At 39.2% G+C, this 72,089-nt stretch overlaps 1 protein-coding gene and 1 long non-coding RNA gene across 3 annotated transcripts; one reads left to right on the top strand and one right to left on the bottom strand.

Annotated features, from left to right (window-relative positions):
* The first annotated feature begins 10,670 nt into the window (after nt 1-10,670).
* Nucleotides 10,671-27,306, top strand: LOC309483518 (aerolysin-like protein). The gene is made up of 4 exons (XM_082149404.1): nt 10,671-10,826; nt 11,088-11,517; nt 23,860-24,008; nt 26,092-27,306. The coding sequence occupies exons 2-4, from the start codon at nt 11,105-11,107 to the stop codon at nt 27,054-27,056; spliced, it is 1,527 nt and encodes a 508-aa protein (XP_082005530.1). The 5' UTR covers nt 10,671-10,826; nt 11,088-11,104; the 3' UTR covers nt 27,057-27,306.
* Nucleotides 27,307-32,076: 4,770 nt separating this feature from the next.
* On the bottom strand, nt 32,077-38,010 carry LOC309492546. Of its 2 annotated transcripts, XR_014203565.1 has the most exons (6): nt 37,777-38,010; nt 37,431-37,541; nt 37,290-37,335; nt 36,559-36,623; nt 33,903-34,004; nt 32,077-32,442 (listed from the first exon to the last, which is right to left on the bottom strand). It is a non-coding gene; the product is annotated as an uncharacterized lncRNA (long non-coding RNA). The 2 variants fall into 2 exon arrangements; XR_014203564.1 differs by lacking the exon at nt 33,903-34,004.
* Between the last annotated feature and the right edge of the window lie 34,079 nt (nt 38,011-72,089).

The following is a 72,089-nucleotide window of genomic DNA, read 5'->3' on the forward strand; positions in this document are numbered from 1 at the left end:
CTCCTCCTCTCCTCCCCAGCAACGCTTCTCCAGGAACCTCTGGAAAGGCTCTCCGGCCTTCTCCTCGGACGAACACATGTTCGAGTCGTAGCTGCCGTTCTTCTGCAACTAAGATATCTTTGCCTCTTCCCTCCCGGAAGACGAATCTGAACTTTCTCGGTAACGTTACATTCACTGAGCCTTTTTAAACTTCCCGCGACACCGGAAGACGCAGCAGAAACAGGACACCGTCCGCGCTTTCCTGCCTCTCAGCATCACCTGAACAGAAGACAAACTCGCAAGTATATCTGATAAAAGCTGTTCCAGGTGTCTCGTGAACCTAGGTTTCTGTATGTAATAATTACTAGCTTTTCCCTTCTCTCTATTTCTTTCTTTCTTTCATGTATTCTGACCACGTTATTGTTTTATGTTCTTGTTCGGTTAAATGTTTATGTGTTTATTGTTTGCATTTTCACGTACGTTTATATTTGTAGCTCATATAATCTTTAGTTTACATTTATTAAAATCCATTTATACTTTTCACTGTCTCTGTGTTTGAAAATCCACCTTATAAGTCAATGAAACAAAAGATCTAGCTACAAGCTCGATATATATATATAGACTACATTGAGTAGTTTTAATTAATAAACTCAGAAAGTTTGATGTTCGTGGCCAGAAGATAAAACTTTCTTGGAGTTTGTAAAGGGATACCCCCCTTCTTAACTGTAATAATCTTACATTTATTCGCTGGACGAATAAATGATGATCAGACCAGTTACAGAACAAGGTAATCTCGATAATTGATAAAATAAATGTACATGCGACTTATGAATTATGACCATGAGTTATAATTATTAATATTTCCAAAATTCCCTATATTCTTGAGCTAATTCACATTTACCCAGAGTCGTATTTGTTACAGCGCCTATGGATCAGTAGCTTACATGCAGACGACAGATGACAGTCAACAAGTCTATGTCTCCTTCGTGTTTGCCAGATCGAGAGTCGCGCCCCGTAAGCAGCTGTCTATTCCACGTCTTGAGCTCAGTGCCACGCTTACAGGCGCACAACTGGCTACAGTGATCGAGACAGAGCTTGCAGTACCACCTGAGCACATCACTCTGTGGTCAGACTCCACAACTGTGCTGCACTGGATCAAATCAGAATCCTGCCGTTACAAAGTGTTCGTGGGAACACGCGTCGCAGAAATCCAGAACCTGACCAACCCTGTTCAATGGCGGTATGTTGACACTCTAAGCAATCCAGCTGATGATATAACCCGCGGACTCACTCTGCAAGAGATGGTACAGGATCATCGCTGGAACAAAGGTCCACATTTCCTCCATTTGTCTGAGAGGGAGTGGCCCAACATGCCCTCATCTGAGGCAGAACCAGACACCACAAGTCTACCTTCGTGGGAAATGTGTCCAGCATCTTGCCCACACAACTTCCGGACCCCAGTAAGTTCTCCAACTGGAAAGAGCTTCTTAAGGAAACTGCTAGCTCCCTTCACGGGGCGGCTGATGCTAATACTACAGTACACTTTCCCGCTGCCGATTTTCTGCAAGCAGAGAAGCTGATGTTACAGAAGGCTCAAGAGGACTGCTTTGCTGAAGAATTGAGAGCTCTCAAAGCTGGACATACTCTTCCTTCAGACAGTCGTCTCGTATCTCTGTCACCAGAATATGAAGGAGCCACGGAGCTACTCAGAGTCGTTGGCAGGTTAACCCTCTGAGGTCTGAGGGGTTTTTGGGGTCCTTGAGATGTTCTGACATGCCCTGACATTTGTGCTTTTTTCAGTTGCTTATAAACATATTAATGGCAAAGGTATAATTACACTCTATTTAGCACAAACAGGGCTACCATAATATGTGAGCAACATGCATGTACATGTTTGTATTTTTGAGAGAATAATGTTTATGCATGGTTATTGAAAAAACTAAAAAACTAAAGTTTCTGAAATAAGGCCACAAAACACATACTAAATACGTGTCAATAAGACTTTTGACTAATTGATGTCTTTGCCTAGAGTTTTTTCTTCAAAATGATGTGAAAATCATCCTGCCTTTATCATTCACATAACACAATACATTGATTTAAATCTTGTAAAACACTTTTTGTTTGTAAAGGCAATATGCGCAAGGGGCGTCAACCATTCAACAGCATCATGCATATGTAGTGGTTCACACCTCAGGAGACAATGGGGCCCGCATACTTAACCCTCTGGGGACCAAAAACGCGCCCACGCGTTTTGCTCGTTTTTTTTTTTAGCAATGAAAAATAAACACAAAATGCTCTGTTAATTTTGATCTTTCATTTTCGTGTAATACATCAATCGATCCTGTTCAGTTTCTATTTTTTTTCTGTATACTCACAATACAAATAAAGTGTTTTGCTTTTTGACAAATAAAGAAAAACTAACATGATGCTATTTCTGCCTTCTCTCTGTCAGTAAACTCCCATTTGAAACGCGTTCGAAAATTATCTATAACTCCGCGAAAATTCAGTCAAACAGGCAAACAGACCCACGGGCATAAAGCTTGAGATCGCAGCTTTTAAAAGAAGTAATTTATATAAAAAACAAATATTATCAGCTTCTGTAATCTGTATAAAAAGAGAGCGACTCCAGTCGAGCTCATTACGAGCCATTCAAAAGTAATTTGACCACGCCTCGGAGAGCGCGTGCTATTCAAACGCAAATTCTGAGAACCATTTCAGTCTGTGAAACGCCCCCACATCAGCTGTAAACAAAGAGGCATAATATAGCCTACCTTATGGAGAAAATTTTCCGTGCTGATATGAGGAGCAGATCCCGCTGAGGAGTGAGGTAGGCTAAGTTATCCTTTCTCAAGTGTTAATGTGGAATAACGTTATGGAATAACGTTGTAGGCTTATGTAAACAAAAAGATGAATCGCGTTTCTATAATATGAATCGCGTTTTCTGTGAGATGAATGAAGGGTACATATTTGTAAAGACTGTTTAGCCTAAATATGAATCGCGCGTCTGTGTGTGAAAGAATAAACTGCTTTTACAGTTACAGTTACTGCGTTACAGTCAGGCGAAGTATGAAAGACAACATTTTGTTGACTAGATTTGGGTACAGTTTTTACTGTAGAATATACTGTCACATCAAATAAGCTTTTCTGCTCATAAATATAAAATACTATTTTGTCAAAAATAAAGTCATAGACTAAGATGTTCCAATGTTGGCTATATTCAAACTAATGAATACATATGATAAAATGTAGGCCTATAATCATTTTTTTTTTTTTTTACAAAGAAAGAGTACTTTTTTGCAGAAATATTGCTGAAATTGTAATTATTGTTGTAATTGTAACCTTTTTAATAAAATAGCAAAACATATTTACAAGATAGATGTAAGCAAAATCTTAAATGGTCAATATAAGTCTTCTTCAAAATATATATTTTGTCCTTGTATTGTGGCTCAGTCAGTGTCACACCTGAATGAATGGCTAATTATGCAGAGTCATTATGCAGAGTGGGTGGGACTAAGGTGTAAACTACTCCTCCCCCTCGCATATTGGCTTTCCAAGCAAAACCTGTTTTACACCATTTAAATCAATGTATTTTTTTTTGTGAACGATAAAGCAAGACTATTTTCACATAATTTTGAAGCTAGAACTCCAAGAGAAAACATCCATTAGTCAAAAGTCTTGTGGGCACATATTTTGTATGAGTTTTGTGGTCTTATTTCAGCAACTTTCATTTTTATTTTTTTAAATAACCACGCATAAACATTATTCTCTTAAAAATACAAACATCTACATACATGTTGCTCGCATATTATGGTAGGCCTGTTTGTGCTATATAGAGTGAATTTACACCTTTGCCATTAACATGTTTATAAATAACTGAAAAAAGCACAAATGCCAGAGCATGTCAGAACATCTCAAGGGCCCCAAAAACAGCTTGGTCCCCAGAGGGTTAATGAGCCATTCATTCAGGTGTGTCACCTATAGCCACAAGAAAGAATGCAAGAGCAATATATATACAGTATATATACCAAATTGGTTCACAGTTGGAAGCATGTCAATTTTTTTTTTTTGCACAAATTTTGCTTGCAAATTGTATAATATCCAAGGAAAACATGTCTATTAATTGTGCAGTTAATTCTCATACTGTATTTTCAGTTTTGGAATATGTATCCTCTCCCCAAATTTGTCAATAATAAAACACAATAAAAATTATTTAAAGAAAATGCTTATATTTACCTTTTAAAATTTGTTTACATCTACCTTGTAAATATATATTTTTTTATTAAAAAGGTTACAATTACAACAACAATTGAAGTGTAATCTTTCTTTGTAAAAACTAAAGTATACATTTTATCATACATATTTCAAACTTCGAATATAGCCTACATTGACAAAACATACTATATTTAACATATTAGCAAAAATTGGCAAACAAAAGCTTATTTGAGGTGGCAGATATTTTACAGAAAAAATGTGTAATCTATCCAAAACTAATCAACGAAATGTTGTCTTTCATATGTCTGTAACATAGGTCTTTCGTTTTTATTATAAGGAATATAAATGTTAATTTGCAGTTTAATACGTTGCTTATACAAATACATTTTATTTCAACATATTTCAATCGATTTTACTCAGTATAGCAAAATAGTTTGCTAAAAGCAGATCATTCATTCACACACAGAAACGCAATTCAAATTTAAACCGTCTTTTTGCGAGTTGTGGTAAACAGGGCATCTCTGCCGTTCATTCATTTACACAGAAACGCGATTTACTTGAGAATGAAAAAAAAAACTTACTACATTATTCCATCCGTTGCTCCTCGAAATACCAGCACTTCTGAGGTAAGTTTTCCATTATTATTATTCCTCACAGCGCTGCGAGACAGTGTAGACAAGTACACTTATCTGAATAAACTTGATGTGTTTTCTCGAGCTGATATGTGGGCGTTCACAGTTTGTATGGGATCGTCTCAGTCATTTGCGTTTGAATAGCGCGCGCTCTCCGTGGGCGGGGCCGATTATAACGTAATGAGATGAGATGAGCTCGACTGGAATCGCTCTCTTTTAATACAGATTTCACAAGATGAGGATATTTGTTTTTTATATAAATTACTTCATTTAAAAGAAGAGAATTCAAGCTTCATGCCTGTCTGTCTGTATGCCTGTTTGACTGAGTATTCGCTCAGTTATTGTTCATTTTCGGACGCGTTTCAGAATGGACTTCACTGGCAGAGAGAAGGCAGAACTCGCTTCGTGTTTATTTTTCTTTATTTGGCAAAAAGCACAACACTTTGTTTTTATTGTGAGTATACACAAAAATAATACACATTTAACAGAATCGATTGATGTATGAAACTCCTATGGAAAATCAAAGTCAACAGAGTATTTATGAGTTTCTTTTACATTGATAAAAAAAAAAGCGAGCTGGTATCGCCGGCGATACCGTAGACCTCAGGGGGTTAAGGCATGCTGAAGGACTAGACCTGGATACTATCCACCCAGTTATCCTGGACCCAAGCCATCCCGTGACGAAGCTTATCATCAAGGATTTTGATGAGTCACTACTGCACCCTGGGCCAGAACGAGTTCTTGCCGAGCTCAGACGCAGATTTTGGATCATCCGTGGTAGAGAGGCCATTCGAAAGCATCAGCATTCATGTCTGGAGTGCCGACGATGGAGAGCAAAACCCGACGTACCAAAGATGGCAGATTACCCACCAGCTCGGCTACGACTCCATAAGCCACCGTTCTATTCAACCGGAGTTGATTGCTTTGGACCTTTACAAATGAGGATCGGTCGCCGCACCAAAAAAGGTGGGGCATTGTCTACAAATGCATGACAACTCGCTCGGTGCATCTGGATCTATTAGAAAGCCTTAATACAGATGCTTTCCTGCTGTCACTGAGAAGATTCATCTCCTCATGGACAATGGTACCAACTTTGTCAGTGGAGAGAGAGAGTTGCGTGAATCCGTTGCTGCCATGGCACCTCAGTGGAGAGAGCAACTCGCTGAACAGCAGATATCCTTCCGATTCAATCCTCCAAGTGCGCCGCACTTTGGTGGCACATGGGAGAGGGAAGTGAAATCTATCAAGACTGCACTTCGCGTTGTCCTTAAAGACCAGACTGTTCCTGAACCTGTCCTGATGACAATCTTAGTGGAGGTCGAGGGCATAATGAATGCGAAACCCTTAGGCTACTTGTCATCAGATGCCTCTGATCTAGACCCGGTCACGCCTAACCTCCTCCTCATGGGCCGTCACGACTCGACACTTCCTCAAGCAGTTTACGACCCCAGTGACCTCGGGAGAAGACGTTGGAGGCACAGCCAAGCCATCGCCAATCGCTTCTGGTCATCCTTCATCAGTCACTACCTACCAGGGCTACAAGAGAGCAGTAAGTGGAAGAAAGACGGTAAGGCACTCTCCATAGGCGACGTTGTTTTAATCGTGGATTCCCAACTCCCCCGAGCGTCATGGCCCGTAGGACGGATTACCCAGACTCATCCAGGAGCAGATGGACGTGTATGGACTATCAGTGTTCAAGTGAAGGACCGCACCTACATTCGTCCAGTTGCCCGGCTCTTCCTGCTCCCAGCTCTGGAGGACAAGGACGAAGAATAGACCACCAAATAGACTTTCTCCAACTCTTTCAACTGCCATGCGGACAGTTGGGGGCGGCCTTGTCTGAAAGCCTATTTGTTCAGCGCTGAGGTTTCCTAAGTGCGTTTGAACGCTCCATCACATGAACTGCACCTGGACAGGAAATGCAGTGCGCTGCTCAGTTGTTCGTGCTCAGGGATGATGAGAGAAGACTCAAAGACCCTTTTCTTTACTTTCGTGTGCGTTTTATGAAAAACCACATACACTCGAACTTGTATATTGGCATCCTGGTCTTGAAAATAAAGCTGATAAAGGATTCTCTGGCCGGAATCTTTCTGTAGCGCTCCCATCCTAAAACAAACAACTAGTCCATACTTTACAGGCCCATTATTTTAAAGTGAAAAACATGCTAACTCCTCACTAATTACACAAGCATTACCTTGTCATCCCGCAGGAACTACTAGTGATGTGGCCCATTATTTTAAAGTGAAAAACATGCTAACTCCTCACTAATTACTCAAGCATTACCTTGTCATCCCGCAGGAACTACTAGTGAACTACTACAGATTTTTACATGAATGACTCACAGGCAGCACAAATTAGACACCTGAAATTAACACTTGCAAACATTTTCTTAAAGGTCCCATGACATGCTACTTTTTGTAGGCTTTAATATAAGCCTTAGTGGTCCCTAGTACTGTACCTGAAATTTCTTTCCAAAAATTCAGCCTCTGTGCAGAATTATAGCCACTACAAGCCAGTCCCAGAATGAACTTCCTTCAGAGGGGCCGTTTCGGTGTCTGTAGCTTTAAATAATAAGGAGGAGGAGAAAGGCAGCGCATGGTGGAGGGTGGGTGTGGCCTTGACCATCTTGGTACCATGCATGTTTACATTGGATATATTGCAATGGCACGAAGACACGGAGTCGTTTAAGCATTTCAGTTTGACCCAGAATCTGATCCAGATGGAGAAGCAACGGATGAAGAAGTTGCAACTCAGCAGCTCCAGCAGGACGTTTCCGAGTGGTTAGTTTAAAATATTATGTCTGGATACGGTACTTTATTCGGATGGTTTAAGCTGGAGATAGCATGCGGGAAAAACTGTTTTTTTGTTTTGTTTTTGTGCCTAACGTTAGATGTTCTAGTACACAGAGGTCTGTAACGTCTGTAATTTATCTTATTACAATTACATCAAGCTCTGCGATCTTGAAATGCGGATATCGCGCGCGCCCAGGGTTGGGGAGTAACGGAATACATGTAACGGCGTTATGTTATAAGGATACAAAAATCCAGTAACTGTAATCCGTTACAGTTACGTCAAAAAACGTAGTAATCAGATTATAGTTACATTTTGAAAAAAGGGGGAATACTTTCAGGATTACAATGGTTTCATTTAAAACTAAATAAATAAGTATTTTGGCATAATAACACTATATTAAGCACTGCTTGATTATACAGTAGTTCCTGGTTCTGTTGCCAGTAATGACTCACGTGTGCCACGCGCTGGTGCATGTGCAAATAACAGCTTTCTACAATCTCCTCAGACGCAGATTGAATCCATAGACAGTATATAAACGATTGAATCACTGCTGCTAGTAGAAACGATGCTGCCTGCGGGTAAACTCCCTTTTAATTCATGGAAATTCCGCTGCTATTTTGTAGAAATTAGGAGAGTAGCTTTTTTAGTACCCAAAATGTCCTTTCTTAATCTTTTCTCACATAACTGGATGTTCGCTGTCTAACGTAGGGGAACTCCCACTGCCAACGCCCCAAGTTCAGTCAGGCAAATTAAGAAAGATCACAGCTTTAGTCAACATGTAGGCCTATTTTAAAATAAACTAATATGTAGATTGTGCAAAAATTTTAAGTGTTACGTTTTTATTTTTTAGTTAAAAATTAGTTAAAAATAAAACAAAATAATCTGTAATACCATACATTAGCCACTAGATGTCTGTATAGCCCTTTACATAAATATATATTCAGGCCTGTGTGTATATATGCAAATATTGTACACTGGACCAAATTCTTAATAAATATATATAGATTTTTTTTTTTATATATAATGTTTCTTCTTGCTTGACTTTATTTATATACGTGACCATGAAGTAATCCAAAAGTAATCAGTTACATTACTTTCATATTATAGTACTTGGATTACGTTACTGAATACTTTTTTTATGAAGTAATTTGTAACTGTAACGCAACACATTTTTAAAGTAACCCTCCCAAGCCTGCGCGCGCCATATAACCAACAGGAGAACGGTTATCCACATAACAAAGAAGTGTACAGCACTCGCGTTACAGTGTGTGTATTCACACACATACTTGATGCTGTCTACCTTTACATTCGCGCAAGTAACAGCATAGCTGCATAGCTAATGTTACAGCCACATTCTACGTGTAACAAGCTAGGTAACCATAAACAGTAAAGCAACACACTTATATATCATTAGTTGACTTACTTGTCCGAGGTGTGTAACGTTAGCTGAGCCAAAGAGAGTTGGTACTGATCCAGACTTTAGTTTCAGACGTTCAGCAAGCCCAGCTCTGTATTGACCCTTCGGTGTTCATTTGTACATCCAATTATTGATTAATTATTATGCTTCGCTCGCTCAAAAGCCATGATATCTCTTGTGCCGTGAACAAACTAAAATCGCGTGCACGCGCTCCTACTTCCTAGCGCATTTTCTCATGGGCGGAAAATATTCTCTGGGCGGGCAAAGCAGAGAAAGGGGAGGTAACATTTCTCCTTATAACGTAAGGAGGAGATTCAAGATCAGCCCGGTTGAGCTTCCATTTTCTCAAAGGCAGAGAAAGATAGCAAAAGCTCGATTTACACCGATTAAAATTTCTAGAAACTTGGGGACCATATACAGGCTAGGGGAACTCATATTAATGTTAAAAAAACTCTGAAAGTGAAAATTTCATGTCATGGGACCTTTCAGATAAAACAATAGTTATAACAAATAATTAGTGTATTATTTGTATATAACATAGTTTTTTAGATGAGATATAACTTATATGTGATTATGATTTTACTTGCATTTATACACACTGTTCAGGTAGAGCAGGATAGATCATCAACAAAAATGGGACAAAATATTTTCTGCAGTAAAAAAAACACACAATGTAGCTGGTTTGTTACAGGCTCAAGGTGGTCTTCCAGCTTTAAACAGTCCGATTAAAATCAACCAAATGTTTAAAACGTTGCTTGAAAATGCATTGACCGAGCACAGGCACAGAAACTTACAGTAGAACAAGCTCAGGGCCAGTGAACTGAAGTGTAGTGTAGACTATTTGGGCACAGAAACCACATTAGTTGCTTGTTATGAACTGCAAGATATGCAAATGAAATGAGTGTTGCATACATACCTGTCAAGTTTTGGATTTGAAAATAAGGGAAATTTATTTTTACGCGAGCAAACCCCCCCCCCCCCCCCCCTTATTTTCATTCCACACGTTCTTTTCACCTTTTCTTTTACAGTTTTTCTTTTCATTTCACATAACTTTTCTTTACTCTTTTAGTGAGTTATTGTACAAATTGGTTGCAGACTTTGCATTCGCGGTATATACATGAGGGTTTTAGTTTTTTGGCAGGAGTGCCCAATTCCGTTTTTTTTTTTTTCGTTTTTTTTTTTTACGAACTTAATTATGAACAATGCACAGGACAATAGGTACAGAGAACATTACAAATACTGTGCGTGCCTTCCGTCTCTGTAGTAGCGTCCATCATCCGTCTCTGTTTTTTTTTTTTCTTTTTCTGCGTTGTCACCATCTGTAAGGGTTGTCACTCATCATTTGACCTCACACACTAACCTCGCGACAACTGCCACCTACAGTACCTGTAGTAGGCTACTGCAGGTGGCAGTTATCGCGAGGCTACTGACAGACTCAGATTAGGAATGTTTTTTTTTTTTACTCTGCCCGGGCCCGGGGTAGCCTATTTTTAATTTTTAATAACGCAGGTTAAAAACCGGGAGATTTACGGGAAAATACTAATACGGGAGGACGGCGGGAAAGAAGGGTAAAATACGGGACTTTCCCGGCCAAAACGGGATACTTGACAGGTATGGTTGCATAACCTAAATAATTCTTTGTCACTTGTAACCGCACATCAGGTGCCGCCCGTCCCCTTTGGAGCTCTATTTAAGCAGCAGCCCAATCAAACACATCTCAGTCAAACACAACTCATCTTCCTGACTTGTACCAGACGAGCTATTCTTGAGTTCTTCAGGCTAAAGTCATTCATGTGAGTATATTTCAGTGAGCATTTAAGATGAAATTCATGTAGCCAATGGCTTGAAACTTTGTCGGAGGTTAATACAGGACTAGTAACAAATTGTGAAACATATGTGTGAAAATGAAAAAAAAAAAGCTAATTAAAATTTATGTTAATCATGGAATAAGAATAAAAAAGTATTTGAGTAGAATTCATGCACAAGAGACTTTAACATACCTGATTTAGATATCTGGTGTTAATTCTGATATTAATCTGATATTTACTCTTCAGATCTAATTTCTTCAAAGATGGCATTGATTCTGTCTACAATTGGTGGTGGAGGAGGTAGTCCGTTTTCATTTACTGGTCAACTCAATGGTGCCAGATTGGAGAAGATTGGTGTGTGGCAGGGAGATTTTAAGGTGAAGGCTGTCAAGGTCTGGCTTACAGATGGAAGAAATGAAACCTTTGGACAGCCAGCTGGACCATATCAAGAGTATACGTTCAAGCCTGATGAGCATTTCACCAGGCTTACTCTGTGGGGGAACGGAGAAGGAACACGTCTTGGAGCCATCAAATTCAAGACCAATAAGAATGGAGAGTTTTTTGCAAAGATGACAAGCAGAAGTTTAACAGATGAATATCCCATGGATATCTGCTCTGGATCTTGTTTGGGAGTTGTAGGAAGATCTGGTTCCGACATCGACTGCATGGGATTCATGTTTCTCAAATAATACCAGATGATGATAATTCAAGATCTGTTCAATCATTTCTAAACAGATTTTAAACTGATTTGTTAATATGTTCAATGGCACTTTTAACCTCATCCAAAGTGTTCTGAAATGTAACAGCTGTTTCTCTCATCTGATTAATAAATTTAAAAAATGATTCTGCCTTTGTCTCGTTTGCTGATGATTCTATAATGATCAAGATAAACTAATGTAGTTGAGATTCTTCTAGTTAGTTCCCCAACCAGTTTGAGAGTTTTGGCAGTTTTCCCAATTTTAGCAGTTTAAAGTACAATTCAATGTTTTGTAGGTTTTGCATTATTGTGAACAGAATACATCTCCATCTCTTCAATGGTGTTATCAATTGTGTGATGTTGAATCATTGGTTTGATTCTATTATGGAAATGTGTGATGATCTTCTCAATAGTCTTGATCATGTTAGATGTTTCACTTGTTCCTCCTGTCATTCCCAATGTGAAAACTGATAAAGTCAGACGCTCTAGCCGTACAAAAAATGCCCTCTGTAGTTTTCTTCTTTTATTATTATTTTCTTTAACAAATATAACAGCAAATACATAGTTACATCTCAAAACAGAATTAAACAACAATAATGTAATTATAAAGAGTAGACAAAAAAGACAGTAAAAGCATGTAAAGTAAAAAGCAAATAAAATAAACAGAAAAAAATAAAATAAAATAAAAATAATAAATTGAGCCAGGGGTAACATATAATTTAAAATAAATTCATGACCAATTTTATATGGTTTAACAGCCAAATGGCACATATTATATTAACCATTATGCACATTGTTGTCATGCTGTGCTTTTGCACAATAGCAAACTAACAACACTATAAAACTCCACAATAAAGGCTCCTTTGTTAACATTAGTTAATTCATTGGCTAATAGAGGCTGTGTTCTAGTTTTTATGTCCTTCTCTTGATAACTTCTCTCCGTCTCAGATGTACATCATTGCTAACGTTACACCAGTGTCCTTTACTGGCAGAACCTGCGCTAGTTCAACTCACTGAACTAGAATCATGTGTTTTATGCATCGTTCATGCTTGGGGTGTTGAATAAAATATTTTTAAAAATGCACAATGATAATAATAGAATGTTCTATGTAAAAATATTTGGCTTAAAGTATCTACAAGTATTATATTATCAATGTTAACTAATTTAGTTAATTAATGTTAACAAATTAAACCTTGTAAATGATGTTCTCATATGGATAATGATCAGTTGATTATAATTTAATAAAGATAAAGTCAAAACTTTGAACAAGAAACACTTACTGAGACATCTCGTCTGCTCGATTCACTTCACCTGTATCAGACATTAAGCATTTTCAAAGATTACACGCTTTACACATTCGTCAAACACTGTGATCAGAGACACTGCTTGATAAGGTCACCAGTCTGTGTGTGTGTGTGTGTGTGTGTGTGTGTGTGTTCAGGTCTGTCAAACACACTGAGAAAAATCACCATGAGAAAGAGATCAAAATCGTGAATCAGTTTTCTTTCCAACTCATTTGTTGTTTTTGAAAATATCCTATTCGTTTATAGCCTGGTTAAAACCAGACCATTCTCAGTAGTAACTGAGATAGGGTCTGGCAAAGCTCCATAGACAAATCATTTCCAAAGGGGCGTCACCAACGTCAAATGGCGTCAAATGCCTCAGACCTAAAACCAATCAGAGCGATCGTCATCGTGTAAAGCTAATAAGCTATGCTGCGTCCCAATAGGCTTTATGCCCAGCTGCATTACTTCCTGAACTTCAGCCAGCTCCTTTGTTTCCTGTCTGCCATTATTGGACAAACTGATTAATCCAGGTGTGTCTGATTATTGTTGCTGTGACTACTGAGGTCAGGCACACCTGGATTAATCAGTTTGTCCAATAATGGCAGACAGGAAACAAAGGAGCTGGCTGAAGTTCAGGAAGTAGTGCAGCTGGGCCTAAGGTACACTACGCCATAAAAGTATACACTCTTTTTGTGAAGAAAATGTATTTACTTTCGAATGTGCAGCAAAAAAGTAGGCAAGCTTTGGGACATACAACTTCGTCATCTTTATCAGACAGATCTGTCGCATGCATCCTGTCACGTAAACTGCCCTGTCAATCATCTTGTCACAGTTAAAATCCTCTATTAAATCTAATTTAATTTCCTACCGTTTCGTAGAGAAATGAAGTAACGTTAGCACGTTAATCTGCCAGTGGGTCTTTCATGTCCTCATGTCCACTGTCCTCATGTGTTTCCAACTTGAATATAATAATGCATTTAAAAGTTGCGCTTCACCAACGGACCGCTCAAATGACTCTGGGCGCGATTGGATAGACCTAAAACCAATCAGAGCGATCGTCATTGTGTAAAGCCCGCCTTAACGTTTCAGATTGGTGCCGCGATTTCGACGGCATTAGAAATGGGCTTGAATGGGCTCTTTGCCAGACTATAACTTCCAGAGCAAATCTAAATTTGCCGGAAAATGTCTGGGTTTTCCCAGGCTAATTCGTTTATCTTTGTGAATTAAAATGTTTATTTTGAACTAATCAATTATCTAAACGAATTCATGCACAAATTTTAGTCAGATTTAGTCAGTTTTAATGAAGTCGCATCATTTCTAAAAACTACACAGAAATAAATAAACAACTAAAATATATAATCATGAAATATTCTTCATTCATGTAATCCAACACAAACGGATTAATATTTTAGATATTCTTCCAGAGAATGCACCCAAGTGTCATGCAGATTACATCAAGGACAAGGGTGTCAGTTTCAGATTACGATGGTGGCGGGGGAATGCAGTTCTGCCTTCCTGTAAAACAAGTAAAATTTGATACAGCAGCCATCTCCACAGATTTGTGACTTCATAACTGAAAATATGCAACCATTCTCATGTTTCCTTCTGCAAGTTTATACAGGGAATTAGTGAAGGTAAAAACCCCTATGTGCAGAAAAACTTGATAAATCACCGTAAAGCATGAAAGAATCACTGCTTCAAACCTCAGGGCATCGAAACTGTGTCCTACAGCAGATCGATGCACTTCTCATCATAGATGTTATCTGACCTGTCATTGGACAGAACAGGAAACACTGAAGAGGAAATCAGCCTTAGAGTCAGATGATGTCACGCCTGTGATTTAAAGGTCTGCATCAAGTTGTATGTGAAGGAAAAACTTTGTATATTCGCTTGATGTATTTTTAACCGCTGTTGTTTGATATGTTCAAATGATCAGGCTTAAAAAGTTTTAGAACCGGACTTTACCCTTTTTTTCTGATATCTTTAAAATAACTAAGTAAAATACATTCTCTAAGTTGGTTTAAGAACACTGACTTTTTTTGTTGTTGTTGCTTTTAACGTTTTTAAATAATGTATGTAAAGGGAATACATTAAAACTCTGTATGTAAAAACTCTTTTACTTGTTTTTACATTTCTTCTGTTAATGACCTAAAATGCATGAATAGTACTAAAACTTTGTATTTTAACGGTCGGCAAAATTTTAAGTTGTATGTGAAAGTGTTACATGCCTGTGAAAAACTGTTTACCACGTACATTTCAAGTTTTTAAAGTTTAAAACACATAGTTTCAATATTTTTTTAGTCCAAAAAAAAAACAAAACACATTCTGAAACAATGGTTCATATTCCTTCATTGGTAGAGCTGAATTATGCTATCGAAGAGTGAATAAATCAGTAATTCAGTGAATATTTGTTAACTTAACTAACATTTCAAAATTAACTAATGACATGTGTTAATGCACACGGGTGTTTGAAATTTTACCCATTTTTCTGATGTTTTTACAAATTGTACATGAAAGACATAGCTACTCTAACTTGTTTTACACTTCTTCTGATAACGTTTTAAATACTTGCCTATACATTTTGTATTTTAACTGTAGGCCTATACATCATTTTAAAAAGTTTTAAATGTGATTTTGAACTCTTCAAATGAATGTGAAAAACAAAACTTTCTTTAATAAAAAACAACAGCCTGATCTTACTGCTGTTTAAAGCACATTGTTGTGTGTGTGTGTGTGTTGGGAACTAGCTGTGGTAGAGGAGATATGCTTAAAAGTCTTTGGTCTAAAAACAATTAAATATAACTTTGTCTGTGACATATAGGCAAAGCAAAGCATAACAAGTTCATTTATATGTTACATTTCATAAGGGTATTCAAAGTGCTTCACATAGAATGGTATACAAATAATCACAAAATAAAACCCAGGAGAATTAAAACATTTATAAAAGGAAATAAAAAGAGATAAATGATACAGTTATAAATTGCATAGAGTAAAATTAATTAAAGTAGTAAAAAAGCTGATACATAGAATCAACTTTCTCATTTGACAAAAACACAGGGTGTATCTCATCTTATTTTGCATATAGTTTCACTCCATGGGGTCATAGCTATCTACCTTACATTTAAATCAGCCTATCAGCTTTTAGGGGTGTGTTTGGTGGGTGTGGCCTGCGCACAGCATGGGACAGCTATTGTATATGTCATTTAAGACTGGATTTTGAAGTGAACAGACGCTTTTTCTCGAAGCTGCAGCGTGGGAATGTGTTCACCTAAAATCCTCTTACCTGGTGTGGAAGGGTAGGGGTGGAGCCAGTGCCCTGTGCAGACCTTACAGCTGTCATTCCTGACACACATCTGGAGTGTGTGGACGCTCTTCACTCTGCTCCAGGAACTCTTTTACACACTTCTTTAAACTTTGAGCCGGATAGTAATAATAAGAGTTTTTGTTCTCCTTTAACAATGGATATGTAAAAACGTAACAATGTTTTTAAACTAGTTTATGTTTTATGTAAAATGTAACAGTTTCACAAATACTGTGTGAATGACTGCATTTACTTTTCTGTAAATTATTGATTTTTTAACATCTTAATGTTAGAAAACAGGACTGCACTTGTCTGATGTCATTTTAACACTTAACACATTTTTGATAACTTTTAGAAAATGCAATTTAAACTTTTCATTGTTGATTTAGCGTTCTTAAATTTTATACATTGTTTTAAAAAGTAATTTTGAATACATCAAATGTGTAAAAGTACGACTCTCTTCTTTAATAAAAAACACTGATCTTACCTGGGGGAGGTAGTGTCTTGTGTAATATTTAACTGGCGATCTCGTGAATCTATAATTTGTTCCCTGGTAAATCATTTTGGCTGAGGGCAAAGTGAAGTTTCATAACTTTATATTATATTATAAGTTTCATAACTTTATATTATATTACTATATATTTAGGCTACTTAACTTTAACGTTGCGTTGTTTGTTATTATGTTGCTTTTTATACTGTAAAGATCACCCATTGGCCCATGAAGGAATTCAACGGTGTGGGCGAAGGTATAATGCGTGTGTGTCTTTTCAGCGCTCCAGTGAAGTTCACTTTATTTATTAGGATTTAATTTTCAATATTACTTTATCTCTACGCTTAATCTGACTCCAATTTCAAATGATAATCAAATTTAGATTGTGTTTCTTATTAGAAAATAATCATAAATATTGATTTTGAATTAATTTAGATCTTTGATTATTCTGAGTATCCATACTTTCAATTAATCATTCACTAAGGGACCCGATGCCGCACAGAGTCACACGCCCCGGGTTTACGTGGATCTCACGGACACAGCCTCGCCAGTCTGATCTTGATCAGAGGGTGCAGGGTTTGCTAATACCTCTTAAGTCGGTTGCCTACTGCTCACTCATACAAAAGAGTGTAGTTTATTTTAGCCACTTCCGTACAACTTGCCAAGTCTATGATAGACAGAAATCTAAAGGTCTTCAGATGACGTGCTACTGCTCCGTTCATATGCCTTTAGTTTGACCTATCCTAGACACGGAGCTGCGGTAGCGCCAGCCTCCTCATAGTCTACTAAAATAATGATTTCAGAAATCTTCAGAATAAATCAAGATGTAACATTTATTTATCAGGTAAAAATGTATCATGCCAATTACACAAGGAAATGATTAAAAGTCAATTCAGAAATAATAAATACATGACATCACTTGCTCAAATATTACTCCAAGAGTAAGAAATGCATTCCTGACAGAGACACACAGCACTGTATGGGGGTTTTCCTGGTTACAGGTTCCCAAAGACTGCTCTGCCACTTGCCCTTAAATACCCAGACCAGAACAGAGTTGTTTTGGGTCAATCCATGTACCCCAGGGGGTAACACCTGGTTTCGGGGGAGAGGGGAGATATCTTGAAGAGACATCACCCAAAGAGGAGAACAAGATTCTCCTAAGTTCTCAATCTTTCTCATAATACCAATGACTGCAATGAAATTAAGACCATTTTACAAATCGCACTGAGACATTTAAAATGATACCAAACATGAAAAGGAAAAAAACAATAGATTCACAAGATACACCATATGTGATATATAGACAATCTAGTGAACTTTTGGTGACTTGACTCAGGGAGAGAGGAAGGAGGAGGGAGAGGGGGATGCAGAGATAAGGAAGGAGAAAAGTTTGGACAAGACAATGTCCTGTGCTCTTTCTTTGCGATCTTCTGTCAGGGTGTGTTTTATTGCTTTATTGCAGGGTGAGTTTTATCTCAGCTTAGATAAAAGGCAAGGCAAGGCAAGGCAAGTTTATTTATATAGCACATTTCGTACACAATGGCAATTCAAAGTGCTTTACATAGAAGAAATTAAAATAATAAAAAGAAATAAGAATAATTAAAAACGGTTTAGAAAAATAGAAATAAAATACAGTACAGTACAAACAGTCGGACGAAACAGTGGCACAGTGCTTATTCAGTAAATGCACAGCTAAACAGATGTGTTTTGAGTCTGGATTTGAATGTGACTATTGTAGGAGCACATCTGATCTCCTCTGGAAGCTGGTTCCAGCTGCGGCTGGCATAATAGCTAAAAGCAGATTCGCCATGCTTAGAGTAAACCCTTGGTATTTCTAGCTGATATGATCCTAATGATCTGAGTGATCTGTTGGGTTTATATTCAGTGAGCATATCTGCAATGTATTGAGGTCCAAGGCCATTGAATGATTTGTATACCAGTAATACCAGTTGTATACCAGATACTTTAAAATCAATCCTAAATTTAACTGGGAGCCAGTGTAAAGACCTGAGGACTGGTGTGATATGTTCATATTTTCTGGCTCTGCTCAGAATCCTGGCGGCAGCGTTCTGTATGAGCTGCAACTGTCTTATGGTCTTTTTGGGAAGGCCAGTGAGGAGTCCATTACAATAATCCACCCTGCTGGTGATGAAAGCATGAACAAGTTTCTCTAAGTCTTGTCTGGAAACAAAGCATCTTATTCTTGCAATATTTTTTAGATGATAGTATGCTGATTTAGTTATTGCTTTGACATGACTACTGAAACTAAGGTCTGACTCTAGTGTCACACCAAGATTCCTGACTTGATGTTTAGTTGTTTGACCCCTAGAGTGAAGGTATGCGTTCACCTTGAGAACTTCATCTTTGTTTCCAAACGCAATAACTTCAGTTTTGTCTTTGTTTAACTGAAGAAAGTTTTGACACATCCAACTGTTGACTTCATCAATGCATTGGCACAGGGAGTCAATGGGGCTGTAATCGTTAGGCGATAGGGCTAAGTAGAGCTGTGTGTCGTCTGCATAGCTGTGGTAAGCAATTTGGTTCTTTCTCATTATTTGGCTCATTGGGAGCATATACAGGTTGAACAGGAGTGGCGCAAGAATTGAGCCTTGAGGGACTCCGCATGTCATGGATGTCCACTCAGACTTATGGTCTCCTATACTCACATAATAACCTCTCCCATCTAAGTATGACCTGAACCATTTTAGGACTATCCCAGAAAGCCCCACCCAGTTTTCCAGCCTGTCAAGAAGTATGTTATGATCGACAGTGTCAAATGCAGCACTGAGGTCGAGTAGTACCAGCACTGATAATTTGCCTGAATCAGTATTTAAGCGAATATCGTTTATTATCTTTATGAGCGCTGTCTCTGTGCTGTGGTGCGGTCGGAAACCAGATTGAAAAATGATCTTGCCTATGAAAGGAAGATTTGAGATCGGCCTATAGTTGCTTAATATGGTCTTATCCAGATTGTTCTTTTTCAGGAGGGGCTTGACAACTGCAGTTTTAAGGGAGTTTGGAAAACTCCCAGAGAGAAGTGAGGCATTTACCACTTCTAGAAGATCTGCTTCTAAACTGTTTAACACACTTTTGAAAAAAGATGTGGGAAGTGTGTCAAGAGCACAGGTTGATGTTTTAAGGTGCTGTACGGTTTCTTCCAAAATTTTGCCATCAATTTCTTTGAAATCAGACATAGTAACTACTTTCTCAGGTGGTTTGATCTGTCTGACCCCAGGGCAACTCAAGGATGTGCTGATCACCTTTCTGATATTATTGATTTTCTCAGAGAAGAAAGAAGCAAACTCACTACACTTGTTGTCTGAGAGCATTTCACTGGGAATCTGGCTTGGGGGGTTTGTCAGTCTCTCTACAGTAGCACAAAGAGTGCGTGTGTTGTTTAAATTGCTGTTTATAATATTTGAGAAGAAAGTCTGTCTAGCTTTGCCTAGTTCCATACTGAAAGCATGAAGGCTGTCTTTGTAGATGTTATAATGGACTACAAGTTTTGTCTTCCGCCACATGCGCTCTGCTTTTCTGCATTGTCTTTTCATATTTTGCACTGCTGTTGAGTTTCTCCAAGGTACTTTTTGTCTGCCACTCTTCTTCCTGACTTTCACAGGAGCAATATCATCAATCACACTTTTAACTTTTGAGTTAAAAGAATCAAGGAGAAAATCAACAGAGTCTGCAGATATGCTTGGTGTTAAGGATATAGCCTTCATAAATAGTACACTAGTGTTCTCATTTAAGCATCTCTTCTTAACAGACACAGATCTAGCTTCAGTGGCAGGAGAGATCAATATATCAAAGAAAATACAGAAATGATCAGACAGTGCTACATCCTTAATAACAATCGATGAAATGTTTAGACCCTTACTGATAAGTAAATCTAGAGTGTGTCCACGATTGTGTGTGGGTCCATGTATATGCTGAGTCAGATCAAAAGTTTTTAAAACAGTATTGATTTCTTTTGCCATATTATTTTCTGCACTATCTATGTGGATGTTAAAATCTCCAGCAATGGCAAAACAGTCAAACTCTGAGGTAATTGTTGATAACAGTTCTGTAAAGTCCTCAGCAAAGGCTGGAGAGTATTTTGGAGGCCTGTAAATAATGATAAGTAAAATGCGTGGAGCACCTTTTAACACAGTATCCAGATATTCGAAAGACAAGTAATTCCCAAATGATATTTGCTTACATTGATAGATATCTCTAAAAAGAGCAGCTAGACCCCCACCTCTCTTACCAGCTCTGCAGACACTCATAAAAGTAAAGTTCGGGGGGGCTGCTTCATTGAGGATTGTTGCTCTGCAGCTTTCTTCTAGCCAGGTTTCATTTAGAAGCATAAAATCCAGGTTGTTTGTGGTTATTAAGTCGTTGACTAGAAGTGATTTATTTTTAAGTGAGCGAATGTTTAAAAGTGCTAACTTAACAGTCTTACTTTTTGTCCCCACAGCAATATTAGTTTGACGTGTAATAGGCACCAGATTAGTTGGGTTTGCTGTGCGGCTATTGAAGGCCTTAGACTTTCTATCTTGTAATAGAACAGCAATAGAGAAAGATACAGGCACACTGGGTTCTGTAAACATTTGAGAAAGTTACTGTTATCAGAGCGGGGACCCGACACATATCACTGAGAGGTGGTATCAGTTGTTTTTGGTTCACCTCGAGCAGATGGAGGAGGGTGTGGGCCCTGGCGTTGTGGCAGAGGCCGAAGAGCTCTCACAGGAGGGGGAGGGCGAGCTGGGCCCGCAGGCTTTGGTGCAGGCTTTGGTACCTTGGTTGTGGTGCCTGTCGTTTTTTGGTTGGTATCTGGGGGCTTGCAGCAAAAGAGTGGGATAGTCTGGTTCCAGCATACACCAGTTCTTCCATTTTCTGTGAGAAGCACAGAAGTGGCGATGGAAAAGCTGCACAAAAGCAGGAAAAGCTGCACAAAAGCAGCTGCACAAAAGCAGGAAAATCAGTTCTTACAATACCTTTTAGGCTACTTATACTATAATAATGTATTTATTATTACATTTATATTATACATCTATTATAATATGTAGTTCAAAATGGATTACATTAATCATAAAGAGTAAGTAAAAGAGAGAAGCAGGAGCTCTAGAATCACAGTAGTGCTGGTCACTGTCCACCAGGTGACGCTCAAGAGCAGGAGACATCTGAGCTTTCTGATAACAGTCAATTCAGCTTTATATCTCTACTGGACTCTCCTGATTTCTGGAACAGATTTATTATATGTCCATTAGCACATTTCTAATCTGTTTCCTTTATTTAGTTGATATCATTCAGTAATCAGGAAAGATGAATATCTGAGAGTTTATGTGACGATAACTCAGAAGTGTCAGTGAAGGAAGAGAAGCAGAGATTAAGAGGCAGTGATATAGTGTATTAGGAGATCTGGTTTGATTTGATTATATTACCCTCAAAACACATCTAAAACACACCAATATATGCTGAGATTAATAATCCATGAACAATCCTGCACCTCTGTATGTTTCATGTTAAGATATACTGTAAATATCAGATACTGTATAAAATGGCCAAAACCAAACCTCATTACATTTGACTTCTGTTGTTTGTCTTAAATACTTTTATGCACAACTCTTTTTCTTCTTCACTTCAAATCACAGACATATAAGTAGTATTTAAAGTGTTTCTGTGTGAGTTTTGTGTGTCAGCACTGAAGAGCCTGTGCTTCAGTCAAGCAGAAGAACAAGAAACACTGATCATATTCTGCATGTTGCTTAATTGAACAGCCAGTAACTGTACTGTCCTGCACTGCAGTGATGTCTGTTAGCTGCTTTGTTAAAAATATGTTTCAAGTTATTTAATAAATTCAGTTAAATTTCAGACACACAAAGTAGGCTATTTGAACAGCGTTTGCATCCATTGTTCTGATGACACTCTTTTGTATATTTTTTGTATTTACAACTTTGAGTAAAACACCAATTTCCACATATTTCTCTATTAATTAGAACAAGCTTGTTAAGAAAATGTTTTGTGTTGAGTTCAGTTTTGAAGAGAGAAACAAAGTTTTTGAGGAGAGTTTTTGAACTTCAAAAACGTTTTTTTCTCTCTCTCTTCAAACTCTCTTTAGAAATGTTTTTTCTCTTTTCTAAACCTTTTTTTTTTTGGAAATGGGCCTCAGGTTAGTGTGCGGTGGACAGCCTGATATACAGGGGGTTTTAGTGTTATTTTATGTAGTTTTCAGTAAAGGGAAAGATTTTGGTAGTTTATGTTTAATGTTCAGTTATAGGGTTCAGAGAATTATTTTTTTCCCACAGTAATTTCACACATATCTAGTACAATTATGTGATTTTATTTTATTAATACAGTGTGTACGTTTTTCTTGATATACCCCGATAGAATGGAAGTGAAATGTGACAACATGCCCCATAGGTGGAGTTCATTGTAACATTAAGTAGGGGAGAGCGGGGTATGTTGTCACACTTTTCACACTGTCTAACATTTACTGAGCACCATACATCAAAATGGTATAAATCTCATACCAAATGAAAGAAGGAAGTCTTGGGCACATATGTTGTATTCATAACATCTTCATATCTTATCTCATTACGGAGTTGTAGACTGTTGAATAGCGAGTGTGCACTTGTGACAATTTGCCCCATCGGCGGGTAAGTTGTCACACTAGGGCGGGTAAGTTGTCACACTAGATTATCTAAAAAATAAGAACACAACTACTTAATTGTGAATATTGATTTTAACTTTTAAACTCAAAACAGAACTGGAAATATAAACATCGGTGCCTGGAGAACCTGGAAAAACAATTATTTCAATCCAAATAATGCACATTTCAATTAAGTGGCAAAACCACTTTACTTTGAACTTTAAACTCAAACGTTCTATGGCTTGCACATAGATCCTGATAACTGAATGGAATGCTGCAGATAACCTGCTTAACTTAACCTCTGAACAAAACAGATGCCCTGTATCTGACTAATCGGACTCATCTCCAGAGTCACAATTCTGACACACATAAATTGCCTGGCCTGAGGTGCAAGCATCATGGGCCCAATGGTTGCATTTTACACATTTTACGCATATGCTACTCTGAACAATGCCTATTAGTCCTAATTTGTAAGTCGCTTTGGACAAAAGCATCTGCTAAATGACTAAATGTAAATGTAGCTGCCTTGTTTTTCATAGGTCCAGATTTCTGCTTCCCTTTCTTTTGAAACAGCTTTTTGCTAGATTGAGACTTATTCTTTTCTGTTTCTAGTTGCTGCTTCACTGGCGTGTCAGTAAGTATTGCTGATTTGCGTCGTTTTCTTCCTTTGCTGGCTGGTTTTCGGGGGCCATCTTTTGGATATGGCCGGATGTCCACTGGAGTTGGTAGCCCACTGTCAGCAATAGCATTGCTGGGTAAGGGTGAGCTGGTGATAGCAGAAGCAACTGGGCGTGCTAGGCAGGACAGGGTTGGTGCTGGGGCTGTGTTTATTTGTACAGGGGCAAGTTATCACATGTGACGACTTGCCCCAAAGTCATTGAGACAACTTGCCCCATATTGACATGTGAGCTAATGTTGGCTAAATCTCAAGTTTAGCTCAACATATCACTTTAGCTAAAGTACCAAAAGACACGTTACTGTCTCCTCTATTTTGTGCAAAATAATAATTTTAAACATTCATACCTAACAAAGTTGCATTGCATAAAGTGTAAAGTGATTTTTTTTTACTTTTTAAGCAGAAAAATAAGAAAATTGTGCTAACCTCAGATTACAGTGATCTTGACCACATGTGAACAGGAAGTTGACTATAGAAGAAGAAGTCACATAAAGTGGCTATTTGATTTTTGAGATAGAGCCTCTAGTGTTGGAGTTATGGACAGTGTGACAACTTACCCGTGTGACAACTTACCCCGCTCTCCCCTATGTTATGTAACATAACCATTTGACAGCTTAAAATGGTATCTGATCTAATCAAAAAAATATACAAGACAAACTATAATATTTTCTGTATATTATGAGAAAGATGCATGTAAACCTGTTGTAGGAGACTCCAAAACAACATTAGGAAACTTTAAAATAGCAGAATAGGGTCACTTTAAAGAACCATATCAACTGTTAAATAACATATTGTAGATTAAAATATTATCAGATTTGTCTAATTTAAAATAAATACCAAAAATAGAGATGAAAAATTAACATAAGAAAGAAATTTACTTTTGCTATGATTAAATGCATGTTCTTTGATATCTCCCAAAGATTTCTGAATTTTGGCGCAATTTCAGTATACATAAAAACATGTATGCAATATATGTAAAGGATGAAACCTTTTGTTAATATTACATGTAATGTTATTTTTGTCTTAATTTATAAATATGTTATTAATATATAGCCAGCATGGTCAATACATATATTCCATTATATTGAAAAATATAAGCATTAGTTTCCCATATATGGAAATGTATTATGTAATATATTGCATTATATTTTGCAGTATAATTCCATAGAGTTTTGTTCCGTAAGGGAAGACACAGCCGACAAGAGGCAACAACAGCTTTTGTCTTGGTGTGTCTCGGGCTTTAGAGAAAACATGTTAATATCTTCCACCAGAGGAGAATAAATTAACAAAGCTTTGGAGACACAAGGTTGGGAGTGTAACATTATTAAATTAAATTTACTTTCATAATATGCTATTTCTTTCTTAAACCAAAGTTTAAAAGCAGAGAAATAAGAATACTAATAGCCTAATAATTCCACTTACTATTGAAAAAAAAATAAAAATTAAACTGACCTGGATATTGTGTATCAGATGCATGTAAAAGTTGATTTCTGCCTGAAGAGTACGCCAAATGAAAGCATGAACTCGTGTTATAGATACGCTGTACCACAGGACTACACAACAATAGCCGCTTTTCCACCATCAGCCAAACTGTTCTCAGTGCTTAATTGCTCCATTCCGTGCCAATCTGGCCCAGCCGGTATGGATATGGTTTCATTTTCCATGTGGGATTGATACCAGCACTCTTTGCAATGTGTTCAAATGTGTCAGTCATTGCCTTTATAACACATGAGTTTTACAGACGTATAATATGCAAATATAGTCACTGCGTTACGGAGGATGATTGGATATTTCTGTTAGTAACTTGTTTACTATGCTCAAATAGGGCACTTGGCCAGCTACAGAGAGCCAGACAACAGACAAGTGACCAATCCTGAGTGGCGATGTCACAACATGACAGATCCATTTGGCCTGACAGTGGAAAAGTGGCTAATGTTTCCCAACCCTGTTCCCAGAGGAATGCCAGAACTGCACATTTAGCATGCTTGCCTATTCAGACACACCTGATTCAAGTCAGCTTATTAGTAGATACTCCAAGACCCGAAATGGATGGGTCAATTAAGAAAGAAGTCCAGCGTGTACTGTTGCTGTGTCTACAGAAACTGGGTTGGGAAACACTGCATTAAAGTTTAAAGCTGATGTTAATTCTTATCTGATATTGCTTTCAGATCTATTTAATTCCAAGATGTCCGACACAATGAATCTACAGCTAATTGGTGGAAACGGAGGTGGTGCATTCTCATTTACTGGGGTGGACAACGGTGCCAGTTTAGAGAAGATCGGAGTCTGGGTGGGAGGATGGCAGGTGAAGGCTGTCAGGGTCTGGCTTTCAGATGGGAGAGTTGAAACTTTTGGAGAAGGTTCTGGACCGTATCAAGAGTTCAAGTTCACACCTGGTGAGTGTTTCACCTCACTGTCCCTGTGGGGGAACGGAGCAGGAACACGTCTTGGAGCCATCAAATTCAAGACCAGTTTGGGGGGAGAGTTTTTTGCAAAGATGACAAGCTGGGGTTTAAAAACAGAATATCCCATGGATGTCGGCTCTGGATATTGTTTGGGAATTGTAGGAAGAGGTGGTTCTGACATTGACTGTATGGGATTCATGTTTCTCAATGCAATTGAATCAACAGTTCTCACCGATGTCCACTATCCCACTCTCCACCAACTGATACCAAAGGTGACAGTAGAAGAAATCAAATCCCTCACTTTCAGGAACAACTCCTCTGCCACACAACATCAAAAACTTGAAAGCTCAAAGAAAATAAATAACAAATCTTCATGGTCTGTGAGTGCAAGTTTATCTGCAACATTTAAAATGGAAGTAAAGGCTGGGGTTCCAGGGGTTTCTGAAGTTACTACAGGATACAGTGTCACCATTGGAATTCAAAGCACTTATGGTCGTGAGAACACAGATGAGAGAACCGAAAATCTGACTACAAATGTAGATGTGCAACCAGGGAAGAAGCTGCATGTTTCCATCACTATTGGCAGAGCGTCTTTTGACCTGCCTTACACTGGCACAGTGAAGATGACCTGCAAGAACGGCAGTGTGTTTGCATATAGAACCAAGGGCACATACAAAGGCGTCACTTACACTGATATCAAAGTGGATACCAAGGACTCTTATCTGTAATGTCAAGACAGATTGCACATGTAATGCACAAGTTATTTGATTACTTCTAATTTTGTCAATCATGTATCAGTTGCTTTACATTCAGGCCTCATTGTATTTTTGGGCCGGTGTTTGGGTGTTCAAGGGAAATATATATATATTCAATATTTGTTGTTTTCAAATAACCTTATATAATATCAATACAAAAATATTCATATAGCTTCGTACTTTGTGTAATCAATTTAAAATAATCTCCAGATACTGATTCTGTTATAATCAGAGGCGGACAGAGTACACAGCTTCATTACTTGAGTAAAAGTACAGATACCCCTTGCTAAATTTTACTCAAGTACAAGTAAAAGTACTACAGTCAGATGTCTACTTAAGTAAAAGTACTGAAGTACTTGTTTTTAAAAGTACTTGAGTATCAAGAGTACAAGAGTACATTTTCTAAATATTGCATTACTACTGCCACAGTGCTTACATTGGTAAACACAGCAAACACTTGAAGCGAAAACTATCATTAAATTGTTCCGAAAATTGAAATAGTCTGGCGAGGTGGGGCCACGGGTTGGCACATTCCCGGGATGGACCTGTCGCGTCATCGCGTCGGCCTTCATCCATTGTTTCGTCCATGGTTTCGTCTCTTATCTAAATCTGACCATGGAGTTGACTTTGGCGGAAAGCTGAAGGTGATTGCTGATAGGCTGTCCCAATCAGTGGCGCCTGCACAATCCAATCACGTTTGAGAGGGAAACAACAAATTGAGGGTTTCCGAGATGTTTCTTTTTTCCTTTTTTTTATTATTTTTAATTATTTTTTTTAAAGAAGTAACGGGTACTCACGGTTATGGATAGAAATGTAGTGGAGTAAAGAGTACAATATTTGCCTTTCAAATGTAAAGTCATGAGTACTCCCCAAAAATGATACTCGAGTAAAGTACAGATCCCTCAAAATTGTACTTAAGTACTGTACTCAAGTAAATGTACTCCGTTACTGTCCGGCTCTGGTTATAATGGCCCTCATTTATCAAAAGTGCGTACACCAAATTTCCAGCGTACACCTGGCGTACACCCAAAACCGCGGTGACTTTGAGATTTATCAATATGGATGTTGGCGTACGGCACGCTCAAATCCTACGCCAGCTCAGGAGGTGGTGTACGCACGTTTTGAGTGCGGGAATGCGCAGAAAAACAATTCCTAACACCACAAAACGCACTGACAAACTAAAAGATATGATATATTATGACCCACTGTTAAAAAAACAACAACATAGTAATTATAAACTTCAGTGTTTATTTTTGTGCAACATGGACTTCAATGTTTAAATTGTGTGACTTTACCAAAGCATTTGAATTGTAGGCATATGTATTCCTTAAGTTGCGATCCTGTGCGCTTTACCTGACGTTTCAAGCCTTGTTTATACTTTCGCCTGGCTCCGCAGCTCGAGTCTCCGCAGACTGCGCGCGCACCTCCCCAAACGGACGAGGCGTTTATACTCGACGCGCTCACCGTTGTATATTCTTTGAAACGATGGTTAGGCCAGGGTTAGGCCTGGCAGGTGTGCACGGACTGGGTTTAGTAATGAAAGGCTTTCAATGACCAAAAAAATAATTCAGACTGACAAAATAATAAAAATGACATTCTTCTTCTTTTAAATAATAATAATAATAATAATAATAATAATACAAATAATAATAATAATAACGACATTCTTCTTCTAAATAACAATAAGCGTCATTAATAATAAATCAATTTTGTTTCTTTCCACTTCCCTGGTTTCGCTTTCTCTTTCTCAAAGAAGTTTCTCTTCTTTGCCGTCTTCCGTGTGTCCATGGCGTAAAATGAGGGCGTGGGGGGAGCGGAGACTTGAATATATAGGGGCGTGTTATTCTAATTGTAACGAGATAAATGTTATAGGTTGTGGGTTCTTTAAGTAAATCCTGCAATAATGGGATTGTGCTTCCTATTGGCTGCGCTGGTGGCGCTGTAGCCCACTGTGTTTGAACAATCAGCAGCAGAGCTAAAGAGAACTGCTGTGGGTGAGTCGTCTCTATGGTAGCTCCACACTAAAAGTTAAAAATATATAATTTTATCTCAAATGTTTGACACTTTATAAAAGGATTGCTCACAATAGAGCTCGGGCGTAGATGTTATGGAATGGTGCATTGTGGGTAACGACGGCCATTTTAGAGGCAACGCAAAAGCCGGTTTGTAAAAGATAATAGCGTAGCCGGCCGGTCTCCAGAAAGAGTTATGGACCGTGACAAAAAAAAAGTTGTCTATACCATATATGGACAAACTTCATAATGAAGCCAAACAACGGTACTTAAAAAAAATTTAGATTATAGGCGGAATCGATCCCTATGAACACAATGTTTGGTGTAATAATTATGAAAATTTACCAAGCCTCAGTTTCCCTGATATTTTCTCTTACCTGGTCTGTGGAGTGAGCGCTTACACCTCCGATCAATTTAAACATTTTAAGTCACTGGAGGCTCACCTGCAATTCACTAATGGATGGGTGCAAGATCTGCAGATCTGCAAAGTAAACGCGGAGAAAACAATTGTTCGCACTAAGGTAACGTTAAAGTTAACCAAGCATCAGTGGTGACACACACACACACACTTGTCAGATTCTGTGAGCTATGAAGCTTGTCTATGTGGGTTTGTTACACTTCAGGAGTAATTACTCACCTATCATACGTGCAATAATCCACTGTTTTCGTCCGGTAGTTCTGTAATCCGGTATAATATTGACGAACATTCACCTCAGACACAACCCACCGTTCACCAAAACTAGACGCCTCACTTCCTAATTTGAAGTTCGTTCCGGTTGTGACGTCGACCTCGTCTGATTGGTGGGCCTGATTTAAAGGGATATTTTAATAACTAACCTAGTAGAATATCAACGTAGTAAAATATTTTTTTAGAAAAAAAAATTTTTCGTAGAAAAAAACTTTTGTCAAACACAATAGTGCTCAAATATTTCAGTCTGATCTGTGTGCAAGACAGCCATGGCTCACTGAGGTCTCTGCATTGTAGCTTGAATGTTATTCCTGATTTTGTAAATGGCTTTGGTTAAAAGCACCTGCTAAATGAATGAATTTAAAGGAGGGAGTGGCAGCAGTTGTGTCATCATCCCATCCCTCCTTGCTGCCACACTTGTGTGCTGTAATTGTGCAACATCTGGAGGAGACATTCCCTCTCACTCTTATTGAATGCTTAAACTTGAACTCTTAGGTCACTTCTTTTTTAGGTTATGCACTCCCAGCGGCTGAATGAACCTCCACTTCAGCCATGGGTTATCCTCAGCGCTTGCGAGGATAGTCTTGCACCCATGTTGGGGCTTTGCTGTTCAAAATCGAGGCAGCAGTGAGGATACAGGGGACCAAGACGGTTACAGATGTTTCAGCGTACTGGATGATGCCCTCTTATGTGGACAAGGTTCGAGCGGAGGTGGCCCACAAAATTGATTTCACCTCTGGTGCTGCTCAACGGAAAGAACTGGACCGGCGCATCAGTGGAGAAAAAGGCAGGCCGGGTATTCGTACCCGTGCTGGTAACTTGAGTTCATGTGAACACAACCCCACACTTTCTGACCTGTCTCCTCTTTTATGCGTTTTGCACACACACAGCAAGGCTGTTTGTCTGACGGGGATGGAGGACTATTATCAACATTATACAGACCCTGTCCCCCCTCGCATACTGCCAAAGTCCTTGCTGCAGCTTCATGATACAGGCAAGTATGGGTGTGAGTTTTCTCTCCTCCAACAGCACTGTGAGGGCCTCGCAGACATGACTGCGGTAAATGAGGCACAGGCAGCTCTGGTGGAAGCCGAAACAAAACGGCAATACCTATCGCCGGCCTGGTACGCCCTGAGAGCAGGTAGGATAACCGCATCCAACATTCATCCCAGCTAGAAATTTTTTGTTCTAAAAATGTTCTAAGAACATTAGCATGTATTGTTCTATAAATGTTTTCAGCGGCTAGTTTTATTTTTGTTCCCAGAATGTTGTTTTAAAAGTTTGGAGAACATTCTTTAAAAACATTATTAAAATGTTTAGTAGTAACATTCATTTAACATTATTCTCTAACGTTCTTAGAAAGTTTTCAGCGGCTAGTTTTATTTTTGTTCCCAGAATGTTCTTATAAATGTTCGGATAACATTTTTTTAAAAACATTATTAAAATGTTTAGTAATAACATTCTTATAACATTATTCGTTAACGTTCATAGAACATTTTCAGCGGGTAGTTTTATTTTTGTTCCCAGAATGTTTTTTTAAATGTTTAGAGAACATTTTTTTAAAAACATTATTAAAATGTTTAGTAATAACATTCTTATAACATTATTCTCTAACGTTCTTATAATGTTGTAAGCGGATAGTTTTATTTTTGTTCCCAGAATGTTCTTTTAAATGTTCGGATAACATTATTTAAAAACATTATTAAAATGTTTAGGTGTAACATTCTTCTCTAACGTTCTTAGAAAGTTTTCAGGGGGTGTTTTTATTTTTGTTCCCAGAATGTTCTTTTAAAAGTTCAGATAACATTTTTTTACAACATTATAAAAATGTTTAATAATAATATTGTTAGAACATTATTTCCTAACGTTCTTATAACATTTTCATTGAGTAGTTTTATTTAAGTTCCCAGAATGTTCTCCTTAAAGGTATAGATAACATTCTCTAAGAACACTCTAAAAATGTTTTGTGATGACATTGTTGGAACATTATTCCTAATGTTCTTATAACATTTTTAGCAGGTAGTTTTATTTAAGTTCCCAGAATGTTCTCCTAAAAGGTAGGATAACATTCTCTAAGATCACTCTAAAAATGGTTTGTGATGACCTTCTATAAAGGTTTAATCATAACATTTTTAGAACATTATCCCTTTACATTCTTATAAAGTTTTTAGCAGGAAGTTTTATTTTTATTCTTAGAATGTTCTTCTAAAAGTTAGGATAACATTCTCTAAAAATACTCTTAAAAATACTACTTAACATTCTTATAAAGTTTTTAGTGGGAAGTTTTCTTAAACATAAAAAATGCTTAGCTATAACATTGTTAAAACATACAATTTTATTAATCTCTAAAATAAAACAAAAATCTAACAGGTTTATGAATGGCATTCACATAAATTATTAGAAGTTCTGCGTACAGTAGATGCCCAACATTACATGAAGAACTCAGTAAAGTCCAATGTGCAATCATACGTCTTGAGTGCTGTTTGCTCAGAGCGCTCATCATCAGTCTTTGCTTGTCTTGGTTCTTGCAGAAAAAAAATAAAGTCATCTGCATTAATAGGTGTTCTACTGTTCTTCTCTTCTAGTTTTTCAGCTGCTCTCCCAGTTAGCAGAATTGAGCTCCTTTCTCTGTGTGCATGGTAGAGTTTTTCCTCATAGCCTATAAAAGAAGATCATGCAACAGTGTAAACAAAAATAATACAAATACATATTAAGATCACAAGCAATATTGACTTTGAAAACTTTCAAAATTAGCCAGCCTAATTATTAATCAGAAATTAATTAGATTAGTTTATTTAAAAGTATAAATATGATACCTTATGAGTATCTATTTTGTTTCTGTAATTTAAAACATATACTTAATCCATTATATACATGTTAATAACACAACTAGAGGCTAAATTATTTTAACAAACTACAAACTTGGCTTGAGAAGTGTGAACCTCGAACTCAGGTCGCCTTGAGCACAGCTGCAGCATGTCACAGCACTGCCCACGATGCTTTGCTCTGACGTAACAGCTCATTTTCATCAGTTATATTGTCTATGGATTGTTAGGCTACATTTCTTACAGATTCCTGCTTGTTTTAAATCAGATACAGATAAAGTAGCACTGCATTTGAATGCATTGGCTATAGAACAATTTCTAGTGTGATTTAATCATACCTGTGAATCGTCTCTTTGCTATTAGCTAAGCTGTAAGTTTTAGTTACTTCAAAAGCAGAAAGAAATATATGCTATAACTTCTGTTTCTTATTGAGAAATCACAGGACAGTGTTGACACTAACTTTTTGTGCTCCAGTAGGTTTCTGTGTGCGCACAATCTGCATGTTAAATGTGAGCTACTGTCTGTGCATATGAAAGCTTGTTTCCGCCATGGAATACAATTTTTAAAAAAGGTAATTGCGACTCACAATAATTCAAACTTTTTTTTCTCAGAAGTGCGAGATATAAACTCGCAATTGGCCGTTTGAAAGTCAGAATCACAGGATAAATTAGTAAAACCTGAGAAAAAAAAGCAATTCTGGCTTTTTTTTTTTTTTGCTGTCTTTTCTATATGAGAACATTAATGCACTTCATCAATACAGCCGCTCTGAGAGTCACTTCAGCAGCATTTTAGCTTCATTTGAGAAAAACTATCATCATATCATAAAACACAGAGAGACTCAAAGGTCTACACGGCAATCCGTCAAATAAAAGTTTGGTTTAACCTTTGAAGAACGTTTTGCTTAAATCATTACATTTTAAATAATTGGTTATAGCAATTTAATTAAACCATTAAAATGGAATCAAGAAAACAAACAAAAAAAACTTTTGGGAGATGCGAGAGTGAAGTAGTCCAGTGATAATTAACAGGCAGCCATGGTTAATGCAATTTGCAAAGACCCGCCCCCTTTAGTTACTGTTGCTATGTCCAACAAGCCATGGCGCTCTCACGCCACACATCATGTTGTCACGCAATGAAAAATACATTGCGGATCACAGAAAAAACGCTGAAACGTTTAAACGCCGAGACAAGACAGAGCGGGTTACTTTTGATAACAAAGTCTCAACATTTAATTTGTGTAATTTTTGTAGAAAAAAATATTTTTTTGTAAAATAAAAATGTAAAAAATAAATACCTGTCAATCAAACTCCCTCGAAGGGTGAATTCTGAGGGGAGTAAAAAAGACAGCTCACAATTCTGATATTTTCTTGCAATTGTGTGTTCCTGCCTCACAATTCTGAGAAAAAAAAAAAAAACTGTAATTTTACTGATGGAAACAGACAGTAAAAAAGTGGACTTCAAAGATTTCTTATTCTGTAGCTCCCTGTGGGATTTTTTTGACAAGTCCATAAAAATGCATCCATCCATGATAAAAGTACTCCACACGGCTCTGGCAGGTTAATAAAGGCGAAAGGTGAAGCGAAGTGATGCGTTCGTGTAAGAAACATATCCATATTTTATATTTTAGGGCTGGGAATCGATTAAAAAAAGTAACTGATTATTTACACAATTTGCTGTAATTAAATGCAATTAATTGCATTTCCCCCAAGCTTGTAATCATCAATATTTAAACTTAGAATAACCTCATTAAACAACAAAAAGGAAAAAAGAAACAGAAAATAGCCCTGTATTCAAATAATATTAAACATCAATATATCAATATATTATTATTTTCAATAATCAATCAACATAATCAATTTAACAATTTATTATTATATATTTTTTTTTACTAATTATCAAAATAAAACATAGTCCTACAAAGCTATTATTACAAGAGCATGTGATCAGAGCAGGTAATTTTACCATTGTTGCCAGCATGACTATACCAGCTCAGTAGGGCTATTTCACAGAAGTCTACTACTGAGAAATTTCACGTTATTTGACTTTGCTTTTCCAGTGCATGATCGGTACATGATTGGAGCGTTTGGGCCGTTAACGACAGAGCAGAACGCGCAGCGCAAACACGGAGCAGAACATTGAGCAAAGAGCTCAATGTTTGCTCACTGTTGTGTGTGTGTGTCAGTGCGCCGACACACACACACGGAATGGAGAGCGCGGCGCGGAAAAGACCTGCTCATGAAAGCTGCGCGAGAATAAAACCTGATTTCCGAACACGGAGGGGCGGGACGGCATATTTTGCAGCCTTTTCCGCAACAGGAAGTCATTAAAACGAGGCAAAAAAAGTGCTGCGTTAATTGCGTTATTTTTTTTAACTCGTTAACTCGTCAGCTAAATGAATAAATGTTAAGCATCTCAAATTAATCGCGAAGATTAACGTGTTAATTCCCCCAGCCCTACCATATTTATAACTTTATCGACTTAAATAACTAGCTTCCAGCAGACAGCCATATGCAAGTAAAATTACGCCTAGGGTTGGGCGATGTCCCCTAAATTGGCAGTTGACGATGTTTACAGTAAAACATCGCGATGGACGATGATATCGTCGGGGGGGGGGGTCTCCTAAGAGACAGGGAGAGTGCACATTGTAGCTACTTACATCTACTGTGTTTACGCCACGGGGATACTCGGCTTGGCATTTTGAAATATTTCTATGTTTATTTGGCCGTTCAGGCGCGCAACCGAAGACAAAGACTACTATGTTGCGCTCGGAGCGCGCGCGCACCATCCTGTCAGTAGAATTCAGTTCTCTTTCGCGACTTATCGTGCTTTTAATATTTCTTTTCAATAGCACATCCTGCTCTTTTCTTTCTCATTCATGTTTTGTTATGAACTTTACATAATCGTCAACTGAAATCTGTGCGGATTATCAACAATACGATACATTTATAGCACATAAAGGGTCTCTGCGGCAAAAGTGAAAGTACCAGCGGCCAACGGGTGAAATGTTTCTCTTTGCACAGCAAAGCACCCGTTTCAATATATTAAAGTTTATAAAGCCTACTTTTACATTTTCATTGCTGTTTTAAAATGAATTTCGCCATCACCTTAAACAAGCTGCTCTGCTTGAATCCCAGTGCAGGAGCTGTAACTGTTAAGTTAGGTTACCACAGAAACGTAAGCGTTTGGTTGATTGCTGTGGTGACTCGTGACACTCGCGAACAGCACTGAACACACACGTCTTCATTTTTTTTATCGTTTGTTGGTAAAGGGTGAGAGACCTTGCGAGCCACACGAGCCATAGGTTCCCAACCACTGGTGTACACACGAAAACGAACTGCCGTGAGACTGGGCTGGTCTGACAGGGTGGGGGGCGTGGCATCACGATGGTGGCTCTCCATCGTGATGTCGGTCAGCCATCACGATGGACGATGATATCGTCCATCGGCACAACAACCCTAATTACGCCCAAAGAGTTATAGAGTCAACGCATCGATACGCATATGCGCCTGCAAAGGCTACGCTTCGGCCGCCATTATCCATCTATGCGTAGCAAAATGTGTCGTCCCAGTTTTTGATACGCGACGCACCGTTGTATGCAATACTATGCGTTGTTGGTGGGGGCAAAACTGCAAGTTGCTTGCGTCCGACGTGTAGACTATAAAAGGCTCTTGTCGGTGTATGACGTAGGAGTAGCATAAGCTTTGACGGCTCTCGCGGTTCAAACAAACAGGGCTAGGCAATAAATTCAAGCTCCTCCCACATTTCTCTTTATATGATTCTCTTTAATGATAATTTTTCTAAAAATCTCTGTGGAAAGAAAGTCAGATATAAATCTGACTGGGACAGATATAAATCTGGCACGAGGGAGAAAAAAAGAGATAATTTTTATTTTGGAGTGCATTGTGCCTTTAAAATTGACTACGGTTTTATAAAATGCACTGGATACTTACTAGTAATGGACTTCTTTCTCTGTTGGTGCCTGTTCTGCTCCGTAAACATTGGTCCAATGCTTGATCTTAAGAAAATTTAAAAAGTGTGTTAATGTGTGTTAACAGACTATTGATCTGGGTGACATAGGACCATTTTTTATGTTTTCCTTAAGTGTTAGGCTATATAAATCTGGAGAACCCTTACTAACATTAACCATGGTTTTGCTACACTAACTAAATGGTAATAAATTATTGTAATCAATCCACCATAAAAACATTGTTTCTACAGTTTACTATAATAAAAACCATGACTAATTTAGCAAAGGACCCTGGGAACATGTCCTAAAAAGAACAGCTCATCCAAAAAATAGAGTTCTCTCGTTATTTACTGGTACTCCATGTTGTTCCAAAACTGTATGAATTTATTTTGTATAACCTTAATTAAGATATCTTGAGAAATGACTTCACTGTTTTGTTTTTTTCCATAAAATGGGTTCCAATGTTGTTTAATTCCCAACATTCTTGTGTTTCACAGAAGTAAGTCATACAGGTTTGAAAATAATTTCATTTTGAAAGGACATTTATGTTTGGGTCAGCTAGGCCCGTAAACTCATATCAAGAAGACAGGTAAAATATTGTCTGGAGGGTTTGGACCAGTGTGCCTTTGAGCAGAGTTTACATGTTCTGCCCATAGACTGTAAAAAAATAGGTTCTGCCTCTATTTCACGTGTATTTTACTAGACAATACTCACCGCAACTGAAGATCGTATGGCTGGATAATATTTATTCCCAAAATTCCTGGATAATGGGAAACACACACATACAGCAATATTAGCTATTTGTATTTACTTACTAAAAGAGACATTTGCAAAAGCTTGCAAAATTTTACTCACCAGCTCAAAAACATATTTATGATGATGACTCATCATTTTGACGGTAGGCCGATATCCCGCGATCAACAATATTCAAAAGTCTAGTTTTCATAGTGTGGTTCGAGTTCCTCTCTGTATAAAGACACAATGTTCTCAGTTCACTCATTGTAAAGCTCAGACTATGCTGAGGTTTATTTTTTTATCAAAAACTAACTTAAGTTAGCTGACAATATTTAGGCTACACATGCAGCCTGAAACATTGACATAATATCGATATTGCTCTAACCGCATTTAAAATTAGCTTCTCAATTTAACACAATATATTTTGATGTAGCAGAATGTATTTTTATATAAAATAGTTATTTACCTTCCGCAGATTGCAATATGTCCGTTACACGTACGTTGTTAAAATTCGTTGTCCATTTACATCCCGCAACTCGCTCAAAATAAAAATGTAACAGTACGATGCAAAATAATCCATGTTTTAAACAATGTAAAAGCCACAGAACCGAAGGAGGCTAGTACTGAAGATGCCGAGCAGCAGCAGCACACACACACACACACACACACACACACACACACACACACACACACACACACACGCATAGCTGCCATTGGCCAGATTCCTGGATGACAGTCTGAATAACCAATCATGCTCAAAACAACTCGAAGAGACAGCCAATAATGTGGTAACATTGCAATTACAGGAAAAGATTACATGTTTTAAAAGAAAGAATATGAAAAAAATGTGCACGTGCTATTTATTTAGTTGTATTTGTAAGCTGGCTGTTATATTTAATCAATTGGTTAAATGGTGTCTTCATTGCAGTGCATGATAAAAAAAAAAAAATTACAATAACATATAAATAATAATAATAAATAACATAAATAATATATAACATATATAACAACATATATTTACCACTGCTCTGCCAAACAGCAGTTTAAAAGAGCAAACATATTATATATTAAACAGAGCAAACATTGCATATGTAGGCTATTCATATACAATTCTGTATACCTACCTACATGAAAAACTAATGTATTGGTATCATGGTAACATTAGAGTTACATTCATGTGACCCATAATGATCCTTTTGCACTTTAAAAAAAAATATTGACCTTTCCTTTAGAAACACTCTTATGCCTAATAATGTCAACTTGCTTTTCACCCTGTGTGGCACAGTTACACAACCTGTTGGTTTAGGGTAAATCCTCTGTCCAACACAACACTTTGCTAACATTGGCATAATTCTATACAAGTTGCAACATATACCCCGGGTTTCACAGGCAAGGTTTACGCCTGTAGTCCCAGACTAAAATGCACGTTTGAGCTGTTTTACCTGAAAGCAACTTGCACTGACATATCTTAAAATATGGCAGTGCCATTGTTTTGTCTCAAGATGCACACCAGTAATGTTTCTTTTTTCTTTTTTCTAAGGCACATTTTTAAAAGCTAATTAAATGCACTAAGGCCTTATCCTGGCTTAATCTAAACTCTGTGAAACCGGGTCTGGGTTAGAAATTAAGGGTTAAGGTTAACCCTAACCCTTGTCTACAGACTTTTATTTAACAGCATGGATACTCCAAGGTGTTGACTGCAGTGGTTAGGCCTTTAGCGTTGATACAGGACGAATAACTTCTCACTGTGACAGTCTGTAATGTATTTTAGCAAAGAGTGTTTGTATGGATTGTCCCTAATTAAGCTAGAGCTATTGGTGCATTCAATTCATGTCATAAAGATCGTATTTACAAGTTGAACGCCAACACAATGATGAGAATATGAGTAGGAAGCTCAGGATTTTCTTTAACCCCGAAAGTTTACAGTGGCTTCATTAATTTAAAACATTAAACAAAATTGTAAAACCTCATAAATACAAACTTCCCAGGAGGACTTAAATGCACCATATGTTCCATTGTGAACCCTGTTGGTCTGCTGTCTGACCAGCAAGCTCAATTTAACAATAATTGTGTAGTTTGATTGCTAAATGTTACATTTAAAATGTTCTAGTTTTGTTAACACGTCACATTACAAGAATGTTTTTTAAAAACACTCATCATCTCAGGTCTCAGTGATATACTCAAAACATTTTACGAACGTTTATTTGATAATGTTCCTCCTCTGTTATTATGGAACATTGTGCCAATGTTTTACTGAGAACATTATATAATCTGTTATCTCAACAACATCCTCAAAACATCCTCAAAATGTTGCAAGTAAAATGTTCTAATTGTGTTAACACATAACATTACAAGAACGTTTTATAAAGAACATTCAACATCTCATCTCTCAATGATATCCTCAAAACATTTTTCTAATGTGACAGAGAGAACATTCTTCTTTTGTTTTTATGAAACATTGGGACAATGTTATATTGAGATCATTGTACAAACTTTAACTTTAGCAACATTCCCAAAATATGCTCAAAATGTTGCAAGTAGAACATTCTTCTTTTGTTATAATGAAACATTGGGACAATGTTATTTTGAGATCATTGTACAAACTTTAACTTTAGCAACATTCCCAAAATATGCTCAAAATGTTGCAAGTAAAATGTTCTAATTGTGTTAACTCGTCACATTAGAAGAACATTTTATAAAGAACATTCAACATCTCATCTCTCAATGATATCCTCAAAACATTTTCCTAACGTGACAGAGAGAACATTCTTCTTTTGTTATGACAAAACATTAAGACAACGTTATTTTGAGATCATTGTACAAACATTAACTTTAACAACATTCCCAAAATATGCTCAAAATGTTGCAAGTAAAATGTTTTAATTTAGTTAACTTGTCACATTAAAAGAACGTTTTATAAAGAACAATAAACATCTCATTTCTCAATGATATCCTCAAAACATTTTCCTAATGTGACAGAAAGAACATTCTTCTTTTGTTATGATGAAACATTAAGACAACGTTATTTTGAGATCATTGTATAAACTTAAACTTTAACAACATTCCCAAAATATGCTCAAAATGTTGCAAGTAAAATGTTTTAATTTAGTTAACTCGTCACATTAAAAGAACGTTTTATAAAGAACAATAAACATCTCATTTCTCTATGATATCCTCAAAACATTTTCCTAACGTGACAGAGAGAACGTTTTTCTTTTGTTATAATGAAACATAGGGACAATGATATTTTGATATCATAGTACAACTTGTTACTTCAGAAACATTCCCAAAACATCTTTTGAATGTTGCAGTTAAAATGTTATATCTTAGTTTTCATATAACGTTATAGGAACATTTTTTAAAATGAGAAAACATCCTTAAAATGTTCGGTAAACATTACATTCAAATGTTTTCTTTAGAACATTAACCAAACTTGTAGGGAATGTTAGCGAAAGTACTGAGAACGTTCCCTGCTAGCTGGGATGCCATTGTGTCTACCAGTGTTTCCAAACCTGCCATCTCCACTGTGAGGAAGGTCTGCTACCCAAATAAATCAGCCACCACAGCTGCTATCAGATGGGGGATAGAACATGAGGAAGAGGCAAGGCAGGCCTATATCACTGTTATGGCACCGCAGCATGAAAACCTGAAGGTAGAGCAATGTGGGTTCATATTAAATCCATCCTTTCCAGAAGTCGGGGCCTCACCTGATGGGCTCATCCACTGCACTTGTTGTGGAAAAGGCTGTCTGGAAGTCAAGTGCACGTTTAAGCACTGCAACACCCACATCCTACAAGCCTGTGAGGATGACATAAATTTCTACCTCCAGGTAACTGATGGTAAAATTAGCTTGAAGAAGACGCATCCATACTACAGCCAAGTGCAAACACAAATCTTTGTGACTGAGTCAAAGTTCTGTGACTTTGTAGTGTGGACTGTGATGGACTGTGTTGTGGTTAGAATTTTACCTGATGCGGGTTTTTGGAGCATGTGCTTACCTAAAGCACAGGAGTTATTTCTGAAAGTGTGTCTGCCGGAGCTTGTGGCTCACCATTACACTGGGGCAGCCTCCACAACACCGCATGTCAAGCCTTTAAGAGGAGTCCCGCAGACATCTCGCACAGATCCCCCTATGACATCCAGGCCAAGGAAACGGGCTCTACAGAAGATAGACAAACTATGGTGCCTCTGTAGAGGTCCTGAAGGACTGGATGACATGGTAGCATGTGACAATGAGAACTGTGTAGTTCAGTGGTTCCATCTCCGGTGTGTGGGGCTTAGTGAGGCACCTTCAGCCAGCGAACCGTGGCTATGTGCTACCTGCACACAGACAGGCTGACATATTTAGGCACTATTGTGTGTTGGTAGGTGTTGCGGCTATAAGCAGCCCAAAATAGTGCTGCTGAGAGGGACTAAACACAGATACATAAGCACACTGTGACGCGCTCGAGATTATTTTGCAATGATTCGCTCCCAGGCTCTGTTAAATATTAAAATATTATATATATAAATATAATATATATATATATATATATATATATATATATATATATATATATATATAAATATTAAGTATATAAAAATGTTATAGTCTGTGTATCCTTATGAAAAAAATAACTTATATTGTTCGTACTGTACATACTTTCAAATGAAATTTTATTCGATTTAATATTATTTATTTTTTACTTGTTTACTCACATGTTCTGCACTTCTGCACTTGTTCTTATTGTTTACTAATCCATGTTCTGTACACGTTCTTATTGTTCGTTACGTTGTTCGTTATAAATTCGTCACACCTGCCTTCTTGTTTCTTTCTTTTTATTAGTTTGAAACAAGTAAACAAAAATAAAAAGGACAAAATATCAAAAATAAGCAAATTAAGTTCAGGGTTGAGAGAGAGAGAGAGAGAGTGTGAGAGAGAGAGAGTGAGAGAGACACACAACATGTCTCATCATAACTATGTATACATAAATTTCATGTTGCACAATAAATTGTTACTATGAATTTTTATCTAAACAACTGCAATAATATATTCACCAAACTTCTAACAACAATATAGCAATATATACAGCAATATAACAGTAACAATGACAATAATAATAGTTCAGCTTTCCTTTTAGATTATGGTTTCATAACAACACTGGGGCACATATTAGTCAGAGCACAGCACACGCACACAATTTTGTCTAGTAAGACCATGTTTTCGCCTTCGCAGGGAACCACCATGCTTAGTGGAATTGTGTCATTCAATATGCTGTACTTTCCGCGAACACAACCGATTACCCTCTCCACATGAACCCTGAGGTGCGCTATCTTCCTGGTGTCTTCCACATCCTTTGCATCCAACTGACAGCGGCCTCGTGTGAAGGCGGGCGTTTTCACTTCAGCACACATCAGTCCAACGCTGTCCCTGATGTCGAACCCACGATCCGCCAGCACCAAGTCTCCAGGGAGCAGATGATTAAGAATGCCACAGTCCTCTGTCACCTGTTTGTCACTCACGCGACCACCCCACCCTTTTGAAATGAAAGATATTGCTCCCTGTGGTGTAATGCCGATAAGGTATTTCAGTGTGTGTTTGTGCTTGTAGTGGGAAAATGTTTGTGCCCTAGCTTTAAGATTGGATGCCCTCTCAATGCCAATCTCGAAACAGTCCACAATAACTGCTACGCGATCCCCGAAAGCCTCCACAAACTGATGTGGCATGGTACCTCGCAGACAATGCCTCTCTGGCCAGTGCACCAGTGGCCTTAAATGTTTAAACATTACAGCTATGGTGTCTCTGAAAGTAACTGAGACTGTCTTCCTGTCTAAGCCAAATAGATGTGCTACATGTTGAATTGGCAGTTTCAGCCTGAGTCGCATCAAAGTTAAAAGGACCATCTGAAAGGGTGAACGTTTTCGACCTGTCTGTAGGCATGGAAGGAGCTGCGCCAGCACACCCATCAAAACAGCGAAGCAAGGCAGACCAGTGTAGTATTTCACCTTAATTTCATTGCCTTCAAAGAAGCGCTCATCAAAATTCTTCTTGGAGATCTCTTCCTTCAGTTTCCTGTTCTCCTCTAGCAAACGGTTGATCTCAGCTTGCCTCTTCCCACAAAAAATGCAATCATCTTGTTCCCCAGAGTCAGAGGGTGTGTCATCGGCCATCGGTGTGTCAACAGGTGGGTCATTGGATGTGTCAACAGGTGTGACACAGCAAGCATCATCAGATGTGGCGGCAGAAGGTGTGGTAAAGGGTGACACAACTGCGGCTTGCTGCCGTTGAATCCTCCGTTGGTATCTGTCAGAATTTCCACTGATCCCTTTGTGGCCAAGGTGTAGAGACGGTGCCCAATCAGGGTCGCACTGCAACATTTCATATGCTGGCTTGCCTGAAAATTCTTTTATAAAAAAAAAATAATAATAATTAAACTACAGAGCTCCAGCAATAGAATAATATGTAAGCTATTAATAATAATAAAGCATTTTAACATTTTAGCTACAGACCTACAGCTTCAGCAACAGAATACTATTTAAGGTCCAGTGCAGAGGAGACTAATGTTATAGCTAGGATTTATAGCTGAACAACATAACTTTAGTTAACTGCTAAATTAATACATTCAATGTAAATGTAGCTAGCTAGTTAACTCTGGCAGCTGAAAATCTATTGACCATGTCATAAAAATATCAGTTATCAGTTAGCCAAACGGCTAATCGCGATTAGCCGCGATGCTAACGGAGTTGACTACAAAGCAAAGCAAAAAGACCACAGCTTTGATAATAATACCTTACCTTTGTGAAAGTGCCGTGAGCAAACAAGCATGTTTTTTGAAATATTATCGAAGGTGATGGTTTTCCTCCGTACAGCGGCGACCCAAGCCATCCGACGTCTCTTGGTGATTTCTGACCACAAGTCTCCTTGTGTTTTTTTCCAAGTAGGAAAATTGTGAAAACTAATATGATTAAAGAGGCGTTTGCCCTGTCGATCGTGAGACCGATTACTACAGTTAACAACACAACAATACTGAACCATTTTTCCAAAAAAATAACCTAAATTAATGACCAAAGACCAACGTTACCTACTGCTTACTATACGCTACTATACTGTGTACATCTACTTCCGTACCGTGATTCCCACAATGCATTGCGACGTGACGTAACGATCCCGAGCTCTATAGACACTGATTGCTTTGTAGAGTGTTTTCTGTTTATATTTATGAGTATTTTGATCGTTTTATATCCGTGTGGATGTACTCAACGATCTTTCTAACTGCGTCATTTTCCATGTGCTTTCTAACGAGGTGAAATGTATTTTGAATAGGTGGAGCTTTATACAACTTAACGATTTACCATCTTCTCTCTTTCACTGCTCTGTGTGCAGGTAAATGTTTTTATCATATAGTGTTTAAGAATTAACTCTGTTCATGAAGTTGTATTTTCTGTATTGTTAAGAAATTTTTGGTACGAACTGTGTTTTATAAAGTACTTAATTCATGGTTTTACTAAAAATACTAGATGTTATTTCCATTAATTTCATACATTTAAGAGTAACATAAAATGGATGATGTAAGCTGTGTAATCAGTTTTAGATGATCACAAACCAAAGTTTAAGAATGAAAAGACAGTATTGAATTGGTTACAAAGTCTGTAATTTTCCTGGAGAGATTATTACACTTCAGATTTGTTTTATTTTTGTTTACTGTTTTGTTAAGTACACTATAATGTGAATGAGTAATGTTTACTGTGATATTGAGAGCAGCAGAGCTAAAGAGAACTGCTGTGGGTGGAGCTTTATACAACTTAACGATTTACCATCTTCTCTCTTTCACTGCTCTGTGTGCAGGAGAATAAAATCGGCTGTCATCTACATTTCGAGTGTGTGTGTGTGCGTGCTAATGAAGGGTGGGACAAACCGGGTCGAATAAGAAAAAGCAACAGTCACATTGGTGCCGTGACTCAGGACTTCAGTCAAGGTGGTCGAAGATCATCTGAACATCGGACCGGCGGGCTTGTCTTCATTCTTCTCTACACAGGACTTTCAGCTAAGCTTTAAAGTTATCACGGGACAAAAGAAAAAAAAAAATGAAAAGAGACTTTTGAATAGACACTTTGAAGTGATTTTATTTTATTATTGAGTTCAGGAATAGTTGCAATTATAGAATATATTTTGCATTTTTTTTTCCTTTCTTTTCTAACTTTTATGCTCTCATTAATTGATTATGGAGAACGCAAGGTTAACTGAATCTCGCTACATGGGCACTCCAGTTAGTGTTGGTCGAGGGAGAGGTTTATTAACAGCACCAATTCCCTTCCCAAACATTAGCAATGGTATGGGGTTAGTAATGTGCTAATAGACTAAATGTAAATGTAATAGCTAATGTGAGTCCTGCTCCAAATGGTAATGAGAATCCTATTAGTGTAAATGGCAGCAGTTCCGAAACGACGCAGCCAATTAGCACATCAACTCCAGTCCTTACCAGTGACATGATGAGTCAGATGGGTATCATAGTGCAGCAAGTAGGCCTACAACTGGCGGACAGTATCCTTGAACATTTGAATTTGCACAGTCAGACAGAAGTTACACCTAAGCATACTCAAAATAGCCACCATAGTAGATACATGCCTGAGCAGAGTTCCACGTCAAGTGCATCGCAGATTCAAGTAGTGCGTCAGAGGGAAGTTAAAAGATCCTCCAATTTTCAGAGGCAACGCATCAGACACTGTTACACTTGATGAGTGGGTGGAGCTCATGAAAAACTTCATAAGAAAAGGATTTCTGCCTACTGAAGAGCAGGGTGAAGAAATTTTAATCCACCTGAGAGGCAAAGCCAAAGATGTTGTTAAAGTGGGTATGCAGTCTAGCGGATTGAATATCAGAACAGACCCTGATGCAATCTACACCATTTTACGGAAGCATTTCAGTTGCCAACAGTATTCTCCTATCCCACTGCAAGATTTCTATACAACTCTTCCAGATCCTCAGGAGGATCCCTTTGATTACTGGTTGCGCTTGAACCATACTGCTGACATTACGGCTGAGTGTCTAAAACAGCAGGGCAAGGTGCTAGACAATCAACTGATTGAGGTCACACGTATGTTCATTAGAAATTGTCCAGATTCAGATCTAGCGCTGACATTTCGTTCAAAAACCATAGACAAATGGACGGCTTATGAAGTGCAAGAGATCCTGAACGAGTATCATTCAGAGAAAAGTCTTAGGGCCACGGGAAAAGGAAATGGGCCGAATGCATGTGGAAAAATTTCTATGAATGAGATGCGTGTAAGTCCTGGCCCATGCACAGTAAAAGCTGAACAGGATTCTCTTCAGTCAAAACAGTCAGAAAATATGGCTTTGGAAAAGGTGATCGATATGCTGGAACGAGTTCTGATGAATAATAGTGGTAAAGCACAGGCAAGCAAGGAGTACAGGAAGAGAAGCAGCTTGTCTAGAATTCCAGGCTTGAATGAGGCGCCATGCTTGGTGTGTAAGGACACCTCACATTCTGCTCTGTTTCCAGTGTTTTTCACCTGACCACCCCAGAAACTGGTGTCCAAAGGAAGGGAAGAATGCTCCCTTGGGCAACCAGCAGTCAAACTGAGTGATCTACGTGTGAGGGAGGATCACGTAGATCTTGAGAGTGAAGCTCCCGTATCCAGTTTTGGTGAGATGAGAGATTATGAGTCCTTAGGTGAAATGTTCAGTGATGTAACTTCAGACAAAACAGTCATCTTTCAGAGTGTTCAGAGAGTTAAAAAAGCTGATAGCTTGTTTTACACATCCGTTTCAGTTGAGACTGATCTCATTTTCAAAGCTTTAATTGATAGTGGATCAATGGCATGTGCTCTTAGTGAGTCTGCGGAAGAACGATTGTTGAAAAGTAACCCAGATATGACAAGCCAGTCAGCACAAAATATTGTCATTGTTGGTTGTGGTGGCCATCATGTTTCCCCTACTGCAATCTATGATCTTAATGCTACAGTGTACGGCTGCTCCATGACAATTCCTGTTTTGGTTGTGCCTGGACAGACTGAAGAGATGATTTTGGGCACGAACGTCATAAAGAGAGTCCTGATGCAATTAAGAGAAACTGACGGTTACTGGAGGCTCATGTCTAAGTCAAGTAACAATGAGAGTGATGAGTGCTGTATGTTTCTATCCCTTTTCTCAAATGCCGAGAGGTGGAGAGGTGAATCCATACCTGAGAAAGTCGGTACTGTAAAGTTGCAGAGGAGTGTGACATTAGAGCCACAAACTGAACATCTAGTTTGGGGTAAGCTACCTCAGTCTTCTGTCTTGTCAGTTGGCAGCACTGTCATCATGGAACCAACCGAGTCTAGATCGAGACCAAGGCAAATATTGGTCGGGAGGGTCATAACACCACTATGGGGAGATGGTTCTATCCCCTTGAAAGTCATCAACCCCACTAATCACAGAGTTGTGTTGAAGAGAAATGCAAAAATAGCTGACGTGTCGCCTTGTATTGCAGTGCAAGATTTGCCGCTACCAAAACAGATTCAGTCAAATCTACAGTGTATTGAGGAACCCTTACCACCTAGATCCGGTGAAGAGATGAAGCGTGTTTTGAGTGAATTGAACCTTGGTGAACTTGATTTGGAGTCATGTGAAGTGTCTGCCCACTGGAAAGACAAGTTGTTGCAGCTTATTGAGAAGCATGAGTCCGTTTTCTCAAGAGACAAAATGGACTGTGGAGAGGCCAAAGGCGTTGTCCATCGAATCAACCTCACAGATGACAGACCTTTCCGTTTTCCTTACAGACGCATACCACCGAGCCAATATGCTAAACTGAGGACAGCATTAAATGAGATGGAGGAAAAAGGTATCATCCGCAAGTCACAGTGACTATGCGTCCCCTCTCGTACTAGTCTGGAAGAAGAATGGCGATCTCAGGATCTGCACTGACTTCAGGTGGTTAAATGCGAGGACTGTCAGAGATGCCTACCCATTACCACACCAGTCCGATGTGTTGGCGGCATTGGGTGGCAACACATTCTTTTCCACCATGGATCTTACCTCAGGGTATTATAATGTCCCCTTAGAGGAAGAACACAAAAAGTACACTGCATTCTCTTCGCCATTTGGTCTCCATGAGTACAATAGGCTTCCTCAGGGTCTCTCTAATAGCCCAGCCACTTTCATGAGAATGATGATGTCTATTTTTGGAGACGAGAATTTCAGTAGTGTTCTCTGTTACCTTGATGATTTGATGGTGTTTGCTCCTTCTGAGTCAGTAGCCCTTCGACGCCTTGAGATGGTCCTTTTGCGGTTGGCACATCACAATCTAAAGCTGGCTCCGAAAAAATGTTTTTTCTTGAGACGATCTGTGAAATTCCTTGGACACATTGTATGTGAAGAAGGGATTAAGACTGATCCTGGTAAAGTTGAGGCAATTAACAACATACAAGCTTCTGATTTGATGGAACCCGATGGAGAAACACCATGTCAAAAAAAGATCAGGTCCTTTCTTGGAATGGTTCTATATTATCAACATTTTATTGAAGGATGTTCAGCAAAAGCTAAGCCTCTTTTCAAGTTAACATCAGGTTCAGTCAAACAGACTCCTATCACGAAAGGACGCAAACCAAGAAAGAAAATTAGTTACCTCAAACTTTCCCCAGCTGATTGGACAGCTGATTGTGAGGAAGCTTTGCGCACCCTAAAACTAGAACTGACAAGAAATGTGACATTGGCTCATCCAGACTTTGACCAACATTTCATTCTGGCTGTAGATGCATCTTTTGATGGAGTGGGAGCTGTATTGTCGCAAGTTCTGCCAGGTGAAGAGATTGCCAGGCCTGTAGCCTTTGCAAGTAGAACTCTGTCTCGCTCACAAATGAACTATCCAGCTCACAGATTAGAGTTCTTTGCCTTAAAGTGGGCTATCTGTGAGAAGTTTAGCCATTGGCTAAGAGGAAGACACTTTACGGCGTGGACCGATAATAACCCTCTTACATATATTCTGACTAAGCCACGGCTAGATGCATGTGAGCAGAGGTGGGTGGCAAAACTAGCCTCTTACAGTTTTGACCTGAAGTATGTCCCAGGATCGAAAAATGTTGTTGCGGATGCTCTGAGTCGTGAGCCATTTGTCCAGTCTTGTATTGGACATCGCCTTATCACTGAACCATACCTGTCTCTCTTGAAGGATGTCAGTGATGTTGTTGACAACTCTGTCCAAAATGCTTTCAAGTGCACAAGTAATCATCAGGTGGTGCTTAAGGGTGACAAAGCTTCTTGTGACCCAAACAGTGATGGACTGTTGCCTTCAGGTTCTTCCGGGAGCCAGGAAGTTTCTGCGGTGTTGGCAGCTCATTCTACTGGCGGCTTGAGTGAAGTCATGGGGACTGTACCAGTCATCTCACAACCGCTACAGATAAGCCCTCCGCTACAGCACAGCAACATTGTTAATGAGCAGGAGCAGGACAGCACCTTGTGTCGGATTCGGTACTATATTGAAAGATGTCGGAAACCATCTAAGAAAGAACAAGCAAGAGAATCCAAAAGTGTGCGTAGATTGTTGAAACACCACGATAAACTTGTCATCTGCGATGGTGTACTGTACAAGGTGAAAAGAGATCCGAAGCTGAACAAGAAACTGTACCTGTTTGTTGTGCCTGCTTCCTTAAAAGCACAAGTTCTCCATGGAATCCATGATGCAGCAGGACATCAAGGACGTAGTAGAACACTGTCACTAGCGAGACAACGATTCTTCTGGATTGGAATGAGAAAAGATATTGATGATTATGTGAAGAATTGCTGCCGCTGTGTGGTTGGTAAAACCTCAGAACCCAATGCTTGTGCTCCGTTAGAAAGTATCCGAACATCAGAGCCACTGGAGCTGGTCTGCATCGACTTTTGGTCTGCAGAGCTCAGAGAAGGAAAGTCTGTGGACGTGCTGATTGTGACAGATCATTTTACAAAAATGGCCCATGCTTTTTCATGCCAGAATCAGTCAGCCAAACAAGTTGCAAAACGGCTCTGGAATGACTTCTTTTTAGTTTATGGATTTCCTAAGAGAATTCATTCTGACCAGGGGGCTAATTTCGAAAGCAAGCTAATCAAGGAACTATTGACCATGGCGGGTGTAGACAAGTCACACACAACACCATACCACCCCATGGGTAATGGTATTGCTGAGAGGTTCAATAGGACTCTTGGAAGCATGATCAGAACATTGCCTCCTAAAGCAAAATCCAAATGGCCACAGATGCTACAGCAACTTACCTTCTGTTACAACTGCACTGAACATGAGACAACGGGTTTTGCGCCATTCTTTCTTATGTTTGGCAGAGTTCCTCGTCTCCCAATTGATGTCCTGTTTCAGAATGTGCTTTTAAATGAGGATGTGGTGGATTTAAAAGATTTTGTGTCCAAGTTGAAGAATGACTTGCGGGAAGCAGCACGTATAGCACAGGTGCACACCTTGAAAGAACAGGAACGACATGGCAGACTTTACAACAGAAAGGTGAAAGGATGTCCACTGGCTGTTGGTGATCGAGTGCTGGTTGCGAACAGAGGTGAAAGAGGTAGAAGAAAAGTTGCTGACAAATGGGAGTCATCTCCTTATGAAGTCATGATTGTCTACCCTGACATCAATGTTTACAGGATCCGGTCAATCAACTCAGACAAAGTGAGGGTAGTCCATAGAAATCTTTTGTTACCTGTGAACTTCCTACCGATTGATGAACCTCAGGAGCAGGATCAAAGGTGCAATGACGTGAATGATGACATGGCTCAAGGAGACGAAGTCGACCATGATGATGAAATTGCTCAAGGAGATGTTGACCATGATAACAGAACTGCAAATTGGGTATTGAGTAATCCTGATGAATTTGTTGAGGAAGATGGTCATACCAACCGAACAGACTTACCTGATGTGTCGGATTGTGTGTCGGAAATCTTGGACTCCGTGAGTGTTGACACTGGGAACCTGAATGAAAGGAGTGAAGTCAAAGTGCAAAGTGATGTCGAAAGAAGTGATGAAAATGTAACAAGTGATGTCAATTTACCTGAAGTGAATGGTCAAGACTCTGATTCGACTCAAGGAGGACAGTTTAAGCATGAGGTTGCAAAGGAACCTGTGGTGTGCACACAGCCAAGACATGTTGATGCCGCAGTAACTCAAACAAGACTTGGCAGAGTCATTAAGCCTCCTAGAAGACTGATTTATGAAATGAACAAACAACACATAGAAAGTTCAGACTCTACAGTGAGTTCTTTTGTTTATTTAGTTAAAAGCATTTTCACATAAACAGTGACATTTGATTTCATGCATAGTTGAGAACACAAAGGAAACATATTGATACAGAGATTTGAAATCAAATTGGGAGTTAGTATATAATGAAATTGAGGTGTAACAGGCATCTCTTTAGTCTACTGTAAGATTGGGAGTAGGCACCTTCCTTGTCTTTATGTACTCCTTATGGGAGAATCAATTGATTGACAGTTAATCATACTCCATGTACATTTTCTTTTCTTCTTTACTGATGGAAAACATGAAGTTGGGAGTTCAATACCCCGTTTTTTTTTTTTTTTTTGTGATGTTGGTTTTTCTTGTTATGGTATGTCCCCATTAAGCAGGATTTAAGGGGGGTGTATGTTACGAGATAAATGTTATAGGTTGTGGGTTCTTTAAGTAAATCCTGCAATAATGGGATTGTGCTTCCTATTGGCTGCGCTGGTGGCGCTGTAGCCCATTGTGTTTGAACAATCAGCAGCAGAGCTAAAGAGAACTGCTGTGGGTGAGTCGTCTCTATGGTAGCTCCACACTAAAAGTTAAAAATATATAATTTTATCTCAAATGTTTGACACTTTATAAAAGGATTGCTCACAATAGACACTGATTGCTTTGTAGAGAGTGTTTTCTGTTTATTTATGAGTATTTTGATCGTTTTATATCCGTGTGGATGCACTCAACGATCTTTCTAACTGCGTCATTTTCCATGTGCTTTCTAACGAGGTGAAATGTATTTTGAATAGGTGGAGCTTTATACAACTTAACGATTTACCATCTTCTCTCTTTCACTGCTCTGTGTGCAGGTAAATGTTTTTATCATATAGTGTTTAAGAATTAACTCTGTTCATGAAGTTGTATTTTCTGTATTGTTAAGAAATTTTTGGTACGAACTGTGTTTTATAAAGTACTTAATTCATGGTTTTACTAAAAATACTAGATGTTATTTCCATTAATTTCATACATTTAAGAGTAACATAAAATGGATGATGTAAGCTGTGTAATCAGTTTTAGATGATCACAAACCAAAGTTTAAGAATGAAAAGACAGTATTGAATTGGTTACAAAGTCTGTAATTTTCCTGGAGAGATTATTACACTTCAGATTTGTTTTATTTTTGTTAAGTACACTATAATGTGAATGAGTAATGTTTACTGTGATATTGAGAGCAGCAGAGCTAAAGAAAACTGCTGTGGGTGGAGCTTTATACAACTTAACGATTTACCATCTTCTCTCTTTCACTGCTCTGTGTGCAGGAGAATAAAATCGGCTGTCATCTACATTTCGAGTGTGTGTGTGTGCGTGCTAATGAAGGGTGGGACAAACCGGGTCGAATAAGAAAAAGCAACAGTCACATAATGACGATCGTTTTCAGCCGCGGCATTTATCAAGGGGAGGTATTGCGTACACCTGGATTTCAAAGGTACGCGCAGCTTCATAAATCAGGCGATGAGAGGAGTGTAAGCATAATCTTACGCCAATATATACGCCCGTTTCTACGCAAGAATGATAAATGAGGGCCAATGTGTTTAAAATGACATTTCATAAAACAAATGACAATTTATTAACCCATTCAGACCCTGCGTCCATTACAATGGACATCACATGTCAACCCCCCTTTTTTTACTTCTGGAGCATTTCACCTAGTTTAAAGCCTGCAGTCCATTAGATTGGACGCTTGTCATCCAATCAAATGGCAGTAAAGCTCTGCATGTAGTAATTATTTTAAAAAAAACACTACTTTGAAGAGAAGCATGTCAGCCCTTCACTCCAAACACAGAAGCAAGCAACATTTTCTATGGTTTTATTTACATTTTTTGATATGTTTGCCAGTATTTCATAGTTTGTATGTAAAATAGAAAGATTGAACTTAATAATTACAGTTAAAAATGGATTGTTGAATTGCAAATTTTAAATCAGGATTTTTTCAAATGTGTCTGTCCATTAGAATGGACAGTGGGTTCAAAAGCCTGTTACTGAAATCACATTCCAGTAACTGAAGTCCAGTAATGCTGATTGAAATTTCTTATATAAAAAATCTATATCACAGTACCGATACATTTTTTTAACTTTTTCATATGCAGAATATAGTTCTTGAAGTGCTTGAACATATAGCTGATGGAAGTATCTCAGATGTTGACTTTATGTGGAGGGATGATGAGGAAGATGGAGATAAGAAAAATATCCGTATTTAAAACTTTATAAAGTAAAATGACTAGCTTCCGGCCAAACGAAACATACGGATTTGACATAAATCTAAAGCCTAACTTGAAAATTAATTATTTTTCTTACACAAACGCATCGCTTCGCTTCAGAAGGCCTTTATTTACCCCCAAGAGCCGCATAGAACACTTTTATCATGGATGGATGCACTTTGGACTTTCAAAACAGAAACAAGCATTCACTGTCATTATAAAGCTTGGAAACCAGGACATTTTTTAATATAACTCCGATTGTATTCGTCTGAAAGAAGAACGATGTCATACACACCTAGGATGGCTTGAGGGTGAGTAAATCATGGGCCAATTTAAATTTTTGGGTGAACTATCCCTTTATAGGTATAGTACACCCAAAAATGATATCACTTACTCATCCTCATGTTGTTCCAAATCTGTATGAGTTTCTTTATTCTGCTGAACACAAGTGAAGATATTTTGAAGAATGTCGGTAACTAGACAGTTGACAGTATAGCCATTGATTTCCATATTTTTTCCTACTATAGCCTATATTTCCTAATAACTACATATTATATTAGTATGATATAATAATATCATTATTAGTAATTATTTAGAAAATTATAATAATATTTATCAGTAATGTATCAATATAGATATTACAGTACAATACCGTATAATTAATTACAGCAAAAGCAGATCAAATGACGAAATACAGTACAAATACAGTAAAGTACTATTTGGTAGTTTACAGTACTGATCTTGTGTACTGTAAAGTGAATTACAGTACAGTTACTGGAAATCGAAATACATGCATCATGCATGGCAACCGTGCTGCCAGTAATGTACTGTAGAAATACAAGAAAATCGTTAACAGAGAAATTGTTTCAAAGATGCACAAAGTAAATTACTCTAACGTGAATGCGTTGATTGATTCCTAGGTTTATTTTGTTATGAATAAACAAATGTGCGATCTATAAAGCAAAAACCTTACAATTAAAGTTGAAATGTTGTAATGTTCAAGTTTTTGATCTAAAAAAAGAAAGATGCGCAAAGAAAATGACTCTAGCATGACCATATTGATTGATTCTAAGATATTTAGTTTGTTACAAACAATGTGCAATCTGTAAAACAAAAGCCTCAAAATTAAAGTTGAAATGATATACTGTTGAAAAGTTTTTGACCTTGAGAAAAAGCTTTAAGTATATACTAACAATTTTTATGTTTATTATTTAATTTTATGTTGGTACATTTTTGTGAAGTACACCTGTTTTGACCTGACGTCCATTGAAATGGACAAAAAAAATTACAATTAAAGACAAACATTTATTTTTTTATTTTTTTTTTGTCTCATTTATAGAAGCCTCATGAGCTGGGAAAATGTACTTTTATATTTTTCAGAAACTTAAAACATAATTCAGGTCTGAAGGGGCTAATCTTCTCAGACATCACTGTTTACCCATTTGGTCACAAGCTATAGTGTTACATCTCTGAAACCTCTGCAATCACTCTACAAACGAACTGTTAACATTCTGGATAAGAATGAAAAAAAAATCTCATCATTGTCCAATATTACAAAAACATAGATTACTCAGCTGGGAAAACATGGTCAAATATTCAAATCTATGTCTTCTTCCAGTTAAAGAAATGGCTCATTGATTATCAGAGCTGTCAGCATTAACTTTCTTCTAGACCTGCTCTTGCTGCCCACTGCTGGCTTCTTGACTTTTACCCTCTGTCTAGGGGCTGCAGATGAAGAAGAGCTTCTGGCTAACTCTGGCATATTGACAGAAATGTGACACACGTGACAACATTTTTTTGGAGCAATAAACCTTCTTATCAGTTATAAGCCATGGTAACTGAGGCCCTTCTTGCCCTAGTTGGGGGATGGGTCCTGTGTGTGTTGAGTACGATACGATACCCGCAGAATTTGAGTTAATCCGTGGATAAAGACGTTTTGTGCTTATATTTTTGATTAATAACATTTGTGGATCTATATTTTTGTGTAAATTCGGAGAACTGTCATGTTTAAAAAGTTATCTTGTGTGTAATGTCCGAGCTGATATGACATCACACCATGTGGTGTCGGCCTGTTCATTGAGAGATAAGTAGTTATACGCTTCATTTTCTTTTTAAATGTCTCGTTGTGCTTTTCTTGTGATTATTATTTGATGTTATTATTTACACAGTGTGCAACATAATGTTGGGGATTTCAGCCCTCGTAAAGTTTGTGTTGGTGTGTAGGAGCTGATCGTTATTTGAGTGTTATTAAGTGGGTAATATAAAACATTTACTTATGTTGTTTTGTTCTCTTTGTACAGTATTACCACTGCCGAATTGTATTGTAACGTTTTGGAATTGTTGCATTACTCATATGTTTGAAGAGTGGACTGAGAAACTCAAGCGTATCACAGAGATAATTGCTCTCTGAGTAATGAAGAGCGTAGAGGAGGTTTACACCGTGTCCTAAATACACGCGACACGCAATAAAAGTTTTTTTTACTATGTTAATCAGAGAGTGTGTCCTAACCAGCCGCGACGGCGACACGCGACGATTCTGTTTTAGAAACGGTTTCTTTTTTTCTGATGTCGCGCTGGAACAACAAACAAAAAATGTGTGGCGATGATAATCTCAGGTGCTGTTTATGTGCTTTATTTAATGCTAAAAGCGACTTTGAATATAATTTAGTGCTCCAGCTTGCTCTGTAAAAGCAACAATGGATAATTCACCTCAGATCTTGAAATTAAACAAATGTATTGCTTGTTTAAACACTTAATTAACTGTAATGAGTTAATTTTGGGTTAATTTTAATTTGGATTAGCCGAGCTGCAGCAACACTCACTACTAACACTGAAACACTAAATCCAATATGTGCTTTAATATTATGACACAATTTGTATTATGTCTAAAAAATATCAGAATATCTTGCTCACCTTTCAGAGTTTCCTCACTTGTAGTAGTTCTTACAGTGATATTTATAGATATGACACACAGGCTCATGTCCATACCCTGCTGTCATTGTGAGGGTGGAGACTAGTGGAAAGACTTGCACACACACTTATGTTCTGCTTTCACTTTTGATTTGTAGTTTCATATCTTACCCAAAAGCAACCTGAAATTTCTTATCTATGATGCCATGACATTATTTCACAAGGTTAAAAACATTTCCCTCCGGTTCTTAAACTTGCTCTTCTGGTCACAAAACTGTGGAGCCACTAAAACATTATACCCTTATAATTATTTTATATATTTGTGTGTTTTGTACTGAGATCTGATATTATCTCATTTCCTGATTAGCCTCATAGTAACCAAAGTTAACTAGATAGCCTTGTGCTGTCAGGTCAGTTCTCTTACGAGAGGTTCTCTCGTATTGCGTAAGTTGCTTATGCTACGGGAAAGTCTTCTTTCTTCGAGATCTGAAGCCAAAAATTATCCTTAATTTTGTATTCATTGTCAACGCAGTGCGGCAGCCGGCAGACCATGGCAGGCTGTATAAGCGTGCTCATTGGCTGCCAGGCGGCAACTGCTTAAGCCTATCAGTGAGCCTTGTGTGACCTCACATCCAATGAGGGCGCTTCGCGCCCTCCACACCCCTCTAACCGTCAGGATGGGTGTGGCCAGTGTGTATATAAGCAGGGCTCACAGGCTGAAAAATCGGATTTTCTTGTCTTCAGCGAAGCTCTTCGCATCGCTGGATCTTGAGAGCCGCCGCCGTTGAAACCAGCGACCAGCAAGCCTAGGACAGCGCCTGAAGAAGCCGGCCGCCTTCGCCGCCTTCAGCCATCCGTGCCTGCTGCGCTATCCGGCGACATATCCTTTTATTACTGCTGTGTGTGCTCGCCCTGCGACACACACTAACTCTCACTGTTCTAAAAGAGCACGAGGCGTTTTTGTCAAAACGCCTCGTTTTTTTCCTGCGGCTCGTGCCGCGCCCCGCTCAGCAACGGAGACCGCCACCTCTTCTGCGCTCTCTGCCTGGGCCGCGAGCACGCCGCCACCGCACTCTCTACGGGCGGCTGCCCCGAGTGCGAAGAACTTTCAATGTCGACCCTGCGGGCTCGACTTGAAGTTTTCGACCAAGCTGTCGCTCCGCCTGTCCCTGCCGGGCCGCGCAATAGAAGCGCCGCTCGTAGAGACCACCGGAGACTGATATGACTGAGGAGCTCGCCGGAACCTCTCCCTCGAGCTTCTCTCTCGCCCTCTCCGCCCCCCCTCCCGGCCGCTCAACCGCCGCCGCGTCAGGGGATGAGGCGAATGAGATAGACACCCTCCCTCTGTTCGAGCCGCGCTACTGCGCCGCTCACAAGGGATGGCAGAAGTGGACGGTCTCGGAGCGAGCTTCCTCTCCCTCTGTTCGAGCCACGCAAACTGCGCCGCTCACAAGGGATGGCAGAAACGGACGGTCCTGGAGCTCTCTTTACGTTACAAGAAAGCTACTCGTCCTCGCGCACATTTCTCAGTCCCCTCTTAAGCTCAGGCGACTGGAATTGTTCATATTGCAGTATACGAGCCTGTTATAAATACACGCACGCCTGCAAGCAAACGCCGTCACAAGACATGACGCTGTTATATGCTCGCTCTAACCTACAGCCAATGTATTCTCCCCCTGTGGCTCAGTGGCAGAATCTTAGGCTTTTGCGCCAGAAGACCCGGGTTCGATCCCGGCTCTCGCGGCAGATAAAAATGTATGCTGTTCGCTTCTCCAAGCTCGCGGCCAGTTTTTCTTACATACAGAAAGCGAACCCGCACTCCCCCTTGTTGGGCCGCGCAGTTTGCGCCGTTCACAAGGGATGACAGAGCGGACGGTCACGAGCAACGTTCAGCGCGCGCGCCTCACTCACCGGCGAAAAGAGGAGAGAGAGTGTTTTCGTCCCGCTGTGGCCGGACAAAACCGCCAATTCTCAAACATTTCTCAGTCCCCTCTAAGTTCAGGCGGCTGGAAATATTACTACTGCAGTAAACGAGCCTGTTTTTAATACACGCACGACTGCAAACAAACATGAGGTCGTACTGTTATGTGCTCGCGCTAACCAAAAGTTCATGTGTTCTCCCCTGTAGCCCAGTGGCAGAATCATAGGCTATAACGCCAGAAACCCGAGTTCGAGCCCAGCTCTCGCGGCAGATAAATGTTTTTTCTGTTCGCTTCTCCGAGCTCGCGGCCAGCTTTTCTTACATACAGAAAGCGAACTCGCCTCTCGCACCACATGGTGCTCGATTATTTATGAGCGTCTATACACGAGGGAAGAAAAGACGGTTAAGTCCCGCTGCGGCTGGACCACCGTCAAAGCTTCACGCTCTGTCAGTCCCCGTTGCCACGGCTACTGCAGATGTTTACCTCGCAGCCAACGAACCGGTATATCTACCCGCTCGCCTGCGCGCAACCACCGTTCTCACGGCGACCCAGAGAAATCTCGAGAGGGCGTTATGTCTGGTTACACGGCTCGCGCCGCATGTGTTTTAAATGCAGTGAATGTGCCCACGTCTCTGTGTTCACCCCTGCACATAAGCACTATAAATCCCGTGTCTATCACAGAGCCCACTCTCATAAAGCGGGCACGAGCCGCTCGAGTGATAAAAGTAGGTCACGTGTCCACATCACAGTGCCCACACCTACTCACTGCCCGCTCTGTTAAACGGCCCCTCACGACCGGTCATGTTCTAAATGCAAGTGTTGTGCCCGCTCCCTTGCGCTCACACATACTAACGAAAATTTCGCCCCCGACGCCGCCTTTGCGCGTCGCGCCTCACACTATATGTTCCCCGTCCAAAGCCACCGGGACACTGTGTGTAAAACGGCCAGCTATCGCTGTGTGCGATCCGCCGTGTCTAAGCACCGAGAGCGCGCGCGCTGCGCCCGCCCCTCCGTTTCGAGCTCTCGAGCCCGCAATGCGCGGCGATCAGAGCCCGGAGGCCATTCTGACCCTGGCTGCACACGCAAGAGCGTGGGAAGCTCTTCCAGGCGCATCAGAATGGGTGCTAAGCACAGTAAAACTAGGCTATACTCTGCAGTTCGCTCGCCGCCCCCCGCGCTTTCGAGCACGTACCGAGACGAGAGTGAATGGGGAAGTAGCACATCTACTTCGAGCAGAAATAGCCACACTTCTGTGCAAAGGGGTTATAGAACCGGTTTCCCCCTTCTATGAGCGAGTCGGGCTTTTACAGCCGATATTTCCTCGTTCCCAAGAAGGATGGAGCTCTCAGACCGATTTTGGATCTGAGATATTTGAACAAAGCTCTTATGAGAAGACCGTTCAAAATGCTCACAACCAGGCAGATTCTCGCGCAAATTCGCCCGAGGGACTGGTTTATCTCTCTCGATCTAAAGGACGCATACTTTCAGATCCAGATAATACCCCGTCACAGGCCATTCTTGAGATTCGCCTTCGACGGTCAGGTATATCAATACACCGTCCTGCCGTTCGGCCTGTCTTTGGCACCCCGTACATTCACGAAGTGCATGGACGCAGCTCTCGCTCCCCTGAGAGGTCAGGGTATGCGAATTTTGAACTATCTGGACGATTGGTTGATTCTAGCACAGTCAGAGGCCGAACTCATCGCCCACAAAACAGTGCTTCTCAGCCACCTGGAAAGCCTGGGGCTCACGGTCAACTGGACCAAGAGCTCATTAGTGCCCAGTCAATCAACCTCTTTTCTGGGTTTGAATCTGGACACTGTGGCAATGACGGCCCGCCTGTCACCACAGCGCGCGCGCTGCATTCGACGCCTGGCCGCGTCCTTCCAGCCGGGCAGCACCGCACCTCTCAAGACATTTCAGAGGATGCTGGGTTGTATGGCTTCAGCTGCAGCAGTGCTTCAGCTGGGTCTATTGCGTATGCGCCCGCTACAACGCTGGCTGAATGCCCGAGTGCCTCACAGAGCCTGGGCTTCCGGCGGCATTCGAATCAGAGTGACTCAGAGCTGCGTTTCAGCACTGAAGCCCTGGTTAGCGGCCGACTGGTACCAGCGGGGAGTGACAATGGGAGCCATCTCACACCGCAAAGTTATCTCGACAGACGCTTCCACCTCAGGTTGGGGCGCTCTTTTCGAGGGCAAACCAGTCTTTGGCCTGTGGTCAGACCAGGAGAAATGCCTCCACATAAATTGTTTGGAGATGATAGCGGTCGAGAACGCGCTCAAGCGCTTTCTCCCATTTATACAGGATCACCACGTGCTAGTCCGCTCGGACAACATGTCCGTGGTGTCCTATGTGAACCGACAAGGCGGTGTCAGGTCCAGGAACCTGTGCAAACTGACAGAACGCCTTCTCGTGTGGGCTCACCGCTCGTTGCGCTCGCTGAGAGCCGCGCACGTGCCGGGCCACCTGAATGTCGGCCCAGACAGACTGTCCAGAGACATCATTCCCCCGGGAGAATGGTCCCTGCACCCTCAGACAGTCCAGTTCCTCTGGCGCCTATTCGGCAGAGCGGAAGTCGACCTCTTGCGTCGAAAGACAACGCTCACTGCCCGATATTCTTCTCGAAAAGCGAGGACGCGCTGTCCCAAGCCTGGCCCAGCCTCCCGCTTTACGCTTTCCCTCCGATCTCCCTGTTACCACAGGTCATAGCGAGGATCAGGGAAACGCACCACCCAGTGCTTCTTATAGCTCCGCGCTGGGAGAACCAAATCTGGTACCCAGAGCTAGTGAGGCTGTCGCACTCACCCCCATGGCCGATCCCGCTGAGAAAGGATCTCTTCTCTCAAGCCGGGGGATCGATCTGGCATCCCCAATCCGGAGCGATGGTCTCTGCATGCATGGGTGATCAACGGATACACGTTGACCTGCCAGAGGGGGTCGTGAACACGATCACGCAGTCTAGAGCTCCCTCTACGAGGCGGCTCTATGTCTCCAAATGGTCTGTGTTCTCTAAATGGTGCGCTACTTAGAGCTTGGATCCACAAACATGTGGGGTCCCGCGGGTGCTCTCCTTCCTACAGGAGCTGTTGGATAAGGGCAGGTCCCCTTCCACGCTCAAAGTATATGTGGCGGCTATTGCAGCGTTCGCTCAGACGACGCTCGGCCGCGCAATAGGAAGGAACGAGCTTATTATCCGTTTCCTCAGAGGAGCCAGACGGATGAATCCCCCGCGGCCCCCCTCGGTTCCTATTTGGGATCTGTCCTTGGTCCTGGAGGCCCTGAAGGCTTTTCCCTTTGAACCACTTGAATCCGTGGATTCTAAGTATCTTTCGCTCAAAACCGTTTTTCTGATAGCTCTGTCTTCAGTAAAACGCGTGGGGGATCTGCACGCGCTATCTGTTAGCCCTGCATGTCTTGAGTTCGGACCGAATGACTCGAAAGTCATCCTCAGACCGAGACACGGTTACATCCCCAAAGCGATTGGAACCCCCTTTAGGGCACAAATCATCTCCCTTTCGGCTCTGCCAGCATCCGATAACGGGGACAGTGATAACCTCCTATGCCCTGTTAGGGCGCTGAGAGTTTACATCACGCGCTCCGCCGCTTTCAGGCGTTCCGAGCAGCTCTTTGTTTCTTTTGGCGGGCGCACCAAGGGTCTCGCCGCCTCGAAACAGAGCCTGTCCAGGTGGATAGTGGACGCGATTGCAGCAGCTTACGCCTCCAAACACCTGCAGTGTCCTTTGGGTATCAGAGCCCACTCCACCAGAGGCATGGCCTCTTCGTGGGCCTGGTCCAGCGGAATTTCTATTCACGATATTTGTATGGCGGCGGGCTGGGCCTCCCCATCGACATTCGTGAGGTTTTATAACCTGGAAGTTCCTGCCTTGCAGGCTAAACTGTTATCAGTATAAGTGGGCTGTATGCTCTGCCCAGTCGCTTATGCGCAGACTACGCTCACATACTGGTTATATTTCTGGTATGGCACCAAGGGAAGGAGTATTTGGTGTTCAGACCGGCTGTGCCGTTCTGTCCCTTATTTCCCATTGCACGCTGTGTACCGGTGCTGGCCCGCACTGCTGGCCGCCCCTCTTGCACTCTGCCGCGCTGGGGATTATTCTCCCCATAAATAGACTGTGTTCTGCTCTATTTATTTCCCTTACTTGTGCTTATGTATTGTGTGGGCCCGCACCGCCGGCCGCACTATTTACATGGATATGAATAGACCGGCTGTGCCGCTCTATCTATTCACGAAGTGAAGTGCTTTGTACATGTGTTGGCCCGTTTCCCTACCGGCCACCTGTTTTCAGCGTTATGTTTTCCCCGGTCTCCCTGGGATTCATGCGCTGTATGCTCGGCGCGCACGGCGTTGACAAGGGGTTCCCGTAGCGTAAGCAACTTACGCAATACGAGAGAACCTCTCGTAAGAGAACGTACTCGGTTACTAAACGTAACCTCGGTTCTCTCTAGAAGAGGGAACGAGTATTGCGTAACCTGCCGTGACGCGCCACGAGCTTTTGCGCTTCAGACTACGAAAACCTGATTTTTCAGCCTGTGAGCCCTGCTTATATACACACTGGCCACACCCATCCTGACGGTTAGAGGGGTGTGGAGGGCGCGAAGCGCCCTCATTGGATGTGAGGTCACACAAGGCTCACTGATAGGCTTAAGCAGTTGCCGCCTGGCAGCCAATGAGCACGCTTATACAGCCTGCCATGGTCTGCCGGCTGCCGCACTGCGTTGACAATGAATACAAAATTAAGGATAATTTTTGGCTTCAGATCTCGAAGAAAGAAGACTTTCCCGTAGCGTAAGCAACTTACGCAATACTCGTTCCCTCTTCTAGAGAGAACCGAGGTTACGTTTAGTAACCGAGTACGTTTATTAGGATTAACCCCTTTGGCTTGTCTAACACATATTAGCAAGTCTAGGAATATTATATCACCTTTGTGTAACAATACATATCCGTAAGTTAAGCCTATGGATCAAAATGTATGCTTACTTTCCAGCAGAATCTTGTCCAAGGATACTTTGAAGAAGTAGTAATATAAGCTATACTTATAATGCTCTGGTATAATATTTATAGAACTGTCTTTTGTGAGCTGAAGTATAAAGACACAGTATTTGTCTTTATAATATAAAATTTATTTATACAAAAGATTAAGATACTGGTTATACAATAAAACAATAAAGGATTGTAGCAAATAAACAAAAGGTTACAGGTTATAATACTTTCAGCTCTATCCTATTCCAGGGCAGTCCTGTGAATGGATTTACAAAGGCTAATAACCTTATATGCAGTTCAAGCAGTCTATATAATTAACTTGTCCTCGTCCGAGTTTATCAAGTTAAGAAATACAGCAGAGCAATATCAATCAAAGAGTCTTAGTAAAAACTAAGGGCTCTTCTCTCCAGGGCTGCAACGACATCAAAATCAAAAACGCAACAACACTCATACACAATGCACCAGTATATAGGAACGTTGGTTACATCAGTTCCTGTGCCATGCTAGGGTTTTTTCCCAGAGGAAGTAAAACCATGTGACTAGTAAACCATATAACAATGTGAAACATGTAACAATGTAAAACATGTGACATACATAAATCATGATATAATGTGACTTCAGTACTACATTGTATTAACTCCTGGGAATTGTGTTTTAGCACAAGTGTGAATTCATATCAGCATTTTTCCTTCCCTTCCTGCCCATCCAATGTGGGAACCTATTGGTATGTGCTCGTGAATACAAGTCAGGAAATGCAGATGTGTTTGTTAGTGCATTATAAGCTTCAGAACTCAAAGAATTTTCTCTTACAGTTTGTGTGTGTGCAGGGGATACTTTGTACAGTAGGTGGGTTTCAAACAACATGAGGATGAGTAATTAATGACATCATTTGTATTTTTGGGTGAACTATAAGGTTGTCAACAGCATTTTGGTTGTTGTTTTCTCACTGATATCTCGATATCTTTGCAGGAATTAAAATCGTATGCATTTCAATTTGTCAAATGACGGCACTGTTCTCTTTCGTGTCTTCTTGCTCTTGAATGGACAAATACTGTTTCACGGTGCATAATTTGACACCTTTACCTTATTTTTTATTATTCTCAGGTTAGGTAATAGTCGAATCTGACCTAAATTAAAGCACTTTAAAATACTTACAGTCGGACAGAAGACTTCTGTGGTGTAATATTTCCATTATGAGATATAACAAGTAGGGGTGGGCGGATCGATCCTGAAGTATCGATACTTTCAATACTGACGTGGCATCGAAAAGGATTGATCCTCACGTAAAAATATCGATCCAAATGTGTGTGTTTTTTTACCAGTAATTTTTATTAATTTAGCACGCAATTCAGTGGGTAAAATAAGCTTCAAAAGTGGAAAAATAAGCGCATGTTAGCGAATAATTGTGTAGGATAGAACTATTTCTCCTAGTCATCCTGATACAAGAAGCAATGTTGGTGCTTCGCTGAGTTCGGTCTCATGCCCATAGTACGTTTGGGAAACGAAGCCTTGCTTAGATGACAGAGAAACAATCGGGAGTTATTTCGCAATAAACAAACTAAAAGTGTACATAACGGTTCAAAATTTTGACGTCAGTACATTTTTTTTTAATGAAATTACTTTTTTTATTCAACAAGGATCGATGCATTAAACTGATCAAAAGTGACAGTCAAGTGTTTTACAATGTTAAAAAAAATCTATTTCATATAAATGCTGTTCTTTCAACTTTGTTCATCAAATAATTCTGCATAAAATGTATCATGGTTTCCACAAAAATATGAAACTGTTTTCAACATTGATAATAATTTCTTGAGCAGCAAATCAGCATAGGTTAAAATGATTTCTCATCATGAAGGATCATGAAGACTGGAGTAATGATGCTGAAAATTCAGCTTTGATCACAGGAATGAATTACAGTTTACTATGACATAGAAAACAGATAGCCTATGTTAAATTGTAATAATATTACTGTTTTCACTGTATTTTTGATCAAATAAATGCAGAAGAGAATTAAAAATCTTACAGACCCCAAACTTTTGAACTGTAGACTAGTGTACAATAGTGCATTTACTATAATTAGGGTAGTTTGGTAAAAGTCACTGACTAATTAAAGGCGAGTTGAGAGCACAAATCACAAAATATTTAGTGCCAGTGGTCATGAAAACGTATTCAGATTTAGCATATTAATGATGCATTCACCTCATAAATCATGACATGCTCAAGTGCATGCTTTTAAAATTAAAAAGTATTGGTATCGGTATCGATATCGGCGATACTGGCCCTGTATTTACTTGGTATCGGATCGATACAGAATTTTGCAGTATCGCTCCACCCCTAATAACAAGACTTTCAGTGAATATTGCAATTGCGTTGCATTTCTTCTTGTGTGTATCAGTTGCTTGTGTATTCATTATATGTCCTGTTAATTGTCATGCATTACTAATGAAAACACTTTTGAAACTTAGATGTAAGAAGTAAGTTAGAAGGAAGCTGTTCTGCTGTTTCAACAACCCCTTTCACATTCTTCAGTGTCAAAAGCAGCTGCTGATATATGTTTTACAGCTTTCATTAAAGCCACAAGCGATGCCACTGGAACGGCCATTCCCAGGACAGCACCAGTTCCTGTGGTCACCACTGCAATCCTTTACTCTTTCTCAGTTTTCTTCTGGAGACAAGTTATCCTCCTTTATGTTCTCAATCTCCTCTTGAATTTCCTCCTCAACACTTTGAAGCAGCTCATTGGTGAAGCAGCCGTTCTCTCTCACCATCTTGTCTATGGTTTCCAGCAGATTTTTCACCTGAGCTCTGTTGCTCTGTCACATTTGCACTTAGGCACCATCCTCTCCACTACAGCTCTTCGTCCGAACTCGTTTGTTGTGTGTGGACTATTCCCCTTTGTTCTTCAGTGATCTCTCTGTCTCCAGCGTCTTCCTTTCCTCTGATTCTCCATCCAGATCTTCATTTGGACTCTCCTTTACCTGCTCTCCTCATCACTGCACCATTGTTTAATAAAGTCACTATTCACCTGCAGTCTTCCTCTCCTGTGTCTGCATTATCCATAACATGCTCCTGTAACCCCAGGATTTATTGTCAATGGGCCTCCACATTTTTCAGCAAGCTCCTGCATTTTTGGACTCTTCTTCACAAATTCCTCGATGGTTTGACCTTCTAGTTTGTCACCATGAGTGAATAAAACCACTGAATGTTTCAAACTACACTATACAATTCAACAGTGATTCTAACTAACACTTTTTAGTTAACTTTACTTAATGTCTTAACCTAATTGTAAAAATCTAGAAATCTGTACTATTCACATACCATGCACATACTAAGTTAAGATTAATTGATAGGTTTGAGTGCAAAAAAAGAAATAAGAAAAAATAAATAAATTAAAAAAAGAGGCAGAGCCATTCTTAATATCCTTAATATTCTTAAAAATCTTCTTACTCATTTCCTCCAGTTTTGCCGTTATCTTTCTCTCTTTGCATTCACTGATTTTCCAACATCATCTTGAATGTTGAATGCCAATACAACTGAAAAATTTGAGAGAACCACATAAGCTGACTTTAAGCTGAAATGTGTATGTTTGAACTCACCTTTATGGTGATCAGTGTTCCCATTGGTTGGGCACTTGGAACTTCATTTCTATTATTCTAATTACCTTTCTATTTATGCAGCGATGCAACAATAAATCAGAGTTATTTGATTTCAAATGAAGGGAGATAATAAGTATTATAATATACAGTGTGATTTATTCTTTATTCAACTGATTCATTACAAAGTTGATTCAAACTAAAGAGTTGTGCTTACGTCGACCTCTTTTTGCATGCAATTTCGTCAAAAATAATATAAAAAATCCAGCTGATTCATTTGAGTCCCCTGTGCAGTTCAAATATCCACCAGAATATTTTAGTTGCATTTACATTTGTACTTTATTTACATGGTAATCAAGTGAATTATTACATCAAATACATGTTTTATTTGGTAACATTTCATGTAAAATTCAGTATATAAAAAATGTATAAACAAAATAACAACAAATTAAAGTAACAAACATATTTTGATCAATAATACAGAGCAACAGAAATATATAATCTTACAGTTGAATTTCTGCATGCCACAAAATGTAAAAACTTGGCAGAATCCCTCTATAGCTTTATCCTTTAACTTTTGACGAAGCTAACATTAACTAAGATTTACGTCATTCATGACACCCTGTTTCCAGCCATTGGCTGAATTTTCTGAATCTGTTTTCTCTGTTATACTGCAGGGGGCGCTATTACACATCTTCTGAAAGAGTACAGAATCTCCTGATCAAAACAGGAGAAGCAGAACCAAGAGACTGAAGCGCACATGCGTGATCATCAAACATTAAACAGGATATAAATCAAAGTTTTTTAACTCCAGCGTTTTTTTTTTTTTTTTTTTTTTTTAATGAATGCATGAATATCTGAACATGCAATATATCAAAAGAAAGAACAGACCCTCCACTTTAAAAAGAAAAAGCCTTTATTTTTAGCCTGGCTCCGCCCTCCTTCGTACTTCGTACTTCGTACAATTTTCGTTTTCCTTCTGTACAAATGAAATGTACGAGAGTCCGGTAGGACCAGGCTACTTTATTTTAGCTTCATGCATTCTTTTTTTTCATGCAAGTTTTATTTAAAAAAGCAACATTTTGATAAAAAAGCTGAGAAAATCACGTTCTTTTCAAAGACTTCATCCAGATGGGATTCAGAGCGATGATCAAAACAAAGGACTGTGAAGCTTTGAGTGTGTTGATGGACTCAATTCATGTGTTTTGATCATCGTTCACCTTTGATCACCTTTTTTAAAATTAAACTTATCAACATTCAAGTGTTGATTAAAAAAAAAAGTTAGAACCAATTTTATTTATTTATTTTTTTAACAGAGGCCTTGTTCTTTATTTTAATATATTTTATGTTCAGATATTCATAAAATAAAATATTCTGGGGGCCATGAAATTGGTTTGTGTTTGGAAACAAAAGAAATACACTGGCGGAGAAATAATTTACACTTTAGGACAATGAAATGTTCAAATCATTCAATCTAATGTCATGTTAGTCAGTAGTTGGGCTCTTGTTCTGTCAGGTGGATTGATTGTCAATAAGTCTTATCCGTTCATAGAGGATATGCATATGACAGAAGAAGAACTTACTGTACAAATAGATTTGAAAATAAATCTGAGGTATATTTTTACAGACTGCCAAAATCCACAGAACAGAGAAGCAATGGATCTCTGTGATTCACAGAAACATCTGGATCAAGGCAGAGAAAGGTGGATTTGCATTTATATTTTGTGTCAATATGTTGAATTTTGGGGTAAAATCTCATCAAAATTAAATAAGTTTAAATATTTGCCATTTTATATTCTGTGTAACTATATAGTTTTTGTAAGCATTAATAAAAAAATAAAAAAATAAAAAAAACCTTCCAAGTATTATGGCGAGGAGATATGACGATATATATAATAATATAAGTCATTATCCACAATCACCTGGGGCCTGTTTTAATAAGGAGGCTCAACCAACTCTGAGTTAAAACTTGAACTCTGAGTTGACTTACCCTGAGATGGGAAACTCTGAGTTTTCGGTTACAGAACAGCTGAAATGAGTTAGTTCAATCAACTCTGAGTTGACCTACTCTGAGTTAAGCGCGTGCACCACAACTATAAAAAGCCATTATCAATGGAGCGCAGATATTGTGAGTCACCATGGCAACAGCGCCAGACAAAAAGAGGTCTTCATATTTCTCACCAGCAGAACTGGATGAGCTTCTGCAAGCATATGGAGAGTACGAACATTATTTCGTTTATAAGTTATAAGTTTACATTTTAATTACTGTTATACAGTGATGGGTGTAATTAATTACCAAGTAATCTAAATACTGTAATTTAATTAAAGGGATTACTCTTAATTCTTCTGTAATTTAAAGTTAAATCTGATGTAATTGTATTAGACTATAGAACAATTCTGTATAGGCTATTTAACATACATTTTTAAAAGGTATATTTTTAATGTAACCTTTTCCCTCTCAATTGTATATTGTTTATTTGAAAGCATTAAAAGTGCTGTTTCTTGTCTCTCCTTGTGTGTTTAAGGTTGACATGGGATTTAGTAATTAGTAATAAGTAGACCAATAATTTCTAAAGATAAGTCATTATTACATTAATCTAATTACACTGCTGAAGATGTCATTTGTAGTAGTAATACAAGTAACTTACCCAACTGTTATAATATCAGAGGTGAAACTGGAAGAACAGTGTGTTATTCAACCTAATTTTAATTTTCATGTGCAATCCTGCAGGCATTAGAAGAACATGGCAGCAGCTGAAAATTAAATATAAAAACATAATTCATTCAAGTAAGGCTTGAGCATATCATGGGTGTAGGCTACCTGACTTAACAAACATTTGACATATTAAATAACTAAATAGTATCCAGTGGCATTTTTAGCTGAGGGAATTCCTGGATGGACTTCAGAGCCAGTCACTCCCGAAGATACAAGGGCCTTCATAAAATGTAAGAGGTTTACATATGTGTTATTTTTTATATAGGCTATTTTTGATATTTCCATATATTTTACTTTGGGTTAGGATTTTTGTTGGACCAATATATTCTGATGGTAATATCTGTCTTTTGGAGCCTCCTGTCCCAACAGAACCCCAGGCAGTCGTAAGCCTACTCAAATTATGACAAATAGTGTTATAAAGTGTACTCAACCAAATGCTCATCACATGGGGATAAAGAGCTTCTGCTGCCACAGAGAGGCCTACAGAGGTAATGTTAATATTATGTGTCTACACATCAAACAATTCACATTTTTTCACATTTTTATGTGGAGTAGGCTATAGAATCTAAGTTTAAATCTAAGTATAAACGGGTATTCTTATCTCTCCCCGCCCCCCGCCCCCCCCGCCCCCGCCCCCAGGGTGTGGAAGAACAGCAGGAGGACGGTCCATCAACTTCTGGTGCACAGATGAACACAGTTCAGTGATTTCCAGTAAATGCCACAGTTTAATTCTGTAGAATTTGTTTAGAACTACATTATGTAACTCTAATCTACTACTGTATTTTTAGTTGCCAATTAAGGAGTTATATAGACTTCATCTTATTTAAAAAAAAAGAAGCAATCTTTTATTTATTAATAAAATATTAATTTTATTAATAAAAATGTACTGAAAGAATGAATGAGGTGTTTAAACATCACTTCCACTTTAAAAAATGGGAGGAGACCGATATAAACTCTGGGTTTACCGAAGAAAACCTGCTCCCGACCAGGTTAGGTTCACAGAGTAAGTCACCATGGTAACTGACTCTGAGTATAAGTTACCTCTCTTTCAGAAACAGGCTTGACTTACTCTGCTTTCTCAGGTTTAACATACCTCCCATTCTGAAACAGAAAACCCAGAGTTTCCCTCATTTCAGGGTTAACATACTCAGAGTTTTCACTTAACCTCCTTTCTGAAACAGGCCGCTGGATTTAGACCTTCCTATTTTGTATTTATATAAAGAGTTTACAGGCAAATGTACATATTTCCCCAGCGTTAAAATCAGGCTCATATAAATGTCAGGAAACATGATTCCTGGCTGCATGTCAATATCCGTGGATCACTGGATCTTTGGTAAGTTGTAAGGAACACTATGGAGTCCATTGGCTTTAGTTTAAACAGATAATCGTTTGTTTTACTCTATTAAATCCAGTGATGCAGCAGCTCTTCTGTGATGTCAATTCATTCCCGCTATTGTTTTGTTTGTCAGGTTGTGTTCTAAAAATTTGCCATTGCGTCTTTTGTTTTCTTAATTTCTCACATGATGTTCTGGAGCTGATGAACTACTTTCCTCATTCCAACAATGAATCTCCCAGCCTTTGTCTTCATCTCACTTTCATCTATTTGTTCATTTATATCTCTTTCAGCTAGATAGTCCATGTCATCGAGCGCCCTGTCATTTTCCAGAACTGAGAGAAGGTCGAGCAAAAGCCCAGAAAAAAATTGCTGCTAATGTTCCAATCAAACTCATAGTTGCAGACATCTGCGCATTCAACCGATTCATGTCTTCTCTTCTTATGTTGCATCTTTTACTGGTGGAGGCGAAATATTTACTTACAATACCGGCGTCTTTCTAGTTTATCAAGGTCTTTCAATATTTCCTCAATACGCGCATTAATGTCTTTCATCTTTTCAGACATTGGGTTGATTATATTCTGAAATTCTTCCAGTTCAGCTTTAATGTCTTTTGTTAGTTGTGTCATCTTGTGCTTTTTCTCAGAGCTCTTGATTCCTCCATAAATCCCCCCAGCAGCTCCTGCTCCTGCGACAGGAAGAGAAGCCCCAGCAGTAAATGGAGCAAAAGCTAATCCTGCCACCAAACCAGCGATTCCCACCACTCCTCCATCTCTAGTTCCTTTAGTTGCACATCTGAAATCTCCTTCAAATGTTTTGATGATATCATGCAGTTTCTCTATGCTTTATTTGCCAATGTGCTTGCAGCAGT

Source organism: Leuciscus leuciscus, assembly GCF_965113295.1.
Source record: "Leuciscus leuciscus genome assembly, chromosome: 2".
Lineage (NCBI taxonomy): Eukaryota > Metazoa > Chordata > Actinopteri > Cypriniformes > Leuciscidae > Leuciscus > Leuciscus leuciscus.

Bases quoted from the DNA above. Each gene is read 5' to 3' on its own strand.
- LOC309483518 (XM_082149404.1), top strand. From the start codon at position 11,105: ATGGCATTGATTCTGTCTACAATTGGTGGTGGAGGAGGTAGTCCGTTT. The intron at 11,518-23,859 runs GTTTCTCAAATA...TTCTGTTTCTAG, and splicing joins ATCGACTGCATGGGATTCAT to TTGCTGCTTCACTGGCGTGT. The intron at 24,009-26,091 runs GTGAGCTGGTGA...TATTGCTTTCAG, and splicing joins AATAGCATTGCTGGGTAAGG to ATCTATTTAATTCCAAGATG.